Source organism: Ostrea edulis, chromosome 1, assembly GCF_947568905.1.
Source record: "Ostrea edulis chromosome 1, xbOstEdul1.1, whole genome shotgun sequence".
In the NCBI taxonomy this organism is placed as follows: domain Eukaryota; kingdom Metazoa; phylum Mollusca; class Bivalvia; order Ostreida; family Ostreidae; genus Ostrea; species Ostrea edulis.
In genome coordinates this window covers 58357762-58429850 of record NC_079164.1, presented here as the reverse complement: position 1 = coordinate 58429850, position 72089 = coordinate 58357762, and the positions used below count along the sequence as shown (strand labels likewise).

Genomic DNA, 72089 nt, shown 5'->3' with positions numbered 1-72089 from the left:
ATCTTTTTCAATAATATCATTTATGTGTCTAATGTTACTGTCAAAGAGTTGTTTATTAAAAAAAATGTTTTCCCACCAATATGAATCATATCATTCATATGATTATAAAATAGAGGTGTATCTGCAGTAGTATTTGATTCTGTACCAGCATTTTGTAGTTCAATCCAGGATTTGAATACATCTATCCAAAAGTTGTTTTTCAAGGATTTCAAAAGTAATTTGACATATTCAATCCCACAAGAAATGAACATAGTTAGTTCAAAACCAGGTATTAAGTTATTCATTCCCCTGTTTGTAGAAATAAGTTGTCGTATCCAGAATAATTTCATTGATGCTGTGAAAGATTTTAGATTAATCATCTTTAGACCCCCATCTTCATATTTCTTAACAAGGACATCCTTTTTGGGAGTTGAACTATGTTCAATCTCCCTGGGTCATCACGCACTTTTCTGCGCAGTAATTTGTATTGATTTGTATAGTGGTCGTCAGCGGGGGTTCTGTGTCAGCTGATTTACTCCTAGGTAAATCAACAAACTTTTATAAACATCCGCCATTAAATAATCCATGTAACTTTTCTGAATTAATCTAATTTTGATAATTGATATGTAAATAAATGCAATGATATTGTATTCAAATCAATTTGAATACAAGATTTCGATCAAATTGATACTGATAGACATAGAAAAATAAAAGATAAGGTTGAAAATTTTCGTTTGTAGCGCAGCGTCACCTATAAACATTGATAGGGAAACGAACGACAACTGCACACAAGCCCTATTGACACCGTGGCGCGAAATATCGAATATGGTGCGAAACCTCAGAAAATTTACAAGAAATAACTCTACAACATTGTGTATGTGTATATATTTGTTTTGTTTTTTTAATGTTATATAAAAAATGCTTACATGTTACATGTAGATTGAATTAAAACACGTCATTCCCAGTCAACAACTTTCGATTGGGATCGGAATACGAAATAAAATTTCTTATATCCGGTGGCAAAGTGAAACTGCTTCATGCTTCAAGTTATTGAATTACGTAGGAATTGCACGTTACACATTAGAGAACTGTTCATTTTAATAAAGAAAGTCACAAAATAGATACAAAATGAGTGTACCTTATTCATTACTGTTAACGAGCTTTCGTCGACTATAATCTCGAAATGGTGTGTTTCGCTGCGCTTGATGACGGTAAGGTCCACATTTTCTACGTGAGTAGTGTGATATTTGTTTATGAATTTTTTGCGCATACATGGTATGTCTCGGCTAGGAATAATGGAAACTTTCTCACCTATGTATGTAAAGACATATTAATCTCTATTTTTAAAAATGTAGAACACTTTTATCAAATGACAATGTTTGAAAACGCTTAGAGCCCTGATGTCAGAATTTCCTTTTCCAAGACATCAATATGTCAAATTCATTATCCTTTTTGAATAGTATGTACCATACTTTGTACCAGTTATCCATTTTGAATCCCCTATTACAATGGGATTTTGCTGCACTCTGTAATGTTTGAGTGGATGTCATGAGTGTGTGTCAAACAGAAATTTTAAGAGCATGGGATAAGGTGCTGCCATGTATTACTTCACTATCAAAGTTTAACCCAGTTGCCACAATGTTGAATTTATGCTGCAAAAAGGATTGGAAATTGCTCTGGTCAAAACACATTGTTTATTTGTCTACAGATGAAAGAGACATGAGGATTCTCCCTCACAAACTGAAGGGAAAAAAAATAGTTATGGATCTTGTACATGTATAGTTTATTAATCACTATACATTTCCAGCATCACAAGTCTGATTCCACTATATGCTTTCCATACTGTCAGGTTCATTCACCCCCTGTTTGAGCCACAGTATAATATCCCAAATACCTTGGCAACAAATAACATTATTTGACTAGTGTTTCATTTTTAGCGGAGTTGCGATGAAGTCGAACTCGGCTTATGATCTGATGAAGTGCCTTTGGGCGGGCAGGCGGGCACGCATCAACATTTCATTTCCGCACCATAGCTCTTGAACGAATTATAGGATCTCAATCAAACTTAGATCGATTAAGTAAGACAAGAAGCCTATCGATTCCGGGGTCACAAGGTCAAAGTCACAGTGGCTATAAATAGACTGAAATTTGGAGAAAATTTTGTTTTCTGCACTATAATTTTTTAACAAATTATAGGATCTCAATTAAACTTAGATGGACTATCGCCCTTGATGAGACAAAGAAGCCTATTGATTTTGGTCAAGGGTTAAAGGTCAAGGTCACAAAGGATTTAAGTCGGCTGAAATTTATGTACGCAAAATTTTGCTCCCTGCTTGATAATTCCTTAAAACATTTCTGCCGGTTCCCTCTATGCCCATTCCTTGCGCAACTTGGCTTGTGCATTTCCGATGCCCGACAATTTTTAATTTTTTTGCATTTCATTTATTTTGAGTTATTATACAATTATTTACCATTCCATTGATCCTCTACAGGACTGTAGTATACTCAGGTGACAGTTTAGCATATTGGACTACCTTTTCAAGTAATGAATCCTTAGAATTAGCTATAACTAGGATTAAACTTGAATGTATATATACAGGGGGAAAACTTCTTCATAACTGCAAGGCATTGATAACCATATTGATTTGAAAGTTTGGGCCATAATATGTGGTCACATTTTTCATGAGAATATAAAGGGGTGAAATCATAGAAAACAACTACACGACTTCAGTTACTCGAGGAGCGTTGTGGCCCATGGGCCTTCCATTATCCATGTTTGCTGTTGTAACGCTTTGAAAAACAACAACAGTTGATTTGTATCTAAAATCATGATAACATTCAGTCATTTATCCCCCTACCCTTCCAGTACTATCTTTTCTAACTGAATTTCCACAATGTTCAACTCCCACGAGTACTTTAAGTACTTTGATTTACTCTATGAGTTGAACTATTCCATACAAATGAAAAGAACATTTTTTCTAATTCTTTACAATAAAACACAGATGGGTTGGGGATAGACATAAAAATATTATTCAATAGGGGTAGAACTAATGTTTTAATGACTGCTATTTCGCCAATGGGGGTTAAATGTCTTTTCCCCCATTGATTTAGAATGGATTTGATTTTTACTAATTTTGGATCATAATTTAGCTTATGAACCTAAATTACGGAATAAACTGTATATTAAAGATATGCGGTGCAGATAACGGTATTATGCCTAGTTTTTGTAACAACAACGGGCCAATGCAGCATTCATCGCCAAATGTGAACTTAAACAACAGTAGTCAGTTTAATATACCCTATATGCCTCAAGGCCCACAAAGTCAATTTGCAGGTTTTGTTTCACCTATCGATTCACCTACAAAATCAATGAAAAATGGTTTTGTGATGTGTGTTCAGCTCCAAATATTTTGGACTCGTCTTTCACTCAGGAGAATGAACCGTCAGTGGAATCTTCGAGCAACATTCAGGACTCATATGAACCATCTCAAAAACCATCGGAAGCTGACCCTGAACATTTCCAATGCTTCAAAAGGAAAGACCTACATTTTTTGCATCTCAATGCTAGGTCCATGCTCAGAAAGATACCAGAACTGAAAATTATCGCCAAAAAATCCAACGCAGCCGTCATAACTATATCAGAGACTTGGTTGGACGAGTCGGTTACAAACTCCGAAGTTCAGATAGAGGGATATTCCATTATTAGAAGAGATCGAAATCGTAATGGCGGAGGGGTATGCCTATACACCCGGGAAGACATTGCTTATACACCTATGACATTAAGCAACTCTCCTGATAACCATGAAGTAATCTTTGCAGAAATTCTTTTACCGAAAACAAAGCCAATAATTATTGGAGTGTGCTACCGGCCACCAAACCAATCTAATTTTGCAGAAAACTTTGAGAAATCTTTGAGTCAACTGCGATCAGACTGTGACACTTTTATTTTTGGTGACTTTAATATTAATTACAATGATGAAAGCAATGCCTTATTTAAAGCATACCAGAGTGTTTTGATGCTCTTTGACTTTTCACAGCTGATAAAAGAACCGACAAGAGTAACGCCATACACGCGTACGAGATCTATTATTGATCATATATTATGTAACGTCAGTGAAAAGGTATGTCAATCAGGAGTGATCTCTCTAGGTTTAAGTGATCACTCGTTAATATTCTGTACCAGGAAAAGCCCAAAGTGTACATTTAATAAGCATAATAATGTCAAGATTAGGTCTACGAAAAACTATGACAAAGATCAATTTATTTCTATACTTTTTAATGCTAATTGGGATTCATATTTTAATGGTCAAAACCTAAACGATATTTGGACGTCTTTTAAATCTATTTTCATGAATATTTTAGACAAAATAGCATCTGTCAAAGAAGTAAGGCTCAAACAAAGGTCTGAACCATGGATAAATAATGAAATTTTAGAATGTATAGTAGCACGTGATAAAGCACGCTTGGATTTTAGAAGGTCAGGGAAAAAGGAAGAACATGTTATGTTTAATAAACTAAGAAATAAAGTTCAACGTATGTGCCAAAAGGCTAGATTAGAATATTTTGATGATCAGATTCAAGAAAATAGGAATAATCCTAAGGAACTAAGGAAACAATTTTAAAAACTTGGTTATGAACAAAACCCCAAATCGAGCTCGAATGTTATCCTTAATATAGAGGTGTCAAACTGTCATGAAGATATTACCATTGCAAACCATTTTAACAGATTTTTTTACCAATGTTGCATCAAAACTTGTTGAAAAACTGCCTATTGACAAAGGGAATTTTTTAACATCCGGTTACTTTTTTAATTTTTTTTATAGAAACAAGGGTCACTGCAAATTTAATCTTAAACATGTAACAGAGGGATTTGTGTCAAAAGAACTCTGTGGACTTAGTGTAAATAAAAGCATGGGCTTTGATGTTATCCCAGCTAGGTTTCTAAGAGATGGCGCAGAAGTCTTAAAATTACCAATTACATTCATCATTAACTGTAGTATCTCAGAAGGTAAAGTACCAGAAGAACTCAAGGAGGCTAAGGTTAAACCACTCTATAAAAAAAACGACAGACTCAAAGCTGAAAATTATAGACCAGTAAGTATTTTAAGTATTGTTTCTAGAATTCTTGAAAGAGCAGTTTACACTCAGTTGGAGTCTTTCTTGACAGAGAACAACTTACTATATGAGCTACAGTCAGGTTTTAGGGGATCTTACTCCACTGATACATGTTTAATTCATCTGATTGACCACATAAAATCTCAAACTTCTAAGGGTTTGTTCACCGGCATGGTTCTATTGGACTTGCAGAAAGCATTCGACACAGTTGATCATCAAATTTTATGCGAGAAATTATCTACTCTCGGAGTTGAATCTATTTCTTGGTTCCAATCATATTTAACACAGAGAAAACAAATTGTTAACATTAATGGAGTTAATTCAGAAGTTTGTGATGTCACCTGCGGGGTCCCTCAGGGAAGCTTATTAGGGCCACTTTTATTTCTTTTTTATGTAAATGACATGAAAATTAGTATTGATGCAGATTGCAAGGTTTTATTATATGCAGACGACTCGGCCATTCTCTATTCACATAAAGACCCTAAAGTAATTTCAAATAAATTGTCTTCTGTTATGGAGTCGTGCCATGACTTGCTAGTTGATAACAAATTGTCCCTTCATTTGGGCAAAACAGAGTATAATTTTTGGACCCAGGAGTAAATTATCTCAAGCAGCTGAAGATTTTTGTGTTAAATGTAACAATCACACTATTGGTGCTCAAAATTGTATAAAATATTTAGGTATTTTTATAGATAATAAACTAAGTGGAGAAAGCATTGCTAACTCCATAGTTAGAAAGGTGAATCAAAGATTGAAATTTTTATACAGAAATAGAGGTTGTCTTTCTTTATCATCAAGAAAATCCTTGTGTACAGCTTTACTCCAATGTCATTTAGATTATGCATGTGCCAGCTGGTTTGAGGGTCTCACAAAGTGTTTGAAAAAGAAACTACAGATTTCACAAAACAAAATGATTTGTTTTATCTTAAATCTTAATCCAAGACATAATCTGTCATTCAGAGAATTTGATGCTTTGAAATTTTTGAATATTTCTCATAGGGTTAAGCAGCTCAGACTCAATCACATGTATAACATATTTCATGGGAAAGCTCCTCACTATCTAAACAATATGTTCACGAAAAATTCTGGTACATATATAGAACACGTTCTATCGAGTCAAACTTTGTGGTCCCTAGGATTGCTGGGGTAGAGTCCTCTTCGTTCTATCATATTGGAGTTAAAGACTGGAATGCCCTTCCTATTGACATCAAACTTGCCAACAATAAGTTCACCTTTAAAAGAATGGTCAAACTACACCTTCTGGAAGAAATGAAAAGACTCGAGGATGATGAATTCTTTTACTACTGAACTTCACTTTTTGTATTTTATGTCTAATATGCATAATAATGAGCTATTTTCAATGTTACCTAGTACAATTTTACTATTACATGTACCTAAATGCTCTTCATTACACTAGTCAATTAGTCATTGATGCATTAAGATTATTTAACCATGTACATTTTTTTTTTTACATTTTTTTTGTCGATATCCTATAATGGACCCCAATGGAAATAAGCCTGTTGGTGTTTTTGGGTCATCCAAGATAAAGGGCAGTATTTATGTTATGTTTATTAAGTAAGCCTAGTGCTGGGGCAATTTTAAAGTCCAATCTGTGACTGTAAATGCAAAATGTGATATTATTTATTAGAATGTGTTATTTTATGTGATATTGTGTCATGTCAATTGTTATTCTTTGTCTAATCGTGCCTTTATCTGAATAAACATAATAATAATAATAATAATCCACGGTCACGGTCATCAACCCTCGCAGATTAATCATCAATACAACAACGGGGACATTAGAGATTCACTTGCCAAAATCTGAGAAAATATGGATAAAATGGCTACGAAATTGAACAAATTAGATCAAATCGACAAGACTTAGTGATCTTGAAAAAAAAAGTACACAATGTGAATCAGGAGCTAAAAGAAGTGAAAGAAATGTACACAATGTGAATCAGGAGCTAAAAGAAGTGAAAGAAATGTACACAATGTGAATCAGGAGCTAAAAGAAGTGAAAGAAATGTACACAATGTGAATCAGGAGCTAAAAGAAGTGAAAGAAATGTACACAATGTGAATCAGGAGCTAAAAGAAGTGAAAGAAATGAAAACAAAGATAACGGACATTGAAGAGTGACAAGAAAACAATACAAACATTAAATGAAAATGAAACTTTGCATAAGGATGTCAAAGAACTTACAGAACACCATCTAGACCTGCAAACCAGATCGATGAGAGATAATTTAGTTATCAGTGCAAACCAGATCGATGAGAGATAATTTAGTTATCAGTGGTATTACTGAAACAGATGAGGAAGATACAGAAGCCATACTCAAGAAATTTATATAAACAAAAATTGCAGATCACAGACGACATCCGAACTGGAAAACACAGACCCATTGTTGCAAAATTTGTACTTTACAAAGATAGGGAACGGGTTCGAAAGGCAGCACCACGTCTTGCCGGAAAATCGTTCAGCATCAATGAGCAATTTCCCAGAGAAATAAATGAAAGGCGCAAATTACTGTATCCTCAATACAAGTTGGCCAAACAACAGGGACGACGTGCTACCATGATCGCGGACAAGCTGTTTATAGATGGAAATCCCGTGCACATGAATCCCAGACCAATCCACCAACCCAATCATCTCAACAGTCCGTACAGAAGTGGCGCCGCAGAATCACGCGCAGCGCAGAAGAAAAGTGTAAATGCGCCCCCGCAAGTAGGATAGGACAACCACGGAGAACACTTCCGGTGTCAGGACAAACAAGAAAATTTTATAAAAACCCTGACTCTCTCAACCAAACTGTATTAAAACTTGTAAGTCTAAATGTATGTGGACTTCCGTCTAAACTTCAAAACCCCGAATTCCTAGAATTTATCAATCAGTACGATATCATATATCTAACTGAAACGAAAACTGATTATGCAGACAATATTTATATTGACCATTGTAAGTACACTGCATTCAGTAAACATAGATCCCCATTAACAAATCGTAAGTCAGGTGGGATTGTAATATATGTTCGTAAAACTTATTCCAACTATATAACTGTTATAGATAATGATAGTACCCTGCTCTGTGGATTAAAATCCAAGGTAGAGTTTTTAATATACAAGAAACTATTGTGCTGGGAACTATATATATTCCACCTATAAATTCTCGTTTTATGTGTTCTGATGTTTTTGATGATATAGAAAGAGAAATCCAAGATCTGTACAAAGAAACTAAATGTATATGTATTGTTGGGGATTTTAATAGTAGAATAGCTACTAAAAGTGATTATGACACATTGACTCAAGATATTGTCATAATTTTGGAGTTTCACTAATTCCGTTTATTTGTTTATCTTGTATGCATGCTCAGCATTTATTGCTCTATACTGTTATCACAATGGGTAACGAGATATGTCTGTCAGCGTCCTACACTAGTGGTCGCCGATGTTCTCGTGGGAATATAAGGGTTCATTGTTTATATTCCTGGTTAAGGTTAGCCATTACCGGTGCTTTATGATTTTGGCTGGGAACCTTGAAGTTTTAGGGGCATGCCCAAGTTTGAGTCTGTTCTGTATTGGCGTTTAATACAGATGGATGTCAGTTCTGCTCCGTAAGCAGATAGACTGATGTGTGTATTGAACTTCAACTATTTGAAGTTGTTCAACATAAATGTTGTGTGTAAATATGTGAATATTTGTAAATAAACTGTAAATATAGCAGCTGCCTTATTCTTGGACATTAGCACGTTACAATATTAATTCTAGACATTTAAGTGAAGATCTATTTTACTTAGAAGATATATCCCATGTTACAAGCCTCGAAAAATATGGTTTTTCTATAGACAGACAGTCAAAAGATTGTGTCTTTAATCTGTTTGGTAGAAAACTTATAAATTTATACAAAAACTGTAATATTTTTAACTTGAATGGTAGATCCAAACAAGACAGTAATGGTGATTTTACATGCAAAAACACAAGTGTAGTTGATTACTGTATTGCCAATATCAATTTCATACGGTATGTATATGAAATGTCTGTATTACCATTTTCACAACTATTCCCTTATTGAAATATAGCCCTTCTGGCAACATCTTCTGGCATTATTGCCGCAATATTGCAGCAACATTCCGGCAATACATTGCGGCAATATTGCGGTGATATCGTTTTTCGTATGTAAATTATATTTGCGGCTATACTGCCAGAAAGGTGTTGCGACAATATTGCCGCAAAGCATACTTTGGAGCTAGTTGCGGCAGTACTGCCGCAAAGCATGTTGCAGCAATATTGCCAGAAAGGCGTTGCGGCAATATTGCTGCAAAGCATATTTTGGAGCTAGTTGCGGCAGTACTGCTGCAAAATTTGTTGCGGCTATTGCCAGAAAGGTGTTGCGGCAATATTGCTGCAATGCATTTCCAACTGTGCTGTGGTGGTATTGCTGCAAATTGTCTACAGAGTACATAATGTATATATACAATTAAAAAAAGAGGTATTTTAAATTACCATATTACAAATTTATTTTTCAACAAGTAGCAAAAAGGTTCCCATAAGATAAAATACAATAACTTTAAAAGTTATATCAAGCATCAAAATTAATTTGACATTCTTGATCTGAAGAAGACAACTGTTTAAAACAGAATCAAATATACAATAAATAATGCACAATTTATGAAAAAATAAGATTAAAAAAATTTAGAAATAAAGCTGACTAGAAGTACAATAAGAACAAAATGTAATGAGAGAAAAAAGGAAAAATACAAAAATATGACTACTCACTAGATGGATGCTTCTTGGAATTAAGAATTTTCCAACTACTATATACATGTATGTAGTAATGGACAAAGAAATTGTTTTTATCTACCATAAAACCATACATGAACGCACAGAATAACGCCATCATTAAATTTTTTTCTTTGATGTACTCTGACCCACATTTTTCAAGGTAGGTCGGTAGGTAGGTATTCTTTTCTTTTGTTTTTGTTTTTTTTTTAAATGTCAAGATTCTAAATAAGGAGAATTTTCTATTTCTCAAGGGAACCAGAATAAAAAAGAAAATGAAATTTTAAAATGCTGAAAAAAGGATCGGGTAGGGGCAAATTTGACGGATTGGTCGGAGTGCATCAAACAAATCAATTTTCATTTTTGGCCTAAGCTTCCATTTCATAAAAATCACATCAATATACATGTTCATGTTTATTTCAGAATGTCAATCCCTTTCATCTTCATTTTAAACATATTTCCTTCAAATTTAATTTATAATGTCATATATAATGTCACTGACCATTCCATACTTTAAATGAAACAGCCAAAGTAACCTTTGCAAAGCTTCTTAATTGAAACAAATGTATCCTTTGACCTTGGCAACGCTCCATATTTGGTAATGATTACACAAACCGGTGATACTGAAACAAGAGGCCCTTGGGCCACATCGCTCGCCTGAGTCACCTTGGCCCATACACAGAATTTTCCATACAAATATGCATTTGATTCCCTTTTGTGGCCAAACCTGATCCCTGGGAGGTAAGAGTTTAACAAACTTGATTCTGCTCTATGTCAGGAAGCTTTCATGTAAATTTGAACTTATCAAGCCCAGTAGTTCTTTAGAAGAAGAATTTTTAAAGATTTTCCTTATATAAATGCATGTAAAAATGGTCTCTGTGGCCCCAACCGACCCCTGAAGGCCATGATTTTAACAAACTTGATTCTGTACTATGTCAGAAAGTTTCCATGTAAATTTCAAGTTATCTGGCTAGTGGTTCTTAGGAAGAAGATTTTTCATATATAAATGCATGTAAAAATGGTTTCCCCCATTGTGGCCCCACCCAACCCCCAGGAACCATGATTTTCACTGACTTGATTCTGCACTATGTCAAAAAGTTTCCATGTAAATTTCAACTTATCTGGCTCAGTGGTTCTTAAGAAGAAGATTTTTAAATATTTTTCTTATATAAATGAATGTAAAAATGGTTTCCCCTATTGTGGCCCCATCTGACCCTCCGGGGCCATGATTTTAACAAACTTAAGTTTGCACTATATCAGGAAGCTTCCAGGTAAGTTTGAACTTATTTGGCTCAGTGGTTCTTGAGAAGAAGATATTTGACTGACCCAGCACATTTTGTGGATTTTTGTGATTATCTCCCCTTTGAAGAGGATATGGCCCTTCATTAGAACAAATTTGAATTCCCTTCACCAAAGGGTTATTTGTACTAAGTTTGATTGAATTTGACCAACTGTTTCTGGAGAAAAAGATTTTCAATTTTTTTTAATGTATTTTTACTATTTTGCTATTATCTCCCCTTGGAGAAGGGCGTTGTCCTTCATTTAAACAAACTTGAATTCCCTCCCCCCCCCCCCCTCTCCCCCCCAAGGATGATGTGTGCCAAGTTTGGTTAAAATTGGCCCAGTGGTTCTGGAGAAGTCGAAAATGTAAAAGTTTACCACAGACAGACGGACGACGGACAACCGGTGATCAGAAAAGCTCACTTGAGCTTTAAGCTCAGTTGAGCTAAAAACTGGATGTAACTAAGTTTGCAACAAACACGCATTAATTGTCTATTAATTATGAAAGCACAGTCAGTTTCAAAAGACATCAGGAGGAAAGAATGAATGTTAATAATGTGAAAATGATTGGACGCTTTCTTAGGCAGTTCTGTTCAATTTGCAGGCTCTTTTGCATGTATGAATCTTCGAATTCAGAGCAAGCATGAATAGTCTGTCTGACATGTTCAGCTCATTCACACAATACACTGGGGGGAAAAGTTTGAAAATGCTTTTTGTTCAGTACGTTCAATAAAACATATCAGACTAACATTTTAGAGTCTAGTTGTCTGCCTAAATAAATATAACATATACTTACATTTAATGGACTCCATACGTGAATCCGTAATCACCATTTCTGTGGCCGTTTTATAAGCCAATTCATCAGGCTCATAAAAGCCATCCATTAACTTTTTCGCTACGAAGCTTGACCCATGGCTTTTACATTTAGCTATAATACAATGAAGCCATGTCCTGGGTACAATGACTTTCCCCAAAGTGCTAAGTCTGGTGTAGTCAGGTGGCACATCTTCGCCCTCTTTTAGGATTCTCTGAAGTGCAAAGAATTATGAGAATAGTAGGCCCGAGTAGTTACATGGTTTTGTAGTTGACCTAAATATGGTTTATACATGGTCAGCAAATTCAATACGGGGTGAGAGCTTTGCTGTGGTGCTGCCTTTGTTAAACTTTTAATGTTAAAGTAATTCCACCCTCCTGTGATGTCATCAGATTTTGCAAAATCAATTATCTATTTAGATTTATGCATGATAGGAACATAAATTTTGATGGAGTATTTTCCGATACTTATTGTAAAATATCTTGTTAGAAATAAACTATTTCAAAAGTCTAAGTTATAGAGGAATAATCAATGATACATGTCAAAATATTGAATCCAAGGGCAATAACTCTGTTTCTATTGATTTCTTTATCTAGTCTATTATGCAATAGATTTCCTTTATTTTTTACAGACATTTTGTATATTTTTGTGAAGATATAGTTTCATGAAATTGTTATGAATGATACTATATCGTCATAACCAGTTTTTATGAAAATTTTATTACGTTGTTTACGGAAAATAGCAATTTTCTGACGGTGATATATGATTCTGTTTATGTACGTCTCTCATCTTAAAAAGTGTGATGACCTATGTATTTTATTTGATAATTTGTTAGTTTTAACTCTAATGAATGGAAATAAATACACTTTTCAAACTTGTATCAGATAAAACTGCGAGTATGGAGTCACCTTAAAGAGTCAACAATCAGTCAAAAACTAACATATCCGGAAAGTGCAATCTGCAGGCCCCTTTTTGGTTGGTAATGCTCCGATGGCCCTGGGGTGCAGACAGTTTGAGGGGTTTGAGATGCACTCTTATCTGAAAAAGAATAATAAAACTGTTCTTTATTCATTCTTCACCTGAAATATATGGAATTTCTAAATTCATCTTTAGCAGAATATATATATATATATATATATATATATATATATATATATATATACAGTGAATTGGTGTGGGTCTATTATTTTGAATTGCTATTTATTCAGTTATTCTTATTTTAATCAAAAATAAAATGTGTACTTTCTATCAATGTTTTCAAGAAAGAAAAAAAAAACCTTACTGTTCTTGATGAACAATTTAAAAGCTGAATTTCACCACAAAGGAATAAATTGAAAAATTTGTCAATGGTCCAAAACTGGAAACTACGGGAGAAACCGGAGAAACTGAGGTAAAAGATGGCGGCCCAAAACTGGAAACTGGGAGAGATACCGAGGTCAACACTGGCACAAAACTGGAGACTTCGGAAGAGACTGTGGATGACACTGGCACAAAACCGGAACCTACAGGAGAAAGCAAGGTCGACACTGGCCCAAAACCAGAAACTGCTGGAGAGACGGAGGATGACACTGGCCCACAGTCGGTAACTGCTGGAGAGATTGAGGATGACACTATACCCTGGGTTTGATCAAGTGGCTCATTCAATAATCCTAAAAAGGACCGCTGAGCTTCTAAAAGAGTTTGTTCTCGGGTGCCTTTTTCTCTTTCGTAATTTCTGTAAAAGAAAACAAGAAATGTTTGTAAAACACACATGTCCTCCTTGGTACAAAATTGAAAATTATCATACGCATGCACTATTGAACAGACAATATCTTCCTATGTCCACCGTGGTTGAACCTAAAAGTAAACCAATGTGACCTAAAAATCTACCTCAAAGATATATCAAAGCACTAAGTTAAATGTCTGTCATGCGAATTGTTTTCACAATATTACACAATTGACACTGTTTTCATATCCATAGGCAATGAATGCTTGTTTATTTGACCTAGTTTTTCAGTAAAATAAAAACGAAATAAAGAACCTTAATAATGATGAATTAACCACAAATGTTTTAGACAAAATGGTAGAAAATTTTTGTAATGTTCTTAGTGAAAGTGCAAAAAAAACTTTTGGTATTAAAAAATCACATGAAGTCAATAAGGACAATGGAAAAACATTCAACTATAAAAAAAAAAACAAAAAAAACCCCATGGTTTACTAGGGAATGCAAATATGCTAGACAAAACTATAGAAAAGCAAAGCGACTCTACAAAAGATATGGCAATAGTATATTTAAGAATAATTTATATGAAAAAGAAAAGTTATACATGTATAAGCAAAAATTAAACCAAGCACAAAGGAAGCATAGACAAGAATTGAAAAAGAAACTCATGTATCTAAGAACAAAAAATCCTAGAGAATATTGGAGAATTCTATATTCTGGATGTAGAAAAAAGAAAAATTGTGATGTTGATATAGATGATTTTTATCACTACTTCAAAGAATATTGCAACCCAGAAGAAATAGTAGAGAATTATATTTTAACAGAGGAAGAATTGAGATTATTATCAAATATAGAAATGAATACTCTTATAAACCAACCAATTACTGGTGAAGAAATTCTAAAATGTATAAAGATGCTAAAGAATAACAAATCATGCGGAGATGACAACATTGTAAATGAATATCTTAAATCAACATCTGATATGCTTTTAAAAGCTTTTATGTAGTACTATTCAATAAAATCCTTGATACTGGTATAATCCCATCACAATGGACATGCGGCAATATAATTCCTATATACATGTATAAAAATAAGGGCGACTCAAGTGACCCAAAAAATTATCGACCTATAACACTGATAAGCTGTCTCGGAAAATTATTCACTGCAGTATTGAATGAAAGACCTAATAACTATTCTAATAAAGTCCAACTAATCCTTGAAAATCAAGCTGGTTTTCGTAAACAATATTCAACTACTGACCATATTTTTTCATTGTACACTCTTTTAGAAATTTCTAAATGCTTCAAAAGAAAACTGTATTGTGCTTTCATTGATTTTGAGAAAGCCTTTGACTCTGTATGGCGCATTGGTCTCTGGAACAAAATCCTTTTGAATAACATTGATGGTAAATGCTTTAGAGTTATAATGAATATGCATGATAGTATCAAATCAAGGGTATGTACAAATGGAGTATTCAGTGACTTTTTTCCATGCTGTAGTGGTGTAAGACAAGGTGAAAACTTGTCACCATTTTTATTTGCACTGTACCTCAATGACCTAGATGAGTATATGCAAGCAAATAATATCCAAGGACTTTCATTTATTTCAGAAAAAATTGAAAAAGACCTTAATATATTCATTAGATTATTTGTACTTTCATATGACACTATACTTTTGTCTGAAACCCCAGAGGATCTACAATATCAGTTAGATATTTTTAATAATTATTGTAAAACCTGTCATCTTAAGGTGAACAATAGCAAAACAAAAGTTGTTATATTTGGAAAGCACAGACAACTGAATCAAGTTACCTTTACCTTTAATGATGAACCTCTGGAGATTGTAGACAGTTTTAAATACCTTGGTGTAATCTTTTGTAAAAATGGTTCCTTTAAACAAAATATTGAAGAGTTATATGATAAAGCCATTAAAGCAATGTACGGTTTAATTGGTAAATGTAGACTGCATAATATGTCTATTGATTGTAAACTTGATATGTTTGACAAAATTGTAAAACCTATACTCTTATATGGTTGTGAAATATGGGGCTTTACTCAATCACCTTTATTAGAAAGACTTCATTTGAAATATTGTAAACACATACTTAAACTAAAACAAAGCACTCCAAACTTCATGGTCTATGTAGAATTAGGGAGATATCCGATGTCTATTACTATAAAAGTACGAATGATAAATTTTTGGGGAAAATTAATTATATCACAGTACTCAAAATTATCATCAAAACTCTACTATTTTATTAAAAAGTTTAACAACCCCTGGTATAATTATATTTAAAAAATTCTAAACGACTGTGGACTATCTTATATATGGCAGCAACAGCAAATACCCAATGTTCTCTGGCTTAAGAAAAAAGTGTTTCAAGCATTGTATGATCAATTCAAGCAATCCTGGCATAGCAAAATGTATAATTCTTCTAAAGGCCTAAACTGTAGAATATACAAAAATTCATTAAGTTTTGAAAACTATTTACTACTTCTTCCAACAAATCTATCGAAAACATTTTGTAAATTTAGAACATGTAATACTAAACTACCTACAGAAACAGGTAGATGGTGTGGTCAACCCAGAGAAAATAGACTATGTCAGTTATGTAATATGAAAGAGATTGGGGATGAATTTCATTATTTGTTCAATTGTAATGATAATTTTATAAAACAATCAAGGACATTGCTCATAGCAAGCTATTACTATAAAACCCCGAATATCTTTAAATTTGAACAACTTTTTAATACACAAAACAGAAGTAAATTAATCAATTTAAGTAAATTTATCAAAATCATTTCTGAGAGAGTATGTTCTCCAGGTTAATCAATCCACCCACTAACAACATTGTTTTCTAGTTTGTTTTTGTGTGGTTTTTTCTCTCTTTTTTCAAAATGTACCATTACCCACAACTTGCATGTATATCTAGATTACGTTCACTTTGTTTATTTCTCTACACTGTAAATCAGTTTAAGAGAATAGAGATATTGTCATTGTCATTGTCATTACTGTATTTTTTTAGCCAATCCATACGGTGTGAGTTTTAGAATAGTTGATACATAAGCCAGACATTTCCGAAAATCTTTGTAAGGTCCTTAGAGTTTCCAACAGACTCTGTTCACTTCCATCGAGAATAATTGAAGTGTCGTCAGCCAGTTGAGAATTTTTTTTTCAATATTTCCAATAATTATGCCTTTAATATTTTTATTTTTTCTTATTTGTATTGCTAGAATTTCTGCACATATTAGAAATATATAAGGTGATAAAGGGTCTCCTTGTCGGCACCCTCTCTGAATATCAAACACTTCAGACAGATTGCTGCCTTGGTTAACTGTAGACGTTATATTTGTATAAAAAAGGCTAACCCATTTTCTAATAGAAGGACCAAAATTGAAGAAATCCAAAGTTTTTTGTATGAAATTCCACGATAAAGTATCAAAGGCTTTCTCAAAGTCAATAAGTAGCAAAAAGCCTGGGATATCATCTTCTTCAGTATAGTGCATAATATCATATATTAACCTTGTGTTTTCTCCAATATATCTGTTGGATATGAACTCTGTTTGATCTGGGTCAATTATCTTGTCTAAATGTTTTTTAAATCTAGCTGCAATAGAACCTGAGGCAATTTTGTATACTGTATTCAATAAAGTTATAGGTCGCCAGTTTTTTTTTAGATACTGCTTAGGTTTGTCGCCTTTTGGTAACAATATAATTACACCATGTCTTTGTGTGATAGATAGATTATTATTTTTGTAGCCATAGTTAATGGATCTAACAACATACACACCAATATATTTCCAGAAGACTTTAAAAAATTGAGCAGAAAAACCATCAGATCCTGGCGATTTGTTTGATTTCATATTTAGAAGTGTATTTGATGCTTCAGTTAAAGTAATTTCACCCTCTAAAAATTCTGACTCTTCATTAGAAAGTTTTGAGATACTATCATAGAATAATTCATTCTCTAAATCAAAATCAGCATTATTCAGATTGATTTTGTATAAATTTTCATAAAATGTATTGGTTTCAATCAAAATTTGTGACTGATCATATAGTTTATCTCCATTATCCAACTCCAGTTGAGGTATGATTTTACTTGTAAAGTTTCTCGATTCAAGATTACAAAAATAATTTGATGGTTTTTCTCCCTCTTCTATCCCTTTTGCCCTGCTTCTAATATAATTTCCTTGTAGCCTATATTTTCTTAATTTTTCTAACTCTTGTTTTTTACTCATCAACATTACCTTCAGAAGCATTCTCTTCAATACTTTTAATTTCTTTTAACCTGCATTATTTCCACAAAGATTTCTCGCGATTGTACACACGAACAATGGTATTTCCACAATTTACAGGCCCCAAAAGGAGATGCGTATTAAATATATTCGACAAAATACGGTAAATATGATTATCTGTATCTGACTGTAGAATAGTCTGAAAGCGAAAACATAACAAACTGAACGTGCGTTCCTCGTCTCACCCCGGTAGATTCCCGCAGAAATAGTCACATGGTTTACACTTTGACACACTTTCGAAGAGGCCTCGACGGGGAGTATGATCGGTCGTAATAGACCAATACCATTTTCAAATATTTACTATGCTTTTCCAACCTAAGAAAGCGAGATATTACTTTCTTTACTATAAAATATTTACTTACAAGTTATTTGTTTCATGTTTACGAATCTATTTTTGTAGTTGATATATTTATACACACGTACGTCGCATGTTTAATGTACAATCACCTGTAACACTTATTGATTTAATTTGCTTACATCGATCATGTATTCATGCGCACTATGTTTAGTTTCTTTAAACGTATCGAGGGGACTCATTTAAATTATTAATTGACAAGCCATGGGTAACCACTGAGCTGAAACGAAAATACAATGTCTACAGGAGTGACCTCCGATTATTCAATCGCAATAAAAACTCTGTAAAGCATCAAAATCTCATGCAATCAAAGAAGGAATATAAAGCTTTAGCATCGAAATTAAAAAGACGATACCAACGCGCAGAAGGGAACATGCTTGATAGTATGCGCAAACACAACCCTAAGGCATTTTACAGACTATTTAATAGGAAAAAGGGACAGCCCAAAAATGTTAACCCTGGTGTCTTCTATGAACACTTTAAGGAACTAACAAGTAATTCGAACACGACTGCGACTACCAACCCTGAGCGTGCGAACGACAATCTCTGTGTTTTTGAAGAACTTGACTGTGAAATAACAGAAACTGAAATCACCGATGCTATCAAACGATTAAAGAGAGAAAAATCACATGGAACTGACTTGTTGATTAATGAATATTTTATTGAATTTAAAAATGTTCTTGTACCTATTATTCACAAATTGTTTAATCGCATTTTTTCATCAGGTTTCTTCCCTCAAATGTGGTCAAAGTCGGTCATTGTTCCAATACTAAAGAAAGGGGATGTATTAGACCCAAATAATTATAGAGGTATTAGCTTAGTTAGTTGTTTCTGTAAATTATTTACTTCTATTTTGAACCAGAGATTATTGTTATGGTCAAATTCCAATGATGTTATTACCGATGAGCAGTTTGGTTTTCAGCCAAAGCGGGGCACAGCTGAGGCTATATTTAGCCTGAGTTCAATTATTGATATGACATTATGTAAGAAAAAAAAGTTGTACTGCTGTTTTATAGATTTTAAAAAGGCGTTCGATTCAATTGAAAGAATAAAATTATGGAAAAAACTTAGCACTGTTGGCATAAAGGGGAAACTACTCGGTATTATTCGTGTGATGTATGAAAATATGAAGTCTTGTGTCAGATCAGCAGGAATGTTGTCTGAGGTTTTCAAAAATGATATCGGTTTATTACAGGGGGAAGTATTGTCACCCATACTTTTTTCATTATATGTTAATGATTTTGAGATCGAATTCTTAACAAAAGGGATGATCCCTGTACAAATACAAGAATTAAATCTGTTTGTCTTGATGTATGCAGACGACATGGTTATTTTTTCCGAAAGTGCTAATGATTTGCAGAGCATGCTGGATACACTTTTTACCTATACCACAAAGTGGGATCTTTCAGTAAATGTAGAAAAAACAAAAATAGTTATTTTCAGAAATGGGAGTAAAATTAGCAGTAATGAAAGGTGGCATCTGAATGGGGAGCCTATAGAAATTGTTGATAAATTCACATACCTGGGTGTTTTAATGAATTACAATGGAAAGTTTAGCACCACACAAAAGCAATTGGCCAGCCAAGGCAGAAAAGCAATGTTTTCCTTGAAATCTAAAGTCAGCCAAATGTATTTAAACACAGAAACAATGTTATCCTTATTTGATACATATGTTGTAAATATACTTAATTACAGTTGTGAAGTTTGGGGTAGCCATAGTGCAAAAGATGTTGAAAAAGTGCACTTGGAATATTTGAAGTCTGTACTGGGTGTCAGGAAAAATACAAATAATGGTATGGTGTATATAGAAACAGGCAGACTGCCCATGAACATTGTTCGCTGGTTTAGAATTTTTAAATTTTGGTTTAAATTATTACAAAGTGAAAATTGTATTTTGAAAACATGTTACAAAAGTTTACGTGAAGAAGCAGACAAGGGTGGAAATCGTGTGATTAATTGGGCTATCCATATAAAAAACAAACTATTTGATATAGGTTTGGGTCATATTTGGTGTAATCAAGAATATAATGGCGTATATTGTAATAGTTATTTCCCAATAATTAAGCAAAGAATTTCTGATATTTTTGTGCAGAGTATTGTTGAACAAATCAACTCCTCACCAAGATGTAAAATTTATATGTACATTTATGACTATTTTTCATTGCAATTTTACTTGATGAAGGCTATACCACATGTTTATAAAAAACATATTAGTAGAATTAGAATGTCTTCGCATAATCTTGCCATTGAGAGTGGACGTCATTTTAATGTAGCAAGAAATAACCGCTATTGTAAACTTTGTAATTTAGATATTGAGGATGAATTTCATTTCATTTTAAAATGCCCTTACTTTATTGAATTACGCAGGAAATATATCAAGAAGTATTATTGGAAAAACCCATCTGTTTTTAAACTTATACAATTATTAAGTGTAAAAAATTTCAAAGAGTTGTGTAATTTGGGGAAATATCTTTACTGTGCCTTTAATTTACGTAATGATTTACTTATGTAGCATTCTCTGTCTATAAATTCACATCAGTATTGTGTAACATACCATATAATGTCATGCCATGCCATACTATACAATTGTTAACTTGTTTATTATTTTTGTAAACATGTATGCCATAAGACGTATGTCTTCAGCAATAAAGAATAATAATAAAAAACTAGACACGATCTCGTTGCGAGCAACGAGTAGGTCTTCCGTCCGATTTGTTGATGCACTCGGAGTTAAAAAAAAAAAAAAAAAAAGACAAATGAGTCCCAATTTAGTTTCCGACTTTAAGACACTTTAGCTATAATCAATTTTTCATATCATAAGCTTCTGAAGCAAAGTTGCGGTGAAATTCGTTTGAAATTCTACTCTCCAGGCGAGCCATAAGGCCCGCGGGCCTATTTCTTGATGTCATTTGTTAGCCCTCTATAGACTCAACAACTTTAGTTCTATATGTCTTTACAAAATATTTACCTGTAAAAAGTTATTGAGATCGACCGATATCGACAAAAAATCGACTCTACAGGCGAGTCATTAGGACCATAGGCCTATTTCTTGATATCAATCGATAGATCTCGATAAACTGAACAACTTTTGTTCAATATGTCCTTACAAAATATTTACCAGTTACAAGTTTTTGAAATCGACTGATATCGACAAAAATCGACTCTACAGGCGAGCCATGAGGCCCACAGACCCATTTTTTGATATTGATCGATAGGTTATGACACATTGAACAACTTTTGTTCAATAATGCTTTTCAAAAAATATGTCGTTTTCAAGATATGAGGCGTCAAATATTTACGATTTTGGCCCTTAAAATCTCTAATTACGTAACATATGACCTACTTTTTGATTTGATAAGATCAAGCTCGTTGAGATGAACATTTCCGCTTCTACAACTTATTATAAAATATTAATAGTTTCTGAGATATTCTCAAAAACATTTGGACCCTTCTGAACCCCTAATTTAAAGGGCCAGCCCGTTTTGCTTGATATCGTAAGAAAGGCCTTGTCATTTTAAACAGTTTTTGCTCAACAAGTATTTAGAAATTCTTTACCGTTCTCGAGTTATCTCTACAAGAAATATTTAGGGGCCAAACTGTAGCTCCCTAACGGGGCCACATAGGGAAAAAACGAAATGTACATATTGTTTAGATTATCATTCTGAACAACTTTTGTTCAATAATGCTTTTCAAAATATTTGTCGTTTTCAAGATATGAGGCGTCAATTATTTATGATTTTGGCCCTTAAAATCCCTTATTACATAACATATGACCTACTTTTTGATTTGATAAGAACAAGCTCGTTTAGATGAACATTTCCGCTTCAATGACTTATTACAAAATATTAATAGTTTCTGAGATATTCTCATTAACCTTTGGACCCTTCTGGGCCCCTAATTTAAAGGGTCAGCCCCTTTTGCTTGATATCGTAAGAAAGGTCATGACATTTCAAACATTTTTTGTTCAACAAGTATTTAGAAATTCTTTACCGTTCTCGAGTTATTTCTAGAAGTAATTTTTAGGGGCCAAACTGTAGCTCCCTAACGGGGCCACATAGGGTAAAAACGAAATATGCATATTGTTCAGATCATCATTCTGAACAACTTTTGTTCTTTATTGCTTTTCAAAATATTTGTCGTTTTCGAGATACAAGGGGTAAAAAATTTATGGTTTTGGCCCTTAAAATCCCTTATTACGTAACATATGACCTAAATTTTTATATGAATACATTTGGATTGTTGAGATGAACATTTTTTGTTCTTTGACGTATACCAAAGTATTAACGATTTTTGAGATATTTGATCTAGACTTTGAGCCCTTCTAGATCCCTAATTTAAGGGGCTAGCCCCTAAATCTTGATATTTTCGAAAAGATCTCGTAAATGTGCACAACTTTTGTTCTACATGTCTTAACAAAATATTTGCAAGAAAAAAGATATTGGAGATCAAAGGTCAAAAATCGCCGAAATCGGCGAACAATTTTGGCATCCATTTTTTCAGGTCCAGGCGAGCGTTTAGGCAAATCGCCTCCGGTAAAATCGAATCCCCCACAAATCTTCTAAAATGTTTACTCTATCTTGTGTAGAAATTTCAAGACTCTAGCTTCAAAACTAACGGAGGAGATGTGTGGACAACAAGGCCCTTCAAAAAGTCACTAAAAGAGAGATAACTCCTGAGCGGAAGTGACGTCAAGCACGAAATTTTGCAAGCAAAGTCTCGTCACCAAAAGACATCTTTCCTGAAAATTTCGTGAAAATCGATCGAGAAATGGCTGAGAAAAACGCGTGTACTACCAAGGAAAATAATAATAATAATAATGAAGAAGAAGAACGCGAACAATAATAGTAAGGTCTTCCGCAGGAGACGGAAGACCTTAATAATAATGAAGAAGAAGAACGCGAACAATAATAGTAAGGTCTTCCGCAGGAGACGGAAGACCTTAATTACATTGTTATAAGAATGCCAACATACATGTATGTTATGTCTTCAATACCTAATGAAGCTGTTCAAAAAAGCATTCTATCCTGTCCATGTACATCAGTATGATATATTATGTTCTGTTATCATTTCATTGTATAAGTTGTTGTATATACTTTATACCTATGAACTGTATGGTTCTTGGTCAATAAACAATATAAATACAAAAAAGCAGATGGAATTTTTTTTGAAGATCTTTGTGTGCGGGATTTATTAACTGTCGGTGTAAGAATAAACAGAAAGTTTGTGAGCCGCGATAAATCCGCACGCCGTTGACAGCTTCGCGAGCCGACACAAAAACATCAACAAATAACGTTTTCAATTTTCATAAATATTTTTTCTAAAACATTTAGAACGTTTATATCTGAATCTTATAGGCATGTTTTAATAGATATTCATGTCATGCACCAAATCACATCGAAATTTGGATTCTAGAATCTCTTATTTGCAAACAAAACACATTTTTTATCATTCCGGGGAAAATCACAAAAAATTCATATAAAATAATTGAGAGCTTGTATCTTTCGATGGTGAAATCATCCTTCATAAGAGCTGTTTAATAAGCCATTCAATAAAATTTTAGTGTCATGAGCTACCTTAAGTGTTTTCCACATAAACACTATATAGTAAGTTTGGTCCTGCCCTGCCCTGAGGTTAGAACCCCTACCCCGGGGATCATGAAATTAACAATTTTGGTAGAGGCCTTCCTGCTCTACATCACCATGCATTTAGTTTTTCTTAAACATGTGCAGTTGTACAGAAGATTTTTGAAAAATGGCAATTTGGGCAGTTTTTGCCCCGCCCAATATTTACAATTTTTGTCTCCTTTGTTCCAAAGATGCTTCATACCTAATTTGAAAAGAATTGGAATGATAGTTATCAAGAAAAAGCTAAAAATTTCTATTATTCACCCTTTTAATAACTAACCATTTTGGCCCCACCCTGACATAAAAACCCCTACCCCTGGGATCATCAAATTACAATTTTCGAAAAGGACTATCTGCTCTTTTCTAAATATCCATTTAGTTTCAATTTAGTCTCAATAGCACTAAAGAAGATGTTATTTAACTGTTTTACACATGAACACTATATACCAATTTTGGTCCCACCCTGGGGTCAGAACCCCTACACCGGGGGATCATGAAATTTACAATTTTAGTAGAAGCCTTCCTGCTCTACACCACTATGCCTTTAGTTTTTCTTCCATGTAAGTGGTTCTTTAGAAGATTTCTAAAGAAACGCACCAATGTTCCAGTTTTTACCCCCAAATTAAGGCCCCTTAGGGTAGGGGGCCATGGAATTTACAATTTGCTGTCTCCTTCACCTACAGGCGTTACATACCACATTTGGTCAAGATTGACACAGTAGTTTCTGAGAAGCAGTTGTTAACGGATGACGTACGCAGACCAATAGTAATAGGTCACCCGAGTGACTCGGGTGACCTAATAATGCTCCAGTTTTACATGTTACGTGTGATGTCTGTGTGCAGGCCATGCGAATCCCGTGTAGTGTTGGATGACGTAACATCGCTTTGTCTAGATGATTTTCTTGTCTTCTATTTATAGAATGCGAAAGGTTCTTATTGATTTTCTTGACATTTAAAATTTCACATATATCACGGTCCTATAAAAAATATATAAACATTTGTCAAAAACAAAATAACAAATTAATATTGTTATGCTAAGAAATGCAAAACTATATAGGTAGTGTTGTGAGTAATGTTAAAGAAGATGTAAGTGATGGCATCTGGTGTGCCAGTAGTGGTGTACAGGTGGTGGTATGGGGTGTATAGGTGGTGGTACGTGGTGTTTGAGTGGTGTATAGGTGGTGGTAAGTGGTGTACAGGTGGTGGTATGTGGTGTGTGAGTGGTGGTATGTGGTGTATAGGTGGTGTTAATGGAAATGTGAGTGGTAGTGTGGCGGTGTTAATGGAAATGTGCGTGGTAGTATGATGGTGATACATGCAAACTAATAACGGTAGATCTATCTCTTTCGTTGATATTGATAAATAAAACTATCAATTCTCAGACCTGTATAGGTAGTGGTGTGATTGGTGTAGGAAAAAAACCCGGTGTTAAAACACAAGTGTTAGCATCTGATGTGCCATTAGCTATGTGTAAATGGTGTTTATGGAAATGTGAATGGTGGTACGTGGTGTATAAGTGGTGTTAATGAAAATAAGGGTTGTGGTATGTGGTGTTAACGAAAGTGTAGGTAGGGTGTGTGTGATGTTAACGAAAGTGTGGATGGTAGTAGTTGGCTGGTTATTTCACGTCTCCCGAGAAATTTTCACCCATATATACACCACTTGTGGATGAAGTCCTATGCTTAGTGGTTATTACCCCTAGCAGTGGGACTCTTTAGCGTGCAAACGCCTACCGCCATAGGGCCTTTCGAAAGACCCGTAAATGCAGTGCATTTGCAGGGCCAATCACTACCAATGTTTACGTCTTAGGTTGGCGCTGCCATGGCATGAGGAGGATTCGAATTCATGAGCTTCCGGTTAGGAAGCGAACGCTCTACCATTGAGCAATGCGACCGGTAATTGCGTGGCGGTGGTGGTGGTGGAAGTATATAAAGAACCTAAAAGCCAGGAATTATTCATTCACTTTTATGCATTCGAGCAGTTAACATGATTGAGTGCTCAGAATGTCATGCTTTATTTTCCCATAAAGATGCCATGATGCGTCATAAAAGACTAAAACACGGGGATAGCGATGAGGAAGAGGATGTTGACATGAGTGATGTCTCTCCAACACAGAGTGATAAGACAGTAACGCAGAGGAAGACAATATCGTCTTTCGCCAAATGGCACATAAAGCGCGAAAACACATTGCCGGAGAGTGGCAGAAGAGATACGAGAAATACTTGAACCAAAATATGTCAGAAAAGAAAGCTAGTAGGAAAGCAGACGAAAAGACCAAATGAGAAACTTACCAACAGTTTCGAAAACTGTATGAGCGGTTCCTTTACGATCAGTATCAGTTGCAAGAAGACACAACGCACGAACAGGTGACGGACGCCATCGATGAATTTGTGTCCGACAATCATGGATTAAAGAAATCCATTAAGATGGCTCTTCGCAAAAACAAATATTTACTTGAATCGTACCTAGATAAGTACGACAATGACGAAGACGAGGAGGAGGAAGACTAACCGATGCGAAAGAATCACACCTCTGTATAACGAGAAACCCACAAATCAACACTGTCTTTAAAAACTTAATCATTCAAATATTGACCTGCATCTACTTGAAAGAAAAAGCTACATCAAATGACACTTTCATCTTAAATATGCAATAAATAAAAGTTGTAAACCTACAAAAATGTGTTATTTTTTATAACATGGGTATTACGAAGCGAACTCACATAAGATACTTTACAAGACGTGCACCAGTATGAAGAGACGGGAATTGGTCATTTTCACCATTTGAGTCATCATGGCTCAACGTGAAGGGTTTTATTTTACGCTCCCGAGTGATGGGTCTAAGGAATCCTTTCCGAACAATAAAGCAGCTCAGTTTAAAATCTTATTACCCCAATCCCTGGATTTGACGGACGGAGATTGGGAAGTCGGTTTAACCGAAATGATGTTTCCCAATGCCTTGAAAAACATCACAGTCGAAGAGGCTTATTTCGATATCCTCGTCCCAGAAGATTTCCTTCCCCACGTCAAAAATCCGGATATTTTTAAATGGAGACGATTTCGACTGTAAAAAGTCAAGCTGCTTCCTTTGAGGCAGTGCCCCGTACTGGTCGAATGGCCCAATACCCCCTGGACTCAGCTCATTGATAGCAAGATGGCTATCGTCCGAATTCACTTTAGACCCGGAGCTTACGTTCATTCCGCGGCTTTAATCGACGAAATCAACGAAGGACTGGACAGAAGTATGAAAAAGATATGGAAAACGATGGGTAACCCCAAAGAAGAGAGTTTCATGAAATTAGTTTATTTCGAAAAATACGAGCGAATCATGTATCAGTTTAAAGGGAAAACACTCAGAAAAACCCCCTTGTGTGTTCGTTTCCCCACATCCTTAGCTTACAAGCTCGGTATGGATAGTCAGAAACTCATCCTTCCGAACGAACCGGAGACCAAATGGATCAACGTGACTTACTTGGGGAACAATACCACAGACGTCTACGAAAATCTGAAATTCATGTACGTGTATTGCGATGTCGTGAATCCTCAGGTGGTGGGATCCAACGAATTGAAATTATTAAGGGTGGTTCCTTGTACGTTTCACCTGGTGGACGGACAACAAGCCAAATGGGAACCCATCAGGGCCGAATATTTGAAACTGAGTAAAAAGCATTTCGATACCATCGACATTCACATCATGACCTCTCTGGGTACCGTTATGCCCTTTTTAAATGGTAGAAGTAGAACACTAGTGAAACTTCATTTCCGAAAAGTGTATTGAAGAGAAAAGTCGTGTTACGATGAAGTATCATCGCGGGGTCAGACGTCAGAAAGGACACGAATTATTCACCATTCTCCTCCCTTTGATTGGAGTGCCATAGCCGGAGCCATCCAAGGGGGGGGGGGGGAGAAAAAAGAGGCTTCGTAAAAAGTATAAAAAGCGTGTTTAACAAGAACCAGTCTCCACAAGAGTATCCTAATGGCTTATTACATCCTAATACATGAAAGGCGAATTTAACGAACAATGATCAATCTTATAACTCCTATAAGCAATACAAACTACAATGCAAACACAGACCCCTGGACACACCAGAGGTGCGATCAGGTGCCTAAGAGAAGTAAGCATCCCCTGGCGACCGGTCACACCCGCCTAGAGCCCTATATCCTGATCCTGTATAAGGAGTTATCCATAGTCAAAATCAGTGTGCCAAGAACGGTCTAACAGTCGATATGAAATACGTCAGATAGCATTTGAGCATCTAACGTATGAGAGGTCTGCATAGCTGACATTAGATACTCAGAAGCAAGAAGACCGCATAGATAAACAGGTGAAAATGGTTCAGACCATACATTGCCCTGGCAGAAATCTATTTATTCCCCGAATTAGCCTGAGGAGAGAGCTGGGAATACCCTCATGATCCAAAGAAAAAAAAAGAGTTTCTCATTATCAATATCACCTTAGCATTGGTAACAGAATCATTGAATTGAACAGAAGGTCACCAACCACATGGCTATCCTTGAAAGAAAAAGGTGGAGGAACTAGATCCAACCAAACTCGCAGCATCGAAAAATAACAACCTCTGTAGATCTGCAGTGAAATGGAGCATTGATCGCTAGATTTCCCCATGTACCCTGATACAAATGCGGACAGTTAGGACCCTGGATAAGTGATTGACAGCCACTAGAAATCGAAGTAATGACTTTCACAATGAGGTCAACGACCCTTCAAAACCCCGGAACCCCTAAAAAAGAAGAAGAGTGAACTTGTGTGATTGCGTTCAAACTGTGTGACTTGTGTTCTTATAATGGTTTTAAAAATTGCATGTTCAATAATATGTAAAACATACAAATTGGGTTATCTTTTACTAATTCCGAGAAATTGTTTCTCATTGAATTAAGGCGCCCCCAATGGGGCCCATACAAAAATAATGGCACAGCAGTTGCCACTACTCATATTTACATTATACTTTAACAAGGATCTGTGTTTACCCTACTCTAAATTGTGTAATCATTATAAGATTGTTCATTATCTTCACTTTTTCATGAAAAATTATGAGACTTCCTATATTAAAAAAAAAAGATAGTTGATATAGTAAAAACCCAGATCTATAGAGAGACCAAGTGCTCCGATAAAGGGAAGTTTAAAATGCATCTAATGCAGGACACTCTTTTTCATTTTCAAGAGTATGCTAGAAATAATCAGATGCGGAAAGGGGGGGGGGGTCTTTATGTGTCAGAAGTTTGTCCTAACTATTCCTTTTGTAACAGGAATATAAATATATACACTTTATACACCACCATACACCGTATATCGTTACTCCTTTACACTATGCTCGCAATAATTATGTAAATTAGATTTTCTTACAACGTAGTGATGATCGGGATCGGGAGAAAATAGAGGGGCGATTTCAAGGTCACAATATGAATTACAATATGTATGACCTTCGCGCAAACCATATATAAAAATGTTGAGTGATTTGATACGAAATTGAAATAATATATTATTTGATAAGAAAATTTTTCACGTATACGGCTTATCACTTGATAACGGCAGTCAATAACGACAACATATAGACATTAACTGTAAGATGTACGTCGTGACGTACTTTTTCGTTGTGATATCTCATAAGGTGCGAAGTACACAGAGATGTGGACCTATTTAGTTGTTTTTATAACTATAAAACTGTTCTGCTATATCCAGAATAGAGTTTATGTCCAAAGTACTTTTAGAGTAAAAATGAATTATTTTTAAAAATATAAAGCGTAAAACTATATGGGATCCGGGTTAGAATAGGTCCTCAGTACCCCTTGCTTGTCGTAAAAGGCGACTAAATGGGGCGGTCTTTCAGATGAGATCGCAAAAACCGCAAAAACCACAGCAGGTGTGGCACGATAACAATCCCTCCCTGCTCAAAGGCCGTAAGCGCCGAGCATAGGCCTAAATTTTGCAGCCCTTCACGGGCAGTAATGACGTCTCCTTATGAGTGAAACATTCTCGAGTGGGACGTTCAACAATAAAAAATCAATCAATCACATAAGATTCAATACAAAATAAAGGCCTAATGCAGAAAGATCCGACTCAAACCACACAATATAGTGAAAATATGCATAAACTCTTTGCATGTTTTATCGAATACCAAAATAGCTGAGCCCATTGTTTACAAAACAACGCCAAAGCGATTTTCAGAAAATAGCCGCGTTTCCGAGAAGTCAAAACGAAAGTGCCCCGTTCTAGGGACTTTAAAAATTGTTGTTCAAATTGTTCATTTAATAAATGTGTAAACTTTAAACCATTGTTCTTCTTTAATTAAAATTTAACAAAAGGAAAACAAATCGTTCACACGCTATCTCCTCAGATTTCACACCTAGCCAGCTGGACATCGCCAGCTTGACCCCTACACTCATGTGAATACCTCCACGCCGTTGAACCCCCTATAAAACCTGCACTCAGTTGAATCCCCCATCTAGGGGGTTATACTACTACCAGTCTTTCTCTCTTCCTACTCCTCTTTTTTCTATCTCTCTCTTGCTTTAATGTATGTGTATGCATGTGTGTGCATTTGTACACTTATTTGTGACACAGATCTCAATAAATTTGTCACCCCCCCCTAACAAAAAAAAAGACATCATGCTTTATTAGAACACTTCAGCGGCAACAGACATCATCAAAAAAGTTTTTATTTTGGTTGATCATGTATCGTGATGACACATCTATCATGAAATTACAGTAAGTAATAAGTCGAAAACTGTCCAATATGTCAGATATCGAATGGTCTTCTGGGAAGTTTGCGCCTTATAACGTTAAAACATTTTACCGAAATTAAGGTTGTACTGTAATGATTCCGGATATTTGAGGTACGACCATGCGGAGTTCTCAATTAGTCACTGTTTATATCACGTGATCTGATTTGTGTATAAATACCGAGACTCCGCAGTCGTCTGTGTCATTCTGATAGAAGACCCAGCCAAGTAGAGAGGACGAGAGCATGTGTACTAATAAAGTATTCATGGTAAACAATTCCTCGCCTGTTCTTACAGTTAGAGAGTGAATTTGGAAGGCCATCAGAAGTCTGGCCTGCCACGAAGAGGTTGACCTCCAGTAAAGAGGCTAGGCCTAGCCTAATCCGAGATTCCTCTGACTCTTAACCCCGCTTTTATTTTGTGACTTCTGCGGGGGAGAGTCAGAGCGGACTCCATATTGAAAAGTGGGAATTCAGCGACACCAGCTGGTGTCGCTGCTTTACCTACCTCTTACAACTTTATTTCGCGGATCTATCCTCCAAGATGAGAGGATTCGGTTATCGGAAGATAAATCTATAAATAGATCGTGATTAATACGATGCTATCGCCGTTTAAACGGCCCTAACACCGACAAATGGAGCATCACTTGAATTAGGTCGCCGCCTCGCCATTTGATTTCTTTGCCATGACGTCAGCACATATAAACACAAAATTCCATCGTTTAAACGGCGATAGCATCGTATTAATCATGATGTATTTGTAGAATAATCTTCCGATAACTGAATCCTCGCGTCTTGGAAGATGGGTCCGCGAAATAAAGTTGTAAGAGGTAGGTAAAGCAGCAAACACCAGCTAGTGTCGCTGAATTCCCACTTTTCAATATGGAGTCCGCTCTGACTCTCCCCCGCACATGTCAAATATAAAAGCGGGGGTAAGAGTCAGAGGAATCTCGGATTAGGCCTAGCCATAGTTCGTTTTTGGTGACGTCCGCATTGGCTGAACAGACCGTCGCCCAGGCCGCTATACTCATTGTCCGTCCTGAATAAGGCATCTTACAGTGAGTGTAGTGGTTGAAGGGCTACCACATATACTGTCCGTCCTGAATAAGGCGTCCTAATCCGAGGGCGACTGGGCTCTACATTTTGTTAAGTTAGCACTACCAGTTTATCGTTGCTTGCCTCTGATTGATATAGTGATTCTCTGTTTTATTATAATTAACCTAGATAAGGTTAGGACATATTTGTATATTTTGGCAGTCCACTAAAATCATACCAATTAGTTATTGTTGAATACCCCAAACCCTGGAATTGACCAGGTACGATCCCAGAATTTAATGTAAATACGTTACAGTACACTACCTGACAATGTCCAAGAAATCAGGCCACTTTTTGCAATATAGCAGTTTTTCTGTTTGTCATTCATATAGTGCATTGTTATAGTGTTTGACGAGAAGAAACGACGTGTATTCATAATTTTGCCCTTAAATTGTCGCACTGGACAAAAATAGCCATTATAAACAATAAACAATTTGCAGTACCGAGTTAAGATTTTGAAATTACGAACGACCGTTCATTTTGTCTTTGGTCAACTATTCGGCATGACGGATTACAATTGCATTCCTAAAATCATTATCTAATTTTCAATACGGAGAGAGATCATTTATGTTACATAAGGAACATTTAATTTGGAGCTCCAAGTAACTTCCTAATAATCAAGTTTTATTTACTGTAACAGTATATGATATCAATAAATATAATGACAGAACTATAAATGCACGCAATTATATAAATTGTTATTTTAAAAGAATTAAAGATATCTTTTATTCAATACATGTGCACAAAAATTCAAACATGCATTCCTCTTTGCAATATTATTTGTGATTTCTCGCCCTTGTGCGGGATTTCATCTAGTTTCATAAAATAATAACGAAGCTATTTTTAATCAATTTGTTCTTTTAATTAAAAACTGAAAATATCCATTACAATTGTACTTCAATACAAAGAACACATATGTCTATCTACATAACACAATATTGTTGTTTGCTTGAAAACTAAAAACACAATTGAAAAGTTTGTCGAGTTTCATATGCATTGATAAACATCACTATTTCAACACAAGTCTGACACCTTCAATCAATACAATTTTCTTTGTTCTTCACCGTCTTCTTCCATCTTTTCTACCACTACAAGAGAAAAGAAAATTTTGCACATTAACTTTTAAATGTAGCTGCATAAATATATAAATAAGTCATTCCACTGCATTCCTCTGGTGTTTTTTTTTTTTTTTTTTTTGGTTCGTTTTACATCCTGTCGAGAATCCTTCAATAATATTGAGACGTCACCAGTTGTAGGTGAAGTACCACAAAGGTGTTGCATGTCATTCTTTGGCAGCTTTTGCCAAACCCAAAGGGCCCAGGAGTCCTGAACAAACCCAAAGGGCCCAGGAGTCCTGAACAAACCCAAAGGGCCCAGGAGTCCTGAACAAACCCAAAGGGCCCAGGAGTCCTGAAATTTACAATTTTTGTCCCCCTTGTCCAAAAAATGCTTCATACCAAATTTGAAAAGAATTGGAATGGTAGTTAGCAAGAAGTAAAAAAAAAAAACCCAACAAAAACTCACGACGGACAACAACGGATGCTGACCAATTGTAATAAGTCACCCGAGTTTACTCAGTTTAGTTTACCGAGTTTAGATAAAAACAAGACGACCACAGGCCTTATTGCTCAGCGGAGTACTGGTTAAAAGTATCACTAGGCCCAAGGCACAGGTTTCTGTAAATGACTTATGACCTCTGTATACTAATAATAACACGTGTTATTATTTAGTATACAGAGGTCATAAGTCATTTACAGAAACAAGTGCCTGTGGCCCAAGGTCTATTAAATATAGAAAAAAATTCCTATTCTGCATATCTAAGTTAAATCCCTCACGAATAGCTCTTATCCTTAAACGAATTTGACTCCACTTTTTTGGCACACTGTTTTTGCCTATAATAGCTTTAAAACTTCATTGTTATTTCGGATTTCAAACATTTCGGTTGAGCATCACTGAAGAGACATAATTTGTCGAAATGCGCATCTGGTGCATCAAAATTGGTACCGTACAAGTTTTACATTCAGCAACAGCATAAAACAAGATATGTTCTTAAAACTTAAATGCCCCCCCCCCCCCCCCCCCCACCCGAAAGTGCCTACAATGATGAAAGACTTCACATAATATAATATATGTAACATCACAGGAGTCTGAATGAAATAAAAATAAAGGAAAAAATTATCCAATCCGCAAATTTTTTTTATCCATCATCTTCTATCAAAATACACCAGGATGGCAACGGAATTAAAGGGGGGGGGGGCTCCGCTGAAGAAAAAAAAATCATCTCAGGTTTAGGATTTTTATTTCAATCTAATTGATAAAACTTCAAACTCATGTGGTAACATTAACACAACATGACTAATTTGGACCCATCCTAGAGTAAAACCCTATACATGTATTGGTATTTGATCTTCTTGTCAGCAACACTTGCTTCAAGAAATGTGACAGCCACCTAGCGACATACAAGTCTGGAGGCGCAGCTACACAGATTGACTTCATCCTGTTTCGTAAGAACATGCACAAACTTGTCACAGATGTGAAGGTAATCCCTGGTGAGGAAGTTACTCTACAGTGTCAGCTCCTAGTTTGTGACATGTTGAATGACATGCCATCCAAAGCCAAGCAAAAGTTCACACCTCGCCTGAAAGTCTGGAAACTCAAGGATCAAGCAACTTGCAGATACTTCCAGGAAGCATTTGAATCACATGTATCAGTCTCAGCAATGGGAGCCGAAGCCACTACCGAGGAAATCTGGACTAACTTCTAAACAGGTTTACTGATGACAACTGAGAAGGTGTGTGGCATAACATGATCCCACCGATGGCGACAAGAAACTTGGTGGTGGACAAACCTTGTGGAACAGACCATCACAGCTAAAAGGTTAGCTTACAAGGCCTGGAAGTCCGGAAATGGCACAAGAGCAGAGTATGATGCGGCCAAGCGTACATCTAGACCAGCAGTTCATCCTGCTCGCTATGAGGCAGAAAAGCAGATATACGAAAACGTAGATACCAGGTCTTCAGAGGTACCGCCTTGCAAACCAGATGCGAAGGGAGAATGTTGATGTTGTGGGCGACAAACAGTAAAGAATGACGCAGGTGAGATGTCATTGAACCAAGAAACATAGGAGAAAGCTTGGCTAGAGCACTATGAAAGGCTCCTAAATGTGGAATTTGACTGGGACCCTGAACACCTAACCGATGAACCACCACTGGAAGAGCCACCTGTCCCAATCACAATTGATATGGTGAAAAAGGCCATCTCCAAGATGAAGTCGGGTAAAGCAGCTGGACCATCGGGAATAGTAGTGGAGATGATCAGAGCCGCAGGTGACACAGGTGTATCCATGATTCGTGACCTCGCATCCTCAATCGTCCGTGATGGCAAGGTCCCCACTGACTGGGAGCAGAGGTTCATTGTCTGCCTCTACAAGGGCAAGGGTGATGATCTGGATAGGGGCAACTACCGTTGACTCAAACTGACAGAACAAGTTATGCAAGTCCTGGAGAGGATTGTGGACAGCCTCATTAGGCAGTTGGTGACAATTGATCACTCCCAGTTTGGCTTTGTCCCTGGCAGAGGTACAACTGACGCAATATTTGTTGTTCGGCAGCTGCAAGAAAAATATCTTGCAGTAAACAAACGGCTCTATATGTCGTTCGTGGACCTCAAAAAGGCATTTGACCGTGTCCCTCAGAAGGTGATCTGGTGGGCACTGTGAAAACTTGGTGTGGAAGAGTGGATTGTGCGACTGGTGCAGGGGATGTATGCCAATACTCATAGCTGTGTTCGCGTTGGTGATGGCTACAGTGAGGAGTTTGTTGTGAAGGTCGGAATCCATCAGGGGTCAGTACTCAGCCCTCTGCTTTTCATCATCGTACTCGAGGCTCTTTCACGCGAATTTCGCACCGGTGTTCCCTGGGAGGATCTGTATGCAGATGACCTGGTTATCATTACTGACTCATTGGATGAATGTGTCAAGAGGTTCCTGACTTGGAAAAAAGCTATGGAAAGGAAAGGACTGAGAGTGAATGCGGGCGAAACCAAGATCATGATCTGCGGTACGGGTCTTGATCTACTTCAGGACTCGGGCAGCTTCCCATGTGCTGTCTGTCGTACAGGTGTAGGCAGCAATAGTATTTTCTGCAATGGCTGCAAGCACTGGGTGCACAAGAAATGCAGTGGGCTCATGCGTCTGTCTGTGGACCCTGTCTTTAGATGCTCAAGATGCAGGGGAACAACGGCTCGCCCTCTTGACGGCAGGCCGCAGAGTGATATCCAAGTTGGAGGTTGTAGGTTCCTTCTGCTACCTCGGAGACTTGCTTTCCGCAGCAGGTACAAGACCCGTGGTCGAGTGTATAACAACTGCGTACAGAGCGCTATGCTCCATGCCAGTAAGACCTGGGCACTGACCAAGCCAAATCTTCATCGCCTACAGCGCAATGACAGGGCCATGATAAGACAGATCTGCAACATCAACTCTGAAGATATGGCCACTGTAGGTTCAACTGAATTGCTGGGGCGGCTTGGCACCGATGACCTCGACCTCATCTTAAGGGAAAGGAGACTCCGCTGGTATGGCCATGTTGTCTTATCCAGTAGTGCAGTCAAGTGCACTCTCAACATACAAGTTCCTGGTAGACGTAGAGTTGGTCGGCCAATGCTATCATGGAGAGAGCTGACGGAGAAAAAATGGAGATCTGAGGTGAGATCTGCCATGCGTGCAGCTAGCCAGATACCTGGAAGGGGGCCCACTAGTGTGGACAATACCCGTAATTCTGCACGTAAATAAAAAGGAGCCGACAACAACAACTGTTTTATCAATATATTCACCGTTGCAAACCACGCCTAATGTACATACATACGGTACTCCCGGACTTAGTAAGTGTGACTAGCGTGGATGCAATATACATGTATTTGGTTTATTGTATTATAAACGAACCAAGCTATTGACACATTTATATCTGCTGAACAATATCATATTAGAATTTGAAGAGTAAAGGTATTTTATTTCTATAGGTATATGATATGGTTTGTATGTATTGTAGGTTTATAGACTTTAGATTTCAACTTGTGCTGCTAGTTTTTATGATATCATTACGTACATGATGTAAATACTGTGATAGTTTATTGGACAAAGAAGTAGGTACAGTTTCTACTGTCCCAGAAAATAGATGATTTCAGCAGGGGTCCCAAAATCTGGCATTCAAATAAGGAATATATAAGCAAATCAAAACTACGTTTAATTTGATCCGAAATTACTTTGTGTTGTATGACAGGAGCGTGAAGTTGGCATAAAATTGCCAAAAATGCCAAAATCAATGAAAAATTCCATAAATTCAGGGTGTTTTCCTTTCAGAAAACACAGAGCCCATGCGTCGAGCAAATTCATATTCGAATACATTTTTCTTCTTCTCTTAATACACAATATATATTAATTGCATTTTGCTCGACGGATGGGCACACCTTTTCTTAAGCAATAATCTGGATCAAATTTAACAGTTATCAAACTGTTTTTGAAAAAAAGGCGGGAAAAACTCTTATTCATGACGTAATAATGCTATAAAATTAGAAATAACTTTGATATAAGTTGAGATAGTATACTTGGCATGTATTTAACTTATTCAAAACACAGATCAAGCTTGATTCAGAGAATTTTTTTGGGCCTTTTTATGTACACAACTGTACCTTGTTCTTTTTCTATTTCAAGGGAAGAAAAGGATGAAAATCTCATTTTAGCGATTTATGGATTATTGTGTTACCATGTCAAGCATAACATCAGGTCATACTACATAATTCAAAACTTACTGTAGTAGTTTACTGGTCAATTCGTATTTTCATGTGAAGAAAGGGGTGAAAAATCAACAACAAAAATGTATCGAAAAAAACCAACATATCTTTGTGATTCATGGGTTCATTTAGTTGCCATGGTAACTGTTAAAATTCGGTACACTACATAATTAGAAACATTTTTTTCATTGTGAAATTTTATGAGTTATATTTAGTGATGTACCGATTATCACCGACTTTCGATTGTCAGTCGCTATAGCTGAAACGATGTGAATAATATATGAAATTTTTTAAATTACCTTACCATTAATTTAGCATTTTTGTGATTATCTCTCCTTTGAAGGGGGCATGGTCCTTCATTTGAACAAATTTGAAAGCCCTTCACTTAAGGATGCTTTGTGCCAAGTTTGGTTGAAATTGACCCAGTGGTCAACGACGCCGACAGACAACGGACAAATTTTGATCAGAAAAGCTCACTTGAGCCTTTGGCTCAGATGAGCTAATAAAAAGTACACACTGAATTCGGATCTGAACTAAACAATGAAACCATAAATGCCCTCTTATCATGTAAATTTAATAAATCTATGTACTGCTTTATAAATATCAGTCTTGAAAAATTTAAAACGTGCCACTATCAGCTACAATGCTTCTCTTCAATAAAATGTTACACATTACACACATTTTTGTTGCAAATATTTTTGAAACATCACTTATAACACATATAATCGTAGTAAATATGTTGTGAATGCTGTTACGCATTATGACCAGATTTTTTGCCTTCCAAAGAGGGTCATGACCCTCTTTTTGCATGTTGGAGGTTGGCAACTATGATTTTCATTGATTTGTTACATTCGGTGATGTATCAATTCTGTAAATGCAATTCTATTTCATTTTCTGTTTTTGATTTGTAATGCACACATATTTCACATATCTAACTTTTATGCTTGCTTGTTGAATGAAGTTTGAGAATGTCTTTTTAGCAGTGATAAATGGTGATTAGGGGTATAAACACTCTTTTTTACACAGAATTTGACACAATTATAAATGGAAAGTAGATGCTATTAAGAGTAGAAAAATTGAAAACACACCGTCCTTTTCGTGGACCCCGTACAAAACACCAGTCTACACCTATTTTCTGACCCAGTATATCTGATCCATTTAATGCATCCATTGCTGCTTGCGCTTCTTTAAAGGTTTCATATTCTACAAGTGCATATCCCTGTAAAGAAAATTCATGCATTATCAATTTTTGTTTTAAATCACCTACACTGCCTGGAAACTACTTGAATTCTTTTTAATCTATCATTTACATACACGCATGATTCAATATTATAATAAAGTGCACTGCCACTGCACATGATACACCCATCAGAATTTTATTCATTATAAACAAATGAAAGTGCACGACACAAATTCATGTCAACCTTAATTTGTACAAAGATTGCACCAATATCTTTCCTTTAAGGTCGGAGTTAAAATCATTTCAAAATGTACACAATGATAAATGTTTGTAAAAGGAATATAAAACCATGCAAACAACTCAAGAGTCAATGGAAATTCATAAACATTCATTTACTCAACACAAGTTAAATCACGTCATTACTAATGCTATGTGACTCTATAAAAAACGGTGCTTTTAAAAACATGGAAATAGATTATTTTTACTCTGTCAATAACTATAACCGTAACAGAGTTTAAAAATGAATTTCCTTATTGATCAAAAATGTATAATATTGTCTTATAATACTGATCTTTATATACTCCTATTTGAAATGAAATACAGGCTTGTTCGCATGAAATACGACGTAATTATTGAAGGTAATAAGTCGCACATTATTTACCGGCAGTTTTTCTAGACAACAAAGGTGCATGAAATTGTTACTTGTTACAAAAAGACTCCCGAGAATCTGCAGAACAAAATGATTGTAAACATTTTATTACAGATGCAAAATTCATCATGTTGGTAAACTGCACAAAGTAGGTAGTTTTCAACCGAATTTTTCACACTTTTCTCGGAGAGGTTGCATACATGTTACAATGTCAGATACATTCAGTATTTACTCCACTTTAATTTGATAATTTTCCTAAGTAAACAACTACGCTTTCAGAAATAAAATCATGCATATTTTAGTTCACCAGGCCAGTAGAAATGACGTCGTGCCTATCAGGCTGACGAAATCTTCAGCTCGGAGTTTTGCTTACTGTATCCAATGGAAATACTTATAGTGGACAACTCTCTCAAGCTTCAAATTGGGGTACTCAATGGGGGTTTAAAAAAATAAAAATCAGAGACGTATTTAAATGTTTATATACTTCTCCGACAAAATTCATTATGATACTGTCACCATTTTAATATCTAAGTTTTGTTTTTCATTACCAGCAGGGAATAGTGTTAACACAAGAAAAAACAAGAGGCCCATGGGCCACATCACTCACCTGAGTCACCTTGGCCCATACCTGAAGACTTTCCATATATATTTGCATGTAAAACCGTAGTCCCTATTATGGGCCCAACCTACCCCTGGAGGCCATGGTTTTTGCAAACTTGAATCTACACATGTCAGAAAGCTTTCATGTAAATGTGAACTTCTTTGGCCCAATGGTTCTTGAGAAGAAGATTTTTAAAGATTTTCTCTATATATTTGTATGTAAAACTTTGATCCCCTATTGCGGCCCCATCCGACCCCGGGGGCTATCATTTTAACAAACTTGAATCTACACTATATCAGGAAGCTTTCATGTAAATATCAGCTTTTCTGGCTCAGTGGTTCTTGAGAAGAAGACTTTTAAAGATTTTTCCTATATATTTGTATGTAAAACTTTGATCCCCCTTGTGGCCCCATCCTACTCCCGGGGGCCAGGATTTTAACAAACTTGAATCTGATTTTAACAATTTAGAATCTGCACTACCTAATAAAGCTTATCTATAAATTTCATCTTTTCTGGCCCAGTGGTTCTTGAGAAGAAGATTTTTTAATGACCCTACTCTATTTTTACCCTTTCTTGATTTTCTCCCCTTGGAAGGTGGCCTGGCCCTTTATTTTAACAATTTAGAATTCCCTTTACCTAAGGATGCTTTGTGCCAACTTTGGTTGAAATTGGTGCAGTGGTTTTTGAGAAGAAGTCAAAAATGTTAAAAGTTTACAGACGGATAGACGGACGAACGGACACCGGAATACGAGTGATCAGAAAAGCTCACTTGAGCTTTTAGCTCAGATGAGCTAAAAAGTCCCACAATATCCCCCCCCCCTCCTTTAAAAATGGACAGACACAATCTCCATACCATTATATGTGTCCCATCTTAGACAGGCGTATAAAAATCAAATTCCTTTCAGCATTTTAAATAGAAGAATTAGTTCACCTTTAAGAAACCTGTGCGTCTGTCTAGATTTAGGTGAAGGTTTTTTATTGTGCCATAGTCTGCAAATTTATCATGAATATCATCCTCTTGTGCCTCTTCATGAACACCAGTTATAAACAAGATCCACCCCTCTACAGCTAGAAAGAAAATGTATGATAAATTCAAAATCATTAGTGCCAAGGATTACTTGACATGGTTTACACAGTGATATTTCTAATTACTTTCTCATAACAACTTACACCGCTGAGGACCGGGTCCTCCCTCTTCATCCACATCCATAGCTTCATAGTCCTCAACCCCACTCCTCGTTGGTCCATCTAGGAAAAGGATATGAGAGCATGTAACAAGTTACCTGTCCTACTAAACATTTTACTCAGATTTTGTACACTATGATATGATACAATGTGTACAAAATGTCAAATCAATAGATTATTTTTGTCATTCTGAGAACAACACAAGATACGACAAAGTTCATCTGATTTTTTTTTTACACATATATTAACAAATCTAATAAAATAACTATTTTTTCATATTGTAACGTGCCCAAGTCTATTTCTCTCATGAAGAAATAAAAATACAGCTCAGGAAATTTAACTGCATGTGAGCAATATTCAGTATGTTGCGATATATTATAGAAGGACAAAAAAAAGGGGGATTTAAAGGTTGACTGGCACCCAACAAAGTAGGATCTGGACAGTAATTTGGTAATCATTCCCATTCAAGAAATGGGTGTCTAATAACTGTTTCCCAACTTACATATCGAATTATCTCCACTCACTGCTACATGTAATTTAACGGTTTGATTTGACTTTGCTGTTTTCCACCACACTCAACAATTTTTCAGTTATCTGGTGGCACCCAGATTTTATTAGTGGAAGAGAGAACCCAGATACAATGTACCTGAGAAGAGACCACCGACCTTCCGAAAGTAAACTTGGGAAACTTTCTCACTTACCGGCGCGAGCGGGATTCGAACCCGTGCCGACCAGAGGTGAGAGGCCATGTGATTTTGAGTGTGATGCTCTAACCACTCAGCCACAGAGGCCCCCTAGTCCAGTAAGAAAGAAATATACAACTTAAACAAATTCCAACATAAAAGACATTTATAACTAGTGGGTATTGTTTTTTACAAAAAAACCCAGATGTCTCCCCTTCAAAGTTTGATTGTCTAATAACAGGGGCAACAATAAAGAGTGCAATCGTCTCAATGTCTGCTTTCCAAGGAATGGGTCAAGGTAAAAAAATTTGGTACAGTACATCTTGTCTTAAATCTGCATTCCACGTTGTAAGTTTGAAAACCTAATGTCAAAGGGTTCTCAGGTTATGGTCTGGACTATACTTTGATGTAAAAGACTGACCTTGACAATGTAAGTAGGTCAAGGTAAAAAATGTTGGTGATGTGCACCCCCTCCTCAATATTGCCTTTCCATATTACAAGTTTGCAGTCTTGATGTCAAACAAATCTTAGTTATGAAATCATCAAGTTTTTTTTTTAAACATGACATTGAATGAAGAAATGGGTCAAGGTCAAAAATGTTGGTACAGTACATCTTGTCTGCTTTCCATGTTGTAAGTTTGAAATCCTAATGTCAAAGGGTTCTCAGGTTATAGTCTTGATGTAAAAGAGTGACCTTGACACTGTAAGTGGATGAAGATCAAAAATGTTTGTGGTGTGCACCCCTCTTCCATATAACCTCTCCATATTCCAAGTTTAAAGTTTTAATGTCAAACGGTTGTCAAGTCAGCTTTTGGCCTGGACTATATTTTGACATAAAAAATTGACCTTGAATGAAGAAAGAGGTCAAGGTAAAAAAAAATTTGGTGGAAATCCCCCTTTCCTCATTCCCCCTTCTCATATTCTAAGTTTGAAGTCTTAATGTCAAAGGGTTCTAAAGTTATGGTCTATTCATGTTTTTCTTAATTTGACCTTGAATGAAGAAAGGGGTCAAGGTAAAAAAATTTGGTGGAATTCCCCCTTTCCTCATTCTCCCTTCTCATATTCTAAGTTTGAAGTCTTAATGTCAAAGGGTTCTAAAGTTATGGTCTATTCATGTTTTTCTTAATTTGACCTTGAATGAAGAAAGGGGTCAAGGTCAAAAATTTTGGTGGAATGCACCTTGTATCTATGTCCTCTTGCCACATTCTAAGTTTCAAATCGTAATGTCAAAGGGTTCTCAGCTATTGACCTAAACTATATGTTGACGTAAAAGATCGACCTTGACTTTATAAGTGGGTCAAGGTCAAATTATTTGGGGGCGGACACCCCTCCTCCATACCATCTCCTTATGTTCCAAGTTTGAAGTCTTAAAGTCAAAGGGTTCTTTAGTTAGGGCCCGGACAAAATTTGGTTGAAGAAGAAGAATAACTAGAAATGATCTCGTTGCGAGCAACGAATAGGTCTTCCGTCCAATTCCTGACGAGATAGGACCTTGACTGGAAGAATTCAATCAGTGAATTAGTGAAGAACGACTATACATGAAAGAAATAAACACATACATGTAAGACGTGATTTATCAATTGTAAACAATTTCGGTTTTGTTTCATTCACTTTCAAGTATCTCGGTAGTCCATAAAACGACTAAAAATTCCAATTGAACCACGTAGGAACCCACACTAAAAATTTCCATAAAAAATACTGAGTTTTTGGACAACTTCCGGTTTCGAACAACCAACTTCCGGTTTCGAACAACCAACTTCCGGTGGAAATGATATGACTTATTACACTCTATTAAATAATTTTATGAGGATTAGAATTTAAAAAATGAAATATTACATATTTTTATGGTACTTCCCGCGGATGACGAAAGTGACAGCAAGAAAGTTGAAACACGTATGTCACATCTACAAGTCACTATCTAACTTTCCTGAAAGCTTCAAGACTCAATCTTTGAGTATTTATGAAAAAACACTTGGAGAGAAAAACCCGGAAATCGTATATATTTAACAAACGGAAGTGAATTTTGAAAAAAACAAAACAATAATTCACTATACTCTGAAGATGGATAATGTCAATTATATATTTGAAAATCACAAAAACACTTGCTTTATAAGTGAGAGATATGATAGCAAAGAAAAACCATTTTCCCGAAGTTTTTCTCTAAAAACCGGAAGTTGCTGGTTAAACTTTCGGTAAGACTAACATTTTCTGAAACGCCACAAGAGACCTAATTAATCTATGCAAGTTTTGTTTCAAAAGCATAATTTTGAAATTTGGCGTTTCTTTTGTTCACTTCCGGTAATGGCTGGAAGTGATGGATGATAATGATAAACCTTTATTACAGAGCTACAAGTCACCATCTATCATCCCTGAAAGTTTATAGACTCAATCTTAAACCATTTATGAGAAAACGCCCGGACAAAATATCATTTGAAAAACAGAAATTCGGCCGCAACTTGTGACCGGAAGTGAATTTTGAAATAGTGGTGCAGGGTTCTGTTGAGATGGATAATGTCAATAATATCTGTAAAGATCGTATTAAATGGTTTATAAATAAACGAGATATACGAGGACAAAGAAAGACCGTTTTTTAAAAGTTTTTCTCTGAAAACCGGAAGTTGCTGGTTAAATTTCCGGTAAGTCTAATATTTTCTGAAACGCCGAAAGAGACCTAACTAATCTGTGTAAGTTTTGTTTCAAAAGCATAATTTTGAAATTTGACGTTTCTTTTGTTCACTTCCGGTGACGGCCAGAAGTGACGGATGACAAAAATAATACCTTATTGCAGAGCTACAATTCATAATCTACCATCCCTGAAAGTTTGAAGACTCAATCTTTAACCGTTTATGAGAAAACGCCCGGACAAAATATCATTTGAAAAACGGAAATTCGGCCGTAACCTGTGACCGGAAGTGAATTTTGAAATAGTGTTACAGGATTCTCTAAAGATGGATAATGTCATTAAAATCTGTAAATATCGTATTAAAAGTTTGATAAATAAACGAGATATACGAAGACAAAAAAAAGACCATTTTTTCGAAGTTTTTCTCTAAAAACCGGAAGTTGCTGGTTAAACTTCCGGTAAGTCTAACATTTTCTGAAACGCCGAAAGATATCTAATTAATCTATGCAAGTTTTGTGTCAAAAGCATTAGTTTGAAATTTGACGTTTCTTTTGTTCACTTCCGGTGACGGCCGGAAGTGACGGATGGCAATGGTAATACCCTATTGCATAGCTACAAGTCACCATCTATCATCCCTGAAAGTTTGAAGTCTCAATCTTTAACCGTTTGACTGTAGGTCAAATAGTATCTGAAATATATAAATATAGCTGTCAAATTCCAAAAGTAGGTCAAGGTGACCTACTTTTTGGTCGACACACTCCGTAGACTCAAGATGCATCAACTGTCAAAGTTTGATGATTGTAGGTCAATTAGTGACTGAAATATATAAATATGACTGTCAAATGCGAAAAGTAGGTCACAGTGACCTACTTTTTGGTCGATACACTCCAAAGACTCAAGATGCATCAACTGACAAAGTTTGATAATTGTAGGTCAAATAGTGTCTGAAATATAGTAATTTAGCTGTCAAATACCAAAGGTAGGTCACGGTGACCTACTTTTTGGTCGACACAAACTGAAGACTGAAGACGCATCAACTGACAAAGTTTGATAATCCTAGGTTTTACAGTGCCCAAAATATGCATCTAAAATTGAAAATGTGAAATTTGAATATCTGCAAAATTCAAAAAGTAGGTCACTGTGACCTACTTTTTTTATAAATATGTTTCAAGGCCTCAAGATGCATCAACTTACAAGATTTGATGATTCTAAACCTCTCGGTATTTGAAATAACAACTTAAAATATATCTATAAATGATAAGCCATAAAATTCAGAAAGTAGGTCACAGTGACCTATTTTTCAGTTGTCGCATTTCAAGGTCCCATGATCCACCAACTGACAAGTTTTGATGATCATAGGCTTCAAAGTGTCCAAGATGTGCATCAAAATTAATTTTAAAATAAATACCTGCAAAATTCAAAAAGTAGGTCACCGTGACCTACTTTTGAGACAACTTGACACAAGGTCCTAAGATGCATCAACTGTCAAAATTTGATGATCCTAGTCCTTATAATGACTAAAATATCAAAGATTTAAGGAAATATAAATTTAGGTCAACTTTGAAGTGACCTTGAGACTACGCCCTTTGCCCCAGGGTAATGCCTTGAACAATTTTTAATCTACAACATATCCTCATCCTTATGTGTAAGTTTGGTGATAATCTGCCCAGTGGTTCTTGAGAAGAAGATTTTTTAGCAACCACTACTTTTCTTTGTATTTTCCTGATTATCTCCCCTTGTTAAAGGGTCACATCCCTCTATTTAGTATGTATGAAAGCCCTTGGGCCAATGATACCCTGTAACAAATTTGAAAGGGGTTCTTGAGTTATAGCCCTTTTTCTAAAAAGTTTACGCACACCGCACAAATGGCCATAGCATTAGCTCTTTGAGCCTTCGGCTCAGAAGAGCTAATAATAATAAGAAACGGAGCAAAAACAATATGTCTCCGACACTTTGTGTTCGGAGACATAATAATAAGAAACGGAGCAAAAACAATATGTCTCCGACACTTTGTGTTCGGAGACATAATAAGAATAATAAGAAACGGAGCAAAAACAATATGTCTCCGACACTTTGTGTTCGGAGACATAATAATAAGAAACGGAGCAAAAACAATATGTCTCCGTCACTTTGTGTTCGGAGACATAATAAGAAACGGAGCAAAAACAATATGTCTCCGAAACTTTGTGTTCGGAGACATAATAATAAGAAACGGAGCAAAAACAATATGTCTCCGAGACTTTGTGTTCGGAGACATAATAATAAGAAGAAAAATGACAAAAACAATATGTCTCCGTCACTTTGTGTTCGGAGACATAATAAGAAACGGAGCAAAAACAATATGTCTCCGAAACTTTGTGTTCGGAGACATAATAATAAGAAACGGAGCAAAAACAATATGTCTCCGAGACTTTGTGTTCGGAGACATAATAATAAGAAGAAAAATGACAAAAACAATATGTCTCCCCTTTGAAGGGGAGACATAATACAGTAAGACAGTCAAACAAAAACATTCACACTGAAAGGTCTTCAGTACATATTTTTATTTTGATATCTTTTATGCATTGCAGCACTTTGATCTTATGACACAATAGCAATGAAAATGACATCAAAATATACATTATGAATGATAAAAAATGAAACAAGAGGCCTATATTTATGAACAAGAGGCCAATGGTCCACATCACTCACCTGAGTCACCTTGGCCCATACCTGAAGACTTTCCATATATATTTGCATGTAAAACCTTAGTCCCTATTGTGGCCCCAACCTACCCCTGGAGGCCCTGGAGGCCACGATTTTTACAAAATAAGTCAGAAAGCTTTCATGTAAATGTCAACTTCTTTGGCCCAATGGTTCTTGAGAAGAAGATTTTTAAAGATTTTCCCTATATATTTCTATGTAAAACTTTGATCCCCTATTGTGGCGCCAACCTACCTCCGGGGACCATGATTTGAACAAACTTGAATCTGCACTATGTCAGGAAGCTTTCCTGTAAATGTCAGCGCTTCTGACCCAGTGGTTCTTAGGAAGATTTTCAAATAACCTTACCCAAATTTTGCATTTTTGTGATTATCTCCCCTTTGAAGGGGGCATGGCCCTTCATTTGAACAAATTTGAAAGCCCTTCACCCAAGGATGCTTTGTGCCAAGTTTGGTTGAAATTGACCCAATGGTTCTGGAGAAGATGAAAATGTGAAAAGTTTACAACGGCGCCGACACTGCCGACGACAGACAATGGACAAATTTTTATCAAAAAAGCTTAGGTGAGCTAAAAACAAATGTTTCCCCAGCTCCCCAAATTGGAAGTGCTGCAAATGAAACCTCCTGTCCTTAATGTACGTACTGCATGGTATGGAGGAGAAAGCATGAGCAGAAACATAGACATTATGAACTCCGATAAGCCACATAGGAGAAGTGCTCACAAACTATTTTACACCCTCCATCTCTCAGATCAACTATAACTTTAAGGACAACAATTGGATCCTCCTGTCCCGACAATATGCACATCTGCAAACGGCATTGAAGCATTGTACAAAATTTCAAGTTTATCAGATAACCCATATAGGAGAAGCATTCACAAGCTACAGTATTCTAACCTCCTCCACCCCTCTTACATGTAAATCTACAATGACTTTTAGGAAAATAATTGGATCATCCTGTCCCGACAATATGCACATCTACAAATGACAATGAAGCATTGTACAAAGTTTCAAATCTATTCGATAAGCCATATAGCAGGAGAAGTGTTCACAAGCTATTTTACATCCTCCACCCCTCTTAGATCCACTACAACTTTTAGTAAAATAATTGGATCCTCCTGTCCCGACAATATGCACATCTACAAATGACAATGACACATTGTACAAAGTTTCAAATCTATCCGATAAGCCATACAGAAGTGTTCACAAGCTATTTTACATCCTCAACCCCTCTTAGTTCCACTATAACTTTTAGGAAAATCATTGGATCCTCCTGTGCCACCAATATGTACATCTACAAATGGCAATGAAGCATTGTACAAAGTTTCAAGTCTATCCAATAAGCCATATAGGAGAAGTGTTCACAAGATTTTGTGACAGACAGATAGACAGTCGGAAAGTACAAAAAAAATCAATATATGCACCCAGGGGTGCATGAGCCGAGTTGCATGGGATACATTGTAAAGTCAGAAATGATGTGGCATATTTATAATTGTGAAGAACTAATTTCAGGTTTAAACTTTTCGAGTTACTGTCCAGAAACCATATTTGTCTGAAGTTTTCAATCTATTTTCGGTCACTGTGTCCTTGACCTTTGACCTTTTTTCTCCAAAATCAATAATTTGATTCAAATTAACAATTTTCGAGTTATCCTCCTGAAACCAATTTTTTTTTGGAATTTTAAATCTATTTTCGGTCACTGTGACCTTGACTTTAGACCTATTTTCTCCAAAATCAATAGGGGTCTTCCTTACCTGGTACATAACAATATCTTTAAGTATCATTTGATTCGGATTTAAACTTTCTGAGTTATCATCCAGAAACCAAATTTTTCTGAAATTTTCTTTCTATTTTCGGTCACTGTGACCTTGACCTTTCACCACTTTTCTCCAAAATTAATAGGGGTCTTCCTTACCTGGTACCCAACAATATATCAAAGTTTCATTTGATTAGATTGTAAACTTTTCGAGTTATCATCCGGAAACCAATTGTTGACGCCCAACCGCATCACCAAACCAATAGCCGAGTTCAACTTCATTGCAACTCGGCTAACAATGTCTCCCCCTAAAAGAGGGGAGACATAATGACCCCGCCTTATTTTTGCAATTTTGTGAATACCTCCCCTTTGGAGGAGACATGGCCCTTCATCTGAACAAACTTCAATCCCCTTTACCCAAGGATGCTTTGTGCCAAGTTTGGTTGAAACTGGCCCAGTGGTTCTGGAGAAGATTTTTAAAAGTCATCAATGTATTTTTACTATTTCTCTACTATCTCCCCTTGAAAAGGGGTGTGGCCCTTCGTTTGAACAAACTTGAATACTCTTCACCCGAGGGTGCTTTGTGCCAAGTTTGGTTGAAATTGGCCCAGTGGTTCTGGAGAAGAAGAATTTCAAAAGTCGTCAATGTATTTTCACTATTTCGCTCTCCAAATAGCAAAATAGTGAAAATACATTGATGACTTTTGAAAATCTTCTCCAGAACCACTGGGCCAATTTCATTTTATTTTATTTGTGGCCTTTTTCATAGTGTTTTCAGTTAGAACTGCAGCCATGGATGTGCATACAAATTTAACAGATTGGGTATTCAAGTACATTATATAATGTCTGCATCATGACCTCCATATAAAACTAGGGTCCCTGTGTATATACAGGAACAACCACTGAAGCGATAGCATAAGACAGTGGCTATAAGTAGCCAACGTTTAAAAATACCATAGGAGTTGGCAATATTAACAAAAGAAAGTCTTTTATGGATAAATGCAACAGTCCATTCAGCTGATCATTTTGTTTGTATGGGACCACTTGGCAATAGATTGAATTGTTCTGCTTTTCATAATATGTGTATAATGCATTATTTATCTACCATTTACCTGCTCCAAATCCTCTTCCTTTTCTTTTTTTAGCTTTCTCTTTTAACTTCAGTAAACCCTCTGAAATTTGGAAAAAAAAAAGAAATGCAATACTGATATGAAGGAAGATTTGAAGTTCCTTCCTATGACATTGTGGGTTCTATGGTATCAGGGTATTCTCCTTTTCTTGCCACCATGCGCAAATGTCACCTAATAGATCCTTATCTTTAGATTGTAACCACAGGGAAACATTGCACATTGCATGATTATTATTATTTTTTTTGTTTAATGCCATGTCAGCTGGTACAGTCCCTGAAACGTTCTACTTTCCCACTTGAATGGTGAACGCTAGGTGAGCGAACGGTGAACACACGGTGAGCGAACGGTGAAAGCACATGGAGCGAACAGTGAATGCAATTTGGTGAACGGTGAGCGCAAAGTGAACAGTGAGTGCACAGTGAACGCAAAATTGTCTCTTCATTCGGTATATTTCGGATTTCTCCCTTGGATTGTACTTACTTCATAATTAGGCAGAGAATATATATACATATGAACGGGTCGAACTTAACTTTTTCTACCACAGGCTAATTTTAGCCTGTGGGTAAAAAATCCACAGGCTAAAATGAAAACCTACAAGCTAAAATAAAAATGATGAGGCAGTGCTCTTTTTTCATATCTTTTTTTTAAATCAATGATTTTCCCCATCATTACTGAGCCTAATGGCATCGTTTTGACAAGACACCAAGTTACGTAAGTCATATGATGCAATGTATAGGTCTCTTGATTATCGCACCTCTAATCCACAACCTGTTTACCGCAGGTCTAGATCCAGTCTTCCAATTTCATGCCACATCAAGGTTGTCACTAGTGATTTTTCAAAGCGAATCCCGGACTCATGGTTTTATAAGCAGCACGATCACGAGCCCTATGAACTTTTTTGATAATCGTCTAAGTGGTGAGCAGTGCACTCGTGTCATCACCACAACCCGACCTCAATATGACAATAAATTAATTTAGAAAGGACATTCTCATGATTCTGATAAAAATAACTACCGGAAGACTTGGTAAAACATAGACTCCGATTTTTTTAAAAGATAAATGAATAACAAAAATCTCATACTTGGAATTCAATTTAATCACCCCTATAGGTGGACAGGACTCGTGGCACATGTCTATATTTTTCATCATAATGCGATGTCCGACCTCTAAAGCATTTGATTGACTCCGAGTTTCTTAAAATATCATAAAAGAAAAATCCGGATAGAAACGGTTGTTGAAATCGATTGTTCATGTAAGCGTTCGTATGATTCAGAGTGCAAGTTTAAGAAAAGCAAATAACTGTAGAAAACAGATATGATACGATCATAGGTTGTAAATCACCACTCACTAAGACTTTCGAGTGTCCACTATTTTTACTCGCTATTTTTTAAATGTACTCGCATTTTGCGAATATTTCTCGCTAATTTTGAGCCCTGGGGCTTAAGAAAGATAATAAACTTATATAGAATTCTTGTCAAGTGAGACAAAATAACATATAATTGTATCGTCAACGATATTGTAAACTTTCCGGAAATATTATAGTTGGCCACTATTTTTTTTTGGTTTATTTTACCGGAAGTGTGTTTGTTTTGGAACGGCATGCATGGATAGATAATCCCACGTTTTGTTTAGTATGTTATAGCTCAATAATGTTGGACCCATCAATGTGTGAGTAAATTCATGTAGATTTACTAAGTATGAGTTCTCTAGTTATCAGATGTAGACTGTTATGCAGTTTTGAGGAAATATTGAATGGCTGTTCAAACTAATTTGTAGGATTTATCTTGATGTGAAAACTACATAACAAAGTTTTGTCATGAATTTGGTAATTTTTGTACTTTCATTTGTAGGTTGAAACACTGGAATAAATGGTTACAACAGATGGTGTATTGTTTCATTGTTGAGCTATACAATAATAAGTTGTGTTTTTGCTCAAACTTCAAAATGTTAAATGATAATTCGGGTGGGGGCGAGGTATTCATTAACTGAAACTGCCTCATTTTCGTACACGCACCAGCACTCGTTGCTCGTTTTTCGTTACATGTACATGGGTTAAATTCATAACTGAAGGCTCCTCCGTGGCCGAGTGGTTAGAGCTAGTGATGGGCAATCGGGAAAAAGAATCGATGATCGGATTAATCGGATGCACCTTTTCGATTGATTAATTGAAAAATAATTGAATTTTATTCATTTCAAATTTATGGCATAAATATATTAAATTTACTTTATTTTTTACCCTAAATATTAAATTAAATAGAATAAAATCATTAGAAATTTGAAGTTAATAACCCCATACTTTTGATTTGGTTTTCCTGGGATACATTTTAAAATCAGATCCTATGATCCGCTCATCTACTATAGCGATAGTACAGATGAGCGGATCATAGGATCTAATTTTAATTAGATTGCCCGGGTTGGGGATAGATCTCTCGACTTTTGTTGTAGTTCTTATGGGATTTGGGTTACAATAGAGCCTCACTACCTCTTGCTTGTTGTAAGAGGCAAAAATCTGAGGCCCCGTGTCACAGCAGGTGTGGAGTGATAAAGATCCCTCCCTGCTCAAAGACTGTAAGCGCCGAGCATAGGCCTAAATTTGCAGCCCTTCACCGGCAATGGTGACGTCTCCATATGAGTGAAAGATTCTCAACAATATTCAACCTTATTGGGTGATTCAGCTTTGTCAGCCATTTTTATTTTAGTTAAGTCGCGGCAGGAATATTCATACCATTAAAAAAATACCGGCGATTTTCGATTTTCAAAATGACAATCGATTATTCACATCGTTTCAGTTATAGCGACCGACAATCGAAAGTCGGCGATAATCGGTACATCACTAGTTAGAGCATCGCATTCAATATCACATGGCCTCTCCAGTCTTCACGAAAACATTTAAAACTTGCTGGCCAGTCGGACCAGTGAACTGTCAGAATTTACTCGCCCACAGTGAAATTTACTGCCCCCCCCCCCCCCCCCCCCAAATTTTCATAGTATATATTTATCACATACATTATGGAATGGATTGTAAAACTGTACAATTACTTTACTGAAACTATGCTTATTACTCATATTCATATCCACCCTAAGACATCCTTTCTGTCGATACCAGAAAAATACCAATTCACGTATTTTTCACAAACGCGTGCACCTTAGGAAGTAGCCTTCTCTACCAACTTCAAAATCAAATGTAAACGATTGATTAATTCTATAAACTATAACTGCAATTGACGAAGTTCATTTTAATTGGACAATGCAATAAAGCAGCAGTTACCGAGATACAGAACGCGGCCATTTTCGTTGTTTCAATAAGTTGTTCGTTGAATATTCACGTGATCAACGTACAAGTTATCTTGACAATTACAAGTATAGTTATCGTTCTTTACTTTAAAGAAATAAACAAACCACAATGTCAAAACAATTACTTTATGTGCTATTTATTGTTTTATTTTGATGGTAATTTAAGTAAATAAGACATTTAGAATATCTAAATCCAATATTATATTTAATGTGACTTACAAAAAGTCTACAAGCCCATCAAACTTCCTGATTTTTTATTTTCACTGACCCAACCCTAAAATTCACTGGCCTCGGTCTTCGGACCACTGAGTTTTCGTGAAGACTGTCTCTCACCTCTGGTCGGCGTGGGTTCAAATCCCTCTCGCACCGGTGTGAGAAAGTTTCCAAGTTTACTTTCGGAAGGTCGGTGGTCTCTTCCCAGGTACATTGTATCTGGGTTCTAAAAACTGGGCACCACCAGATAACTATTTCTCAATCTTGCATTTTTCTCTCATTCAGAACTTCTCCCACTTTTACACCAAACAATACTTGTGATTTGTAATGATAATAACAATGATTAATGATGAGTGATCTGCAGTTTTCCTTGAATTTTTGCAGTTGATAACCCTAATATTTGTACTTTATGAATCAAATTTCCAATATAATAAGAAAGTTTACTTTCACTCTTATGCACACATTCCTTTTTCATTTTGCCTTGCTATGAAAATCGATCCTTTGACTTTGGTGTTCCGAATGACAGTGAACAGTGAACGCAAAACTGTAAACAGAGAGTGCACGGTGAACGCACCGAGAGCGAACGGTGAACGCTTTGTGAACGGTGAATAACGCACGGTGAGCGCAAAACTGTAAACGGAGAGCGAACGGGAAAAATGGTAAAGTAGAATGTTTCAGGGACTGTAAGTAAGCTTCATCTTTGTAATATTTCTGTTATTTTTTACAATATTCATAAATTTTAAGCACATTCAGTAATGTAGACTCCATAAATATCTAAGAAAACAATCAAAGGCCTGATGGACCACAAAGGCGTCAAATTTAAAGTCTTTTAACCAAGTTTTTTATGATATAAAAATGCAGACAAAACAGCCAATTATTCACAATACCGTTCGTAAGACATTTTGAATTAGCAGTTATAATGTCCATGTCTAATGTTTTCTGCATTCTGATATTTTCTGGGATGGATCAACAATCATAACTATTGCACTAGTTGCCATGCCCCCAGATAATATCAGAATATGATAATCAAAGGCCTGAAGGACCCAAGGGTCAACTCATACTTCATTGTTGTCAACAATGGAATAGGTTGGAGGAAAATAGTAATCAAAGATGAAGAATACTGTGTGTGTGCTTCTTTTAACAGGATCTATACTTTAGTGCTATATATGCCTGCGTAAAGTGACTAAAGTCATGACCACTGTCAAAATATAAATTACATACAGGTGACTCTTGATAACTCGAAGTTCAAGGGACCTTGATAAAACTTTGAGAAATCGAGAGTTCGAAATTCGGAAATTGTAGGTCCGCCGATATGGTTAAGATTTTAAAGTAACCGGAAATGCTTACCAAGATCATATCGATTTGACATGTTTTCCTTCATATTTGTCAGATAGCAGGGGTCGAAATTAACTTTTTCTACCACAGGCTAATTTTAGCCTGTGGGTAAAAAATCCACAGGCTAAAATGAAAACCTACAAGCTAAAATAAAAATGATGAAGCAGTGCTCTTTATATATATATATATATATTTTTCAATCAATGATTTTCCCCATCATTACTGAGCCTAGTGGGTCAACAGGCATCGTTCGGACAAGACACTAACTTACGTAAGTCATATGGTGCAATGTCTAGGTCTCTTGATTATCGCACCTATAACAGTCTAATCCACAATTTGTTTACCGCAGGTCTAGATCCAGTCTTCCAATTTCATGCCACTTCAGGGTTGTCACTAGTGATTTTTAAAGCGAATACAGGACTCGTGGTTTTATAAGCAGCACGATCACAAGTCCTATGACTTTTTTGATAATCGTCTACGCGGTGAGAAATGCACCCGTGTCGTCACTGCAACCCGACCTCAATATGACAATAAATTTAGATAGGACATTCTCATGATTCTGATAAAAATAACTACCGGAAGACTTGGTAAAACATAGACTCCGATATTTTTTTGTAGATAAATGAACAACAAAAACATCATACTTGGAATTATTCAATTTAATCACCCCTATAGGTGAACAGGACTCGTGGCACATGTCCATATGCAATGTCCGATCTCTAAAGCATTTGTTTGACTCCGAGTCTCATAAAAAATCATAAAAGAAAAACCCGGATAAAAACGGTTATTGAAATTGGTCGTTCATGTAAGCGTTTGTATGATTCAGGGTGCAAGTTTGAGAAAAGCGAATAGCACATCACCGTATAAAACGGATACGATACGATCATAGTTTGTAAATCACCACTCGCTAAGACTTTCGAGTGTCCATTATTTTTACTCGCTATTTTTCAAATATACTCGCATTTTGCGAGTATTTCTCGCTAATTTCAAGCCCTGCATAGTTAATTTGATATCAAAATAAAGAACCTTATTTTGCATTAATAAAAAAATTTCAAATTTTATGTATTTATTTGTTCTTTAATCATGCTAAGATAGGCATACAAAACCAAGTTTCGATAAAGCTGTTACGATCGCTAACTAAACAGAGCACAATGTTATGTCGCTTTACAAAAAGCAAAAATTCTAACGAATGATTAAAACATTGTTTTAGGGAAACTTTACACAAAGAACAAACTCAAGAAATTTAAAACTCTGTAGATCTCTAAATTAATGTATAAAACTTATGCTCTTGTCGTCAAGTCAAAACAAATCATAGATTTTATTCATAGTCGGATTATATATTAATAATTTTAATCATCACGACACAAGACCCCAGTGTAAGGTGTAAACCGACCAATTAGCCAATTATATACTCAAGTGTGTCACCTCCACAAAGAAGCATGGGCGATGTTTCACCTATGTAAACACCTAATTACCACAACTACACTATCCTCCAGCATTCAACAAAATCAAGGTAAGGTCCAAGCAGAAACTATTACACGCTTGGGTAACGGTGGGTGTTCGCTACCACCACTTCGAGAGATCTAGAGTGAAATACAAATGAAATGTGTTTTACGGGACCCAACTTCACTTCAGGAGATCGAACGTTCGAGAGATCAATAGTAAATTTGCTTTGTTACATAGAGAAAATAATCTGGACCATGATTCCACTTCGAGAGACCGAGAACTTCGATAGATCGTTGTTTGAGCCATCGAGATTCACCTGTATACAAAATGGATGTAAATAGACATTGCTAATTCATGGTTACGCTAAGCAATCCATGATCTACAAATGCTCATAATTTGGAGCAAAATTATCATGTAGACATACAGTACTTTATATCACAACAGAAAATCCCTCAAATAAGTACCACAGTTGTTGTAAGAAGATACCATCCAACAAACAAGAGGCCCATGGGCCACATCGCTCACCTGAGTCACCTCGGGTCATATTTAAAGATTTTCCCTATATATTCGCATGCAATACTTTAATCCCTATTGTGGCCCCAACCTACTCCCAGGGACCATGATTTTTACAAAATTGAATCTGCACTATGTAAGGAAGCTTTCATGTTAATGTAAACTTTTCTGACCCAGTGATTTTTCAGAAGATTTTCCCTATATATTTAGAAGCAAAATTTTGATTCCCTACTGTGGCCCCATCTTATCCCCGGGGAACATGATTTTTACCAACTTGAATCTGCACTATGTCAGGAAGCTTTCGTGTAAATGTAAACTTCTTTGGCCCAATGGTTCCTAAAGACCCAACTTTTAAATGAACACCCCCAAATTGTTAGTCGTCTGTCAATCAAACATTTAACAATAGATCTCAGGTGGAGTGACATCTGCAGAAACTGTGGTCTAGAGCTACCCCAGAGAGGTGTTTTGATAACAACAAGCATTCTGAGAGTATTGCATGGCAATACATAGTCCCCTACCGGTTGCAAAAATCACTGTACCACAACAATATTCAAAGTTCATTATGTAGGTTATGGTAAAAGGGAAAATTGGGGAACCAGGGTAGGAATGATTGGAAATCAACTACTATTCGAGTAGAGACTAGACCGAGAAAAAAGACAAATTTATAATTAGGTTTAGGTCTTTAACCAAGTCAATAAACTGTGACATGTAGATAATCATGAATAATTTATCTATATTGTAGTATTACTATGCTAGAAGTTTTAATGAGTGTAGTATTCTTAATTCTTATCTACAGAGATAAGAAACTTGGATGTAAACTAACAATTCATGCTATTTTTCTACGTCCAAGGGCCATAACTTAATGGAAAATCAACGGACCAAGATGAAATTCAAACTTGATCTGTAACTTGTTATGGCAAAGCAATGTACCAAATAAGAAATGAATATCTGCAAGCACAACCAAAGAAAGTCAAGAAAACTGATAATTCCTGCTATTTTTCAAAGTCCAAGGGCCATAACTAAGTGAAAAATCAACGGACCGAGACGAAATTCAAACTTGATCTGTAACTTGTTATGACAAAGCAATGTTCCAAATATCAAATGCATATATCCAAGCACAACCAAAAAAAGTCTGGAAAACTGATTATTCATGCTATTTTTCTAAATCCATGGGCCATAACCAGAGTTCTTGAAAAGTGTCGGTAATGTCGGATTATCCGATAAAAGTAGTAAATGTCCGACACAAATTACTTAATTGTCAGTCCTGATGGCCGATAAAAGATCGGGATCGAAGTCCGTTTTTTACCGGGAAAAATGGCGGCCATGTGGCCCATAAATTTTCAAACCGATGCTAAATCCGGCAAGACATTGAAACGTAAACGTGAGGGATCTGTTGTGAGAACTACGAGGAGAAAAGAAACCGGGAATCTGGTAGACAATGACTTTTGTTTGATGCGGTTTTACCTATTACTAGGTGACACCATCTGCTCAAGTCGCGAGACCAACTACACCTGGGCCAAAGTGAGGGAGAGTAATTTAAACGATTACAGAGGAAGATGAGAAAGAAGTTGAGAGGAATAGACAGGATAGAGAAAAAAGTGGAGGGTGAGAGAGAAGTGGGGTAAGAGAGAAGTGGAGGATGAGAGAGAAATGGAGCATAAAAGTGAATCGGTGAATTGAAGAAGATTCAGAGTGTGAGGAAGATGCGAAAGGGTATGAAAGGAGAATTCATGAATGTATAGCTGAGATGGAGATTGAATACAATAACACATGTAGTTGATTATAAATAAAATTTATAAAAACCTCAAAAGCAATGCATTTTTTTCTGGACTGACAAAATTTTGTTTGGGCTGACACTATTTCTAACAGTATCGGACCAAATGTCTGACACTTAAAAAGAAATTTCAAGAACTCTGCATAACTAAGTGAAAAATCAACGGACCGAGACGAAATTTGAACTTGATCTGTAACTTGTTATGGCAAAGCCACATACCAAATATAAAATAAATATCTGCAAGAACAGAGAAAAAAGTGCGCAAACTGGACTGACGGACGGACAGACGGAGCGCAAACCTAAAGTCCCCTTGACTTCGTCGGTAGGGGACTAAAAATGTAAGTTACAATCGATAATGAATGCGCACTTTGGCGCTTGGATGGATTAGATAATTTAATGCGCCAATTTTCACCCGAATGTCCCATATGGCGCAGGGCGCATGGCCTTCCCAATCACTGAATTTATATGTAATTTATCGAAGAGAAGTGACAAATCTTAACATTTTCATTTCATCATCAAGATGATTAAAGACTGTATTATCATAATTCCTTTTTATTTCTTAATCAAAACGACAAAATATTGTAAAAGCACACTACTTGGGTTACATTATTTACTTTAAGGAGTATGGTTTCTTTACTTTCGGGGTTTAGATTTTCATTCAAAATAACATGATTCTTGCAGGAATGGGGAACCTTCGCATGGCCAGAGCTGCTCTGGGCAACGGAGTCACTGATTAATTTTATAATCATTACTATTTACCGACAGACATCATCAACTATCGTTTTACATGTACGCGTATGCTGTTTAGGTACGAATTTACCAAACTAAAGGGACTTACTTGTTCCGATTAAAACAATATCACGGTCACAAAATACAGCAGTTTTTATTATTCTTTGTTGTGGAAATAATCATAGAAACATAAAATGTAGTCTTAATCAATATTTTTGCATGAATTGGATTACTTAGAACCCAGTATTTACAAAGAGGCTGTGGAAATCGGTCAGTGTCTTCGACCGTGTTTGGGTTCCGACATTTATAAAACATACTAGATTTACCGCTTTTTGGCAGGTGAACACTCTGGTTTGGTACTTTTGTAGAAGAATTCTCAGAAAAAGTATATATTTTTTATGTACCTAGGTTACAAACAGTAACCTCTGCAAATTGTGTCTTATTGCATGCAGCATTAAAGGACACATCTCGTGTTTTCAAAGTATACAGAATTATATGCATTTTGTCTTCCTTATGCAGTGATTGGGATAAGCAAATTGCTAAATGTGACAATGGCGCATTACCAGCTAGTGTCAATATTGAAATTTTTATGGGACATTTTAAAATCACAAGTCCGAGAGACCAGTAAATTATAATCTAAACACTACTGACAGACTGTAATGCCATAGGTAACTTTAGTTTTATTATTTGTGTTAAATTCACGTTTTGCTAAAGTAATGATTCTCATCGTGATTGTCTGTTTTGACATTTCCGCGTCATCGTCTCCATCTGCTCCTACAGTGTCTACTGCCAGTACTGGCTTATCATTCAGACCAAAATTAAAGTCAGGTTCCCTTTGTCAGGCTTAAGAATTTTTTCACCATGGCATCTCCAGTCCGTGCACATTGAAAATGCAATTTAACGGTATTAACCAATCAGATAACTTTTTATTGTTTGATTAGATACTGAGGAAATCTAAGTCATAATTGCACTTAAAAGAACGTAAAGTTGTACTATTACTAAAGCATTAACAGCGATAAAGATTTTTCAAGCACTTAATCAATATAGATTAAGTGGGGGATCAGCTCAAAAGTTGAAAAGTTCGTATATCTACGAAGTAAGTGGGGAAAAGCTCAAACTAGGTATATCGACGATATGCGCCACAACGGCGCAGTGTTTTAATATTCTATGCGCCATTTTTTTATTTAATGCGACTATGGCGCAGGCCGCGTGCTTATCCCAATCACTGCTTATGCTTATAGACATTAATTGTAATTTTTCGTTTGCTGAAGTATTGCGATAATTAGTCACAATACCGACTTAAATTTAAGCCCCGATTTCAAAAAGCCTAGTTAATTAGATAGGTAGTCACGTGGTACAGTGACGTCATATGCGACCTTCATCGATCAACTTGTTGTAAAAGTAGTGTTAGATATTTTTAAAAACTCGGGTTTTAGGGGCCTTAAATTTATTTACCATGGATAACATTTATTTCGATGTTGACAAATTCCCCGAGTCTTATATCTTTTAGCCACCAGTGCATACAAATAGCGACCCAAATGTAGCGAGGAAAGCAAGTATGAAATCTGCATTTGCGAGTAAATAATGTTTACATGGGGTCGCTGTCTAAACACTATTTGGTAAAGACATTTCTTTAAACAACTGTAATTAGCGTTGTTGCTTTTCTAAAATAAACAGTGCATTTAATATTAAATTTATTTTTGGATAGGTTAGATAGGCCTATATATGATTATGTATCATTGACAACTAGGCCTATTGTCACGGGTGCATTTCAAAAAAGAAAAAAAAAGAAAAATGATCAAATTTATAGTGAAAATCACAATACTTTTAAATTATTTTATTCAAGCAATTTCATTAATCATTATTTTTTTAATCTACAAATTGTTACTTAAGAAGTGGGAGCGTGGCGTGCTGTTGTTGTTATGAACGTGTTCCTTAAAAAAAATGAAAGCATTATAATTCACTTCAAAGTTGGGAAATATCATATTTTATTATTTATAATTGAAAGTTCAATTATCTTTTATCTTTAAATTTCTTTTCTAAAACTACCAGTTGGTGAAAAGTGTGAGCACAAGTTCTGCCTATATGTTGTTACAAGGTGAAGGTCAGTTGGTTCGAGTGTGTATTGAATTTGAGAGCAGAACGGAAAGCATATGCCTTAGGCCTAAATATGTAACAGTGCGTAGCTTCGATAGAACCATTTTCTTGCAGTTTATCTACGTCTTTGTCCAAGTGCTTATTTGATAAAGTACAGGGACAAATTCTACTGATTTTTTTTAATGGCAAAGTCTTTGTGCCGACAAAAAATATTCACATCTTGTCCTTCATACCTTCCTTCGAAAATTGAAAAAAACCCAGTCCAAATCCTCTCTACTGACAGCAAGTATACCCTTAAACGGCACAAAACACCCTAATGCAGCGTTATTTACAAGCCGTTAATGTGATAATTGTTTGGTTTTTTTGTCAATTAAATCGAATCTGTTTATGAAATGGCTAACAACTGTTTTCAAATCTTCTCACTCGAGGTCGCATATGACGTCACAGATAATGGTGCGTAAAATATCGAAGAAAATATACATATCGCAAGATTTGAATTTTATCGCTTTCAAACTCGAAAACTAATAAACTATGCAAACTGTTTCATTTAAAACACATGTAAAGTAGTTTTAGGCATGAAATGAATTAATTTTGCTGAAAAAATTAAAAAGTTTAGAAACATGTGATGTGTTCTTTAAGAGAGAAATATCGAGAGAGAAAAATCGCTATCCGGGACTTTACCACTTACCGGGCTAGTGGATGTAAGGTCAGATCTAGTAAAAATCATTTGAAGTAGCCCGACTGGTCTAGTGCTCAAAAAAGTAAATGTCAAACCCTGTTAACCTACCTCTTACAACTTTCTTTCGTGGATCTATCTTCCAAGACGCAAGGATTTAGTTATCGGAAGATTATTCTACAAATATATCATGATTAATAGTGAGCAAAGCGACGCGCTCGCTCCAATTATTACGCAATTGAGTCATGTGATTTGCTCTTCTTTAGGGCTGAAACGATTCAGGTACCTCATGGTTCGGTTCAATTTTTGATTCTTATGCCACAATTCCATTATTTTCGATTCAATTCAATAGTTGTCAAAAATTCTGATAAACAATTTTAAAAAATACAACTTTCATGTTTTTATTTCATTTTTTCCTCCTGAAAACCACTGTTTTCATTAACGGAATACGGTCTCATATTGTAAAACTTATATGGTACCAATTTTGATGTGCACACCAGATGCGCATTTCGACAAATAATGTCTCTTCAGTGATGCTCAACCGAAATGTTTGACATCCGAAATAACAATGAAGTTTTAGAGTTATTATAGGGAAAAACAGTGTGCTAAAAAAGTGGAGTGAAATTCGTCTAAGGATAAGATGTATGCGTGAGGGAGATAATCCTTAATCACATGCTATAAAATATCCAAGAGCAATGGTAATTTATTTCTGTGAAATGTTTGAAATCCGAAATAACAATGAAGTTTTAGAGCTATTATAGGGGAAAACAGTGTGCCAAAAAGAGGAGTCAAATTCGTCTAAGGATTAGAGCTATGTGTGAGGGAGATAATCCTTAATAACATGCTATAAAACATCCAAGAACAATGGTAATTTATTTCTGTGAAACAAATTCTACATACTGCCGCAGTTCCGTTCTCTTTAAAACCAAAATGCTTCCATACAGGGGACCTTAGATTTGTACTACCTTGAAAATACGGATGTATATTTAATTCCTGGGATAAAATTTAGGAATTCATTTCAAAATTAAGGATGATATCTCCCTCATGCATAGCTCTGATCCTTGGACGAATTTGGCTCCAGTTTTTTGGCACTCTAATTTTCCTTTTAGCTCCTACAAGTTTATTGTTATTTCGAATTTCCAAAATTTCGGCTTGAGCATCACTGAAAAGACATTATTTGTCGAAATCCGCATCTGGTGCGTCAAAATTGGTACCGTATACGTTTTACATTTGCCGGAGTTTTTAATCGCGATTCCCAAGTTAGCGTCCGCCATTTTTGTTGTAATAAATTGTAAAGTAAAAAACCAAAATCCGCGTTGAATTCTTTATTTCCGGAAAAAAATGTAAACATGAACCGAATTGAAATTTGAAGATGTTGAACCGAAAATTGAACCGAATGCCGTGAATCGCGGTTCGAGTGAACAGCGATTGTTTCAGCCCTACTCTTCATCAGCTGAAAAATGGGGACTACCCATGCTTCCGGGAAAATGTCGCCGTCACTGCGGTATACTTCATTGACAACCCAGTAGATAAAACAAATAAATAGTTTGGAAAGTACCACAAATGATTTTAAATTCCAGAAAAGCTTTCCCATGCCTTCGTACATTTTGTTGTGGATAATTGTAAAGTGATTTCCTACACACAAAGAACACCGGAAAACACTTATAAACAGATATATTCACAAATACACAGAACAACTTACAAGGGGTTAATAAATACAATGACTAAAGTGCTGCGCAATTAAATCCCCGTCCGCTTGCCTAGAGTTCGCGGGTAAGAGAGAGAGCAAATCACGTGCAGGCTCGGAGGACTCCGAGCCCGACCAGAAATACTAAAAATCCACCCCCCAATTTCACTACACTCCCCCGTTTTGAGGAGGAATGTCCCAATTCCGATAAGTTGAGCCTGCAGCACTGTAGCTTACAATAGATACATATACAATCTACAAATAAATGAATGAATTACACCTATGATTTACAGTATGATAAACTTTACTCTATAAAATCATAGCAATTAAGCAGTCCAAAAAGTTCACAACACAGGAAGTCACGGTCACACAACGCCTCACAGAAGATCCAGATCACAGAAAATCCAGTAACAGGAAAGTCACATCACAGAGTCACAAACTTTCCACATGAAAACGGCACAAGATAGGCATCATCTTGGACATCGGACACGGCACATCACACCAGAGGACATCACATATTCCAGGTCAGCAGATCCGGAAACACCCCTGCCCAAGAACAGCTGGGTTATGGCAGCCTAATCTACCCTTCCCCGCATTTCGGGGTACTGTGTGCATGGAGGAGTTCACACCCCTCACATAACTCGTTAACTTTCTTTCGTACCCCCTTGCGATGACCAAACCTAGGTTGTCCCTGGTTCACTGTTAGTTGAACCTGGGATGCATAGCCATCATCCCACAACCAATGGATACTCGCGAAGCCACAAGCAACAAACCCATCCCGTTCATTGCTTAGACGTTTATCAGGAGGAAGCCTCTCAGTCAGAGAAGGAACACTGCTATCCCACCAGGCTGAACGAGACAGAGCCACAAACCCCGCATTTGCGGGGTCATCTCCACGAGATGCAGACACAACACACCCTCCATCAGACCAACACACAATGGTACATTTATCAGGTGCCTTGGGGACAGACGCCCCTAGGAACTGATAGGCCACTGCTTCAATCATGGCTGGGGCATTGGTAATGATTAGACTCAGCAACAGTCTCTAACACTACAACTGAGGCCTGCATGTTTTCACTATTGCATGGAATACCAACACAGCCCTCATCACAAACCTCCGCGCATGCATCGATTCCAACCTGGAATAATCCAGACTCACTAACATGACACTCAACTGCATCCTCGCCCCCAGACTCGTTCTCTGCATCCGAGAACTGGCCATCAACAGAATGCAAGACCAGAGCCCGTGCCACATCAATTTCCCGCCGTCCAGCACTACTGGTCCAACCACTCAAACTCACCTAATCATGAGCTGAGAGACATGATATACCGACCACACCAGATCGTGCCTCAACCTGACACCCCGACTCGACTGTGGAAAGATCATCATCCACATCGCAGAACACATCAACAGCCATGTCAACATCAAAACCCAGAGAACACCCAGAGCTACCCCGAGAAGTCATATCACTATGGCAACCAACACTATCCCCGGTGTTCTCCAGTTCACCAACCTGGTGACTAACACCTGCCTCAGTGTCCTCCGGACAACCACATAACTTCTCATCTGCGCCTGGCAGCACTCCCGTCTGCGTTGACCCCTACTTCACTCCGGGCCCTCTGAACAACCACACCCGTCGACAACAAAACACTACTGTCCACCACAGACTCACAACTACTCGGTTTCATTGGCATCCTGACCTCATGACATTCGACCGTCGACCCCGCTGTACTGGAACTACCTACAGAGTTGTGGAAAACTGCCGGTCATGCCGGCAAAACCGATTTAAAATGCTTGTGACCGGTAAAAACGCCATCGATGCCAGTCCAAATGACCGGCCTGATTTTTTTGGTTCCTGTAAGCATCGGCGCATTTTTCTGCGCAAGCATCTTATAAAATTAAAATGCGATTGCGTAATACTTTTTCCTTAAACGAGATCGAGGCTGATTACAGCGAAACCAGCATGGCCGCGTGGCCCATTAAGTTTACAGCTGGAGCGAAACCAGGTAAAAAACGTAAACAAACAGATGAAGACAAGGTTAATTACGAAAGATCTCGACAAAGAGAATTTAAACACAATTGGACAGAGGGGCGAGAATGGCTGAAATTCGATGGCGTTAAAATGACATACAGTATTTGCATTGACACTAACAGCACTGTAGGCTGCGTACCAAAGAACCGCTTACAAAATTTTATCGTCGGCTCAACAAATTACAGGTACTCTTCTATAACAGATCATGAAAATTCTGTTCTTCACCGAAGAGCTGTGGAGATTTCACAAGCAAAACAAGATGCAGAGGAAAACAGACAATCTGTTGCCCAGAAAACATTGGTTACAATGAACCAATCCATTAGAAATATGGTGGAACTGAAATTTTGAAACATCCATGCATAATCGAAGTATTTCAGATTTTACTTGGATGAATTCTCTAGATGAGGCAAAGGGATTGCAACATGGGTCAACGTACAATAACAGATGGGCAGCTACTGCATTCATTGAGTGCATTTCAGATTCAGTGAAGGAAGAAGTTTTATCACAGATTAAAGGTTCCAAGTTTTTTTTCTATAACTATGGATGGAAGCACAGACAGTGGGACTGTTGAGCAGGAGACAATTTTCATTAGATTTTGTTCTGCTGGGAAAATTAGTTGGAATTTTCTCTGCATTGGAGAGCCAAGATCCACAACTTCACGTGACTTATTACAGTTTGTACATAAAAAAATTCAGGAAAATAAACTTTCTGATCAAATGCAGAAACTAGTTGGTTTTGGGTGCGATGGAGCATCCAATATGATGGGGAAACATAATGGCCTAGTTGCTCTGCTACAAAAAGATTACACAGAGATAATCGGGGTTCATTGTCTGGCTCATCGCCTTGAACTAGCATACAAGGATGCCGTAAAGAATGATCCAGTCTACACACGTCTTACCACTCTTCTTCTGGGGTTGTATTACTTTTACAAGAACAGCTCCAAACAAAGAAAAAACTTGAGAGAATGTATGAAGGTATGTTCCCAGTTACAATGCTAGAAATAAGTAATAAATAAGTATGATTCATTTATTTCCAATTACTGAAGCTAACTTAATATAACATGAATACACATATTATTTAATCAAAAACAATTATTGCATCACAACCCATTTTTTGCAGGTTTTGCACTTGATAGGTACATTGCCCCATAGAGTGAATGCTACAAGGTGGCTCCCTCACATGAGACGTGCTCTGGACACATTATTCATGACTTATCCTGCTTTTTCCCACCATCTGCAGGATGAATCACATACAAACTCAAAAGCTAATGGGCTTGCACGCTTGCTTGAATCATCATCAGTTATGATCTATGCAGGAATGTTATTGGTAAATTATTGTTTTTACATTTATAAAGTTAATTTGGCTACCATTAAACATATAATAATGAACAGTGATGTTCGTATTTCATAAATTTCTTGATACAAGTATATTTTGCTACAGGAGATCATTAGTCCACTAGTCAGACTATCACTCACACTGCAAAGGCAGGACATTACCATTGGGGATGCAAGAATTGCCATTTTGGCCACACTGGATTACCTTGAACAGTATGATCCCAAGTAAGATGGAGTTTACAATTAATGAGTAGTTGAATTTTGAGATGATCTTCATATTTAAAGCTTAAGTTGCCTAATATGTTAAAAAAAGAATGTACTGGTATAAATTCTGATAATTTTAGCAATAGTGACAAACTACGAGGTATAATTCAAGACAAGTCCTGGTCTGGTTATCCATTGAAAGGGAGTTCATTTGACGTGCAACAAAAGAGTAGAAGTACAGTCCAAAAGATAATCCAGAAAATCAATGAAAGATATCATGACCTGAGTGGGGAGCTTTTGGATGCAACTACCATTGGGTGTTTGAAGAACTGGCCCATGGAAAACCAAGAAAGTAAATATTGTTATTTCTGTTTTTGACTGTTGTTTTGTCATTGCATGAGAGTTCTTGTTATTTGCTTGTTTTGATTTGTTTATTGTTCATAGTTTACAAGTTTGGTGTTTTCTTTTTTTCAGCCCTTTTGTTAAATAATTGATGTTGGACCAAATGGTAAGCCTTAAAGGGATATTGAACATTCTAAATACAACAATAAATTTGAAAAAAAAAATCTAAAGTCTATGCAACGAAAAACTTCCTCTCCTTTTTTTTCAATAATATTTACAGAGATGTAAATACACTGGTTGTGAATATTACAACAGTACAAATTTGATGTAATCTGCTTGTCTTTTCACAGAGTATGGGTCACAACATGTGAAGACTCTGGTGAACAGGTTCAGCAATACACTGGAGAATGCCCATATAGATGTCTCCGAAATAATGGAGGAATGGCAGATGCTGAAATGTCTTGTATACAGAAGGTATGTGTTTCCATGTCAGAACAATATAGCTGATTAGCATACATCATTTTGTACCATTTTGATTAATTATATGGCAAAATTTGAAAAATGGAAATTAAGGTTATAAAATGTTTTTTGATAAATCTGTTTAGTTCAGTTTTTTTGTGTATATTTTAGATTTGGTGGGAAATTTAAGGATACTCCTTGGCAAGATATCCATGCTGCCTTTGGTGACAGTGCAGGGTTCGAAATTAACTCATGTCCGTAAGTCCGAGACTAGTAAAAAACGTGTCGGACTAGTGAACTCGTTATAGCACTAGTCCGTACGGACTAGTGAAAATTCGGAAATCAATCTTGAATTGGTAAAGATTTTTAGCAAGATTTGTCCGAGTCTCTTAGAATGCCTAGTACACGTCACGAGAACGTGTTCTAGGTGCAAGAATTGCAAGTATTGTGGTCTGAGAACATGCACGTTTGTGTGCACGTGTTCTCGTCATTCGCGACTCTAACACAGTAGTTCATAACACTATAGCTCATGACTCGGTCAATCGAGTGAATTTTTTGGACTTTATTGATAAAATTTCGAACTCCTGTGACTCTAAGATCTGAACACCAAAACAACAGGAACGTCGATCTCGAACGCACTTATGGACGTTTATAAAAGGATTAACTCAGAGGTTAATATTGTATGCTTCTGAAGATCTTGAATGCGAAATAAAATATGGTGGTCTCTTTTTCTTCTGTAGGTGTCAGAAATTGAATTGTTTGCAACTGTGATGTGTTTAGTTTGATTAAATACTATTGAATAAAATGGAAGATCATTTTATGATACACTGGACGGACTAGTAAAATGCTTTGCAGACTAGTGAACATCAACAGTGACTAGTCCGTACGGACTAGTGCTTGAAAAAGTTAATTTTGAACCCTGCAGTGGTGTGTCAAACATCCTTTCTTTGATAGATCTAGTACACAGTCTTCCTCCAACAAGCGTTGTTAATGAAACGGGGTTTAATCAAATGAAATTGATTAAAACTGACAGGAGGCATCGCCTGACAGAAAGCCACCTCAATGACTTGATGGTCATAAGATTGCAGTCTCCTTCAATAGCTAATTTTGACCCCAACTCAGCTATTGACAAGTGGATGGTTAGTTATTAAGAAATTTAGTTATCTATTAAGTGTACCGTAATCAAGCAAGTGGAATCGTTTTATTTTGTATTATTATTTTCTCAGGTTTCCCCCTCAAGACAAAGGCGTCGGGCAACTTACAAAAGATCTAAGAAGAGACCACAATCTGAAGAACAAAGTGAAGTGGAAAAAGAGCATGAACTTTTGAGGGAGAATGAGGTCGAAGAAGAGAGTGGGGGTGAAGAGAGTGAGGATGTAGTTGAGAGTGAGGGAGTAGAGATGGAAGGTTTAGACAGGGATAGAGCTGAGGCGGAAGATGGAGAGAGTGAGGTAGATTCAGATGAGGGCTTGGAGCAAGATTTTGAAACCAATGATAACTTATTGAAGGAGATTGTTGAGGAGATAGAAATGGAGACTGTTTAAATGTAATTATGAAGTATAAAGATGTTTAATAAAGTAAATAAATGTTGTGTACTTTTGGTGTGTGTATTTTAATTTTGTGACTTTAAATTTCGGACTGGCTTAAATCACTTCGGACTGGCTTATGTTGCTTTCTTGTCAGTCCGAATGACTGGCTATCTAAAAATGTTTTCCACAACTCTGACCTAATAAGGGTTTACGAAGCACTTGCCCCGACCTATTGTGAGCCCCGGTCCCTGGAGACCGACCAACTAACACGCACTGACTAGACAACTTGGGACCATCCCTACTAGCAGCCTTACAGTCTTCTGTACTGACATGACTAACGAGTGGAGATCTCGACCTTGACCTGCTATGTCTAATCCCACGTCTGACTGGCGAGAGACCGAAACGCATCCTCCTATCTGCATTGCCCATAGGCCTCACAGGCACCTCACTCGTCTGCAACTTCAATTGTGATGCACCAACACCTGACTTACCCTGCGAGATGCACTGGTGACATGGGGGCCCTGGGGAACTCTCGTTTGCATAGATGGGCAAATGATGGGGAGACTGAGGTTGGTCATGACTACCACCACTACTAGTACGGCTAATGTAATAGGTGTTCTCCAAAGATACCGACCCATTACTGCTGAGGACTCTATGGCATGGCCCACCCACCACGCTGGGACAACCAACCTGCTCGTCCAATATAACTGGCAGAGTTGGTTCAGGGTACCCCCCTACTTGACCTACGGACAAGGTATCCCAACCTGGATTTAAAGATGAAACCCCCAAATCACCCTTGGGCAGAGGCCCTGGGGAAGAGTTACCTACATTCCCAGGACATCCCGCTAACTGCTGAGCCACTACTATGGAACTGTCGCCACCCCTACTGTTTCTCCTGGACATTACCTGACTGATCATGAGAGAGAGCAAATCACGTGCAGGCTCGGAGGACTCCGAGCCCGACCAGAAATACTAAAAATCCACCCCCCAATTTCACTACAATTGCTTGATTTGAAAGAAAAAAAATTGCAGCTAATGATGACATCACAATGCACTGTTTACATCAACCACGTGATATTTCCCACGTTAAATGAATTTGTAAGATGTTATGGGCCTTTGCTCGTCTTAACGGTCACACCGTAAACATTACGATGCTATCACCATTTAAACGATGGAATTTTGTGTGTTTATGTGCTGACGTCGTGCGCAAAGAAATCAATGAAGTATCACTTGAATTAGGTCACTGCCTCGGCGATAGCATCGTATTAATCATGATCTATTTGTAGAATAAACTTCCGATACGTACATTGAAGAGGATCATACAAGATACACATTGCATTTGAAATATTTTATATAGAGCACGGAAATAGCAATGAACTCGGATTAGCTGTAAATGTAGTACGCACAAAAGTCGTAAGCCCTGGAAAGCGATTTTTTTTTCAATATAAAAGCGAAGATAAGAGTCAGAGGAATCTCGGATTAATTTACAGCTTGCCTTCATTAAACTCTAGTAAGTAAAACAATCAATCGTAAACTGTTTAGGGTGCATAGTAGACTTCTATTATCATTAAACTTACGATCTCCTTCTTCGTCTACTTCAAATTCATCCCCTCCCTCTTCTATTTCATGTAAATCTAAAACATCAGCCATGCCGCCTGAAATTTTGAGTTTTCCCTTAAACCGGAAGTATGTGAGGTAAACTGGTTCCCCGCTTAAACTGGTTCCCCGCTGATTGCTCTTCTTTTTCCTTTTCCGTAACTGTGTTTGGTTGGTGTTTTTTGCGGTTACGGGAATAGCCGAGTAGCTACCAACTCTACCCAGAGTTATCGTTCCTTACTTAACGTCTCAAAATAAGCAATAATATGATTACGGTGTGACCGTTGGGGCGAGCGCAGCATATCTGAATACATTTTCATAAAATTTATATTGAAAACAAGGAAAACTGATCTGGTTCACTGTCAATACGTAGGATTACTGTCTTGCTCTTCTCGCCAATGTAGGAACGAAACAGTTTAGCGGGAAATGCAACGAGCGTGTTGTGACGTAGCCTGGTAGTTGTGACGTGACTGTTTACATTTCTTTAGACAATATTTTAAAAAGAAAAAGAAAGGGGGAAGAATATGATTGTCATCCTTTCCTTTCAAATAAGAAAGGTTTGTAATACTTCAAAGATTTTTTTTAATTATTATTTTACGAATCGAACCATCCGCCATATTGTACGAGGGACTTCTGGGATTGGCGTAAAAAAAAAATTCTTGTTAGAGGTAGAGATTTAGCTCGGATTATTTCCCGCGCTCTAGTCATTAGAGCTCGCAGTACGAGCCAGCGCTCCGCGCTGGCTCGCTGCGCTCGCTATTATAG

At 36.6% G+C, this 72089-nt stretch overlaps 2 protein-coding genes across 2 annotated transcripts; one reads left to right on the top strand and one right to left on the bottom strand.

The window, feature by feature from the left end:
- Nucleotides 1–32608: 32608 nt before the first annotated feature.
- LOC125664673 (RNA-binding protein 8A-like) lies at nt 32609–71504 on the bottom strand. The gene is made up of 6 exons (XM_048897531.2): nt 71306–71504; nt 50046–50105; nt 41156–41233; nt 40917–41053; nt 38644–38774; nt 32609–32856 (listed from the first exon to the last, which is right to left on the bottom strand). Exons 1-6 carry the CDS (start codon nt 71376–71378, stop codon nt 32829–32831), a joined length of 507 nt encoding a protein of 168 aa, XP_048753488.1. The 5' UTR covers nt 71379–71504; the 3' UTR covers nt 32609–32828.
- On the top strand, nt 32952–37211 carry LOC130051843 (uncharacterized). The gene has a single exon (XM_056154774.1). The coding sequence runs from the start codon at nt 35529–35531 to the stop codon at nt 36555–36557; it is 1029 nt and encodes a 342-aa protein (XP_056010749.1). The 5' UTR covers nt 32952–35528; the 3' UTR covers nt 36558–37211.
- Nucleotides 71505–72089: the final 585 nt, after the last annotated feature.

What these genes read in the sequence shown, in the direction of transcription:
- LOC130051843 (XM_056154774.1), top strand. Translation starts at nt 35,529, where the DNA reads ATGTATGCCAATACTCATAGCTGTGTTCGCGTTGGTGATGGCTACAGT.
- LOC125664673 (XM_048897531.2), bottom strand. Translation starts at nt 71,378, where the DNA reads ATGGCTGATGTTTTAGATTTACATGAAATAGAAGAGGGAGGGGATGAA. An exon ending in AGGAAGAGGATTTGGAGCAG is followed by an intron (nt 41,234 to 50,045) that starts GTAAATGGTAGA and finishes TCCTTTTCCTAG; the next exon opens with ATGGACCAACGAGGAGTGGG. An exon ending in AGGACCCGGTCCTCAGCGGT is followed by an intron (nt 41,054 to 41,155) that starts GTAAGTTGTTAT and finishes TTTTCTTTCTAG; the next exon opens with CTGTAGAGGGGTGGATCTTG.